Source organism: Lutra lutra, chromosome X (assembly GCF_902655055.1).
Source record: "Lutra lutra chromosome X, mLutLut1.2, whole genome shotgun sequence".
Lineage (NCBI taxonomy): Eukaryota > Metazoa > Chordata > Mammalia > Carnivora > Mustelidae > Lutra > Lutra lutra.
This window is the reverse complement of record NC_062296.1, coordinates 10,374,431-10,446,519: the sequence shown is the minus strand read 5'-3', so window position 1 is coordinate 10,446,519 and position 72,089 is coordinate 10,374,431.

Sequence of the window (72,089 nt, the reverse complement as noted above, 5' to 3'; positions counted from 1 at the left end):
ATCAAGGCAGATGAGTCCCCAGAGTAAAGTCACTCTGCCCAGAGTCTGCTTGGGATTCACTCTCCTTCTCCCTCCCCACAAGCATGCTCCTTCTCTCTCATTCTCTAAATAAATATTTTAAAAATTAAGAATTCCTTTACAAACTTCCTTTTTCTCTACCCCTGCCCAAGATATATGCTAGCAATCATCTCCAAGCATATGGCTGACTGTTATACATGCGATCGGTCTCATGAATAAGGTTTTACTAGAGAGTAGTAAATGACCTGATCCAAACAGCTAGCCCATCAAGGTACTGGAACCCTTGCTTCCAAATTCCTTAGATACATAAGGAATCCATAGCCCCCTCCCAACATGCAAGTATATAATCAGCCACTCATCACAACCGCATGCATCTATTTCTGCCCACAGCTTCTGTCCTCCTGCTTTCATAAAACTACCTTTCTGCACTGAAGACACCACAGGAATTCTCTCTTGGGGTGGGGGAGTAGAGATAAAGAAGTTTCCAAAGAGAGTTTTATATGTTAAAGATTTACAGGATCCTGGAAGTCAGGCTAAGGTCATGTTAAGGTTGCTTTTGGCCTCTTGCGAAGTATTAACACTGAGGAAGTTGAGTTTCAGGAAGAAGGATACCCTGCGTGTCTTAAGTACTTGTCAATGGGCTGCAAAGGAAATTTAATGTTTTCTGTATTTTGCCTTTTGTTCTCTACATCATCCTGGACTATACTTTTATTTTTTTTTTTAAGATTTTATTTATTTGACAGGCAGAGATCACAAGTAGGCAGAGAGGGAGGCAGAGAGAGAGGGCGGGGAGCAGGTTCCCCGCTGAGCAGAGAGCCTGATGCCGGGTTTCGATCCAGGATCCTGGGATCATGATCTGAGCCAAAGGCAGAAGCTTTAACCCACTGAGCACCCAGGCCCCCCTGTACTATAAATTCTTAAAAAACCGCAACAACCTTTTGGGGTTCCTCCCTAGGCTTAGGAAATTCTTTAACATATAAACCTTAGTTCAGCCTTTGACCAAGAGGAGAAGTACACCTGAGTGGGTTTGTCTGCCACCTCGGGGAGTTTTATTTTACTTTGTTTTATTATGATATATTGTTAAGATCTTATTTTTAAGTAATCTCTATACCCCACATGGGGTACAAACTCACAACCTCAGGATCAAGAGTCCACATCTTGTACTGAGTGCTCCAGGGAGGTGTCCCTCAGGGAGTTTTTTAAACAGTAACTGTGTATTAGTCTCTTCAGAGTGGAAAGGCAGTTCAGACAGAGAATTACTGAAAAGAGAATACTCAGGTGAAAAAGGAAGGGGGAGAGATCATGTCAATCCCATAGTCTTCTGATTTTGGTCCCTCTTGTGACTTTAATTTTTCATGAGACTTTTGTAACAAGTCTTTTAATGAAGCTATTTTGGAATCTTGAAGGCTTTTGTTAGCTTCTGTATACCAATTAAAGGAGGCATCCCATTCTGTTCAACTTGGGATCTCTTGCTCTCAAGTGAATTTCTTTTTTTTTTTTATTTAAATTTTATTATTTTTTTTAAACATATAATATATTTTTATCCCCAGGGGTACAGGTCTGTGAATCGCCAGGTTTACACATTTCACAGCACTCACCATAGCACATACCCTCCCCAATGTCCATAACCCCACCCCACCCTCCCAAACCCCCTCCCCCCATCAACCCTCAGTTTGTTTTGTGAGATTAAGAGTCACTTATGGTTTGTCTCCCTCCCAATCCCATCTTGTTTCATTTTCAAGTGAATTTCTTAAATAAGTGATCCTGTCTAATTGGAATGCTACCCATAATGGCCAGTGTAATTCTAGGTTGTATTTAGTAAAATTTTGCCATCTTGATAGATATCTACAACTTTTGGCCCCACGGTTCTTATACATTAAAAAAAAGCAGGTTGCCAGAAAGTGGTATGATCAACCCTTCAAATGTAAAGGATCCCATTTCTTTAGGTAGTCAGCCTATGGGTTTCTCAGAGCCAAACGAATACCTCAGCTCTCTGGCTTCCAAAATTCCCTTTTAGCAACAGTCTACCTCTTGAGCATACCCTCTGAGGATATGCAACTGCAGATACCAGCAATAACCAATGAACCAGGGACTGGGGATGGGATTGAACAAGCCAGCCTCAAAGAACGGGGAATATGGACTAATTTCCTCCCAAAAGGAAAGCTACAGCCACCAACAACAGTTCCCTAGGTGGAAGCCAGGGAAGGATCCCAAACAAATGGAGAACCGTAGACTAAAGCATCAGTAGCTCCCAGCATGGATCCAGGGGCAAAACCAAGGCATTGGGAGGCATCATTAGGCTACACCTGACATGACAATGTTAGGAGAAGGATCATCTGCTCGGGTACCATTGTATCATCAGCCTCGATCACTGGAGAGATTCTTCAGACCATAGTGTGGACAGTGGATTTAAAAAAGTTGAAACCAAAGATAGGAAAGATACGGAAGAGAAAGAAAGTACTTAGAATGGCATTGCTTTCCCTCAGGGGGAAAAAAATGAGGAATTAAGGAAGTAAAATAGAAAATGAAATAAAAATAATTCAAGATTCATTTCAGAGGTGGAATTGACAGGCCCTGGTGAGTAATTAGGTGGAAGATAGAAAAAAACAAGTATTGCTGTTATAGTAAAAAAAAATCCCTCTACGCAAATGCCACACTGTGATTCTATCAATAAATTTGTTTCTTTATATATCAGCAAGGAAATCTCTGTGCAGGTAACCAGACCCAGTTCTTGAACCAAATATCTATTTTCTTGCAAATTCAACTGGCATTCTGTTTCATTGTCAAGGTCTTATACTTTGTGGAATGTTTTACAGCCCAGTATTATTTAACAAGTCTGTGTAAATGAATAGCATTGATTTATTAGACTGTGATCATTGCTCCAACTTTCTGCTCTCTTTTGAGACCCTGGCCTGGAGCTAACACCTGACATCTCTTTGACATCACTTCTTAAATAAAATGGAAATTGAATAATGAACATGGAGATACATTTGTGATCTTTTATTCTGTCTGTGAGGTCAGTTGGTATCTATCACTTGGAAAAGAGTTGGAACATATAATTAGCTCCATGGCTCCTCTCAGAGTTTATGTTGGTGTCCCAATCACTGTGTATTTAACTTAAGAATTTGGAGAGGACTGGAATATTTGTTTTTGTTCCAAAGATGTCTCAGAACAAGAGGAGCAGTGAATCTAAACATGACAAGCCATTAATTCATTTGATTAATTCTTTTTGGTGCCTGACATATGCTAGACACGATTACTACTACTAAAACTATCATTAGTACGATTAATAATGAAAAAAAACTATATAAATATAATGATCAGATTATACTTCATTTAAATTGTCTTAGTGTTAAGACATATATCAATCCCATGAAGTTATCTCTATGCTTTAAAGACTCATGGAAATCCTTAAATTAGCTTTTGCCAAAACCAAGATTTATCAGCATCATCTACAAATCCTAAATCCCCTCAAATATTTAAGATTCATAAGCAAGTTCCAGCTCCTTACAGAAATTAAGATCCAGGGGCGCCTGGGTGGCTCAGTGGGTTAAGCCTCTGCCTTTGGCTCAGGTCATGATCCCAGGGTCCTGGGATCTAGTCCCGCATCAAACTCTCTGCTTGGTGGGGAGCCTGCTTCCCCTCTCTCTCTGTCTGCTGCTCTGCCTACTTGTGATCTCTCTCTCTGTCAAATAAATAAATGCAATTTAAAAAAAGAAAAAAGAAAAGAAAGAGCCATAACCTGGCTTCATATGCTGAACAGACACAAATATCCTTCTAGAGGGTTTGTCTCATCATTCCAAAGACTGGATTTTTTTCCCCTACCTTTCTGGTTTTTGTCTTCACTTGAGAGATGTACTAAATATATATTAAAATGTACTACTTCATTCAACAGATCTACTTTATGCCTGACAATATTTGTGGTACCCCGGACATGGTACCTTTCCTCATGGAATTTATAATGTAGTGGAGGAAAGAGACAATATACAGGAAAATGAATAAGAAAATTATTTGGACTGATATAACTCATGAGAGTGGCAAAACAGGGTATGTGATGGAGTGTGACGAGTACAGATGCTAGACACACAGACCAACTGCTCCATGAAGTACCTCCCCTTCCTTCTTTATAAACATATCAAACTCATACAAGATTACTTCATTGTTTAAACAACTAACTATCAAACATCTACTCTATTTCACTATTGTAGGCAATGAGGATAGAGAAGTCAACCAGAAAAGGCCCTTCCCAGTATGGAACTTAGATTCTAGTGGACTCAGCATTTCTTGTCGAAGGTTCCAACAATACTTGTCAATGTGTCCAAAGTTCTTCCCAAATAATGTGGTGCTTATTGTCAGACCAATCAAGTTACACAAAAAATGTCGAGGTGACAGTCCTCAGCACAATTAATGTGCCAAGATGAATCTTAAATTAATTTAAATATAAAAATCAGTAGAATGCTTATGTTGAACATATCTGCTTTGTAAGCGGTATATTTGTACACGGTTGTGGCTTCTTACTATTAACAGCACAAAATGAGATCACAGGAAAAATTTTCTTCCAAATAAGTTCGCATAGAGCAGATTATCATTTGGAAAATGATTTAATTAGAGGGGAAAAGTTGAACCAAAGGTTACTAAAGTCATCAGGCTGTTACCTTTCTGAATATCGGCTTTTGAAACATAGAGCTCTACATACAAGAAAAGGCATCATAAACATTTACATTTACCTTTCCTGAGAAATATGTTGTTGCTATTTTGAAAACAGGAACTTAATCATCTTTTTTCAATAAGAAATGACAGTTCGATACATGACACCCTATACTTGTCACTTTGCTGAGACCCTACTATGTGCAGCACACTGAATTACTGAGGAACATGAAAACACAGAAGACAGCATCTGCCATAATTTCTAAATGATCACCAGGACAACGGAAGTCAAAGTAATATTACAATTGACAATTTAACCACAACATTATCTGGAAGAAGTATCTCAATATTGAATTGAAGCATTATTTGTAATCAGAACACCAGTAAATACTACTCATTAGCTTTCACAATTAATCTTAGCATATTCAGTCGTAAATTAATTCTACGGAAATTCTCACAGAATTCAACTTGCTGGCCTGAAAACAAAATTCATTTTTATCTGAAATTACTTCCTTTTTTAAAAGTTGCTTTCAATCATTTCACTATGTTTTATTAACATGACATTAGATTACTTGTTTAATGACATTTCCACTTTTAGGTAGTTATTCAACTGGCATAAGGCACGCGCATTAAAGTCAGTGCTTATAACCAACACATGTTATTTCCTTTATAAAATGAAAGACCCAAAAGCTTGCCACCTAATGATAGACCATGACATTATCTTATACAGTAGGATTTACATTTATTTGTGTATTTCCTGACCTTTATTGTTCACTAAGATGTAAAGGTTCGATAATAAGCCTAGCGCCAATGACATGGTGTTTAGAAGCATCTAAGATGTTGAAAATGTTTTGACTCCTCATCCACCACCATCCTGGCCTACTGATTTGCACAGACTTTCAATTTGTGTTAGTCTACTGTTACTAGAACATATACCTGAATTGTTTATTTGTTTTCTTTTAATTTTATTTATTTATTTGAGAGAGGGGGAGGAGCATGAGCAGGGGGAGCAGGAGAGGGAGAAGCAGGCTCTCCACTGAGCAGGGAGCCCACTGGGGGGCTCCATCCCAGGACCCTGGGATCATGACCAGAGCACAAGACAGACGCTTAACTAACAGAGCCATGCAGGGGTCCCTTCCTTATCTTCTCTTGTCTCTACCCTCCCACCCCCGAATAATTTGGGAATGATACAGAGTGAGCAAGTCTGGTGGTGTACAAACAGCAAGTCATAACAAAGGAACTCTGTGACTCGGCACAATCATATGAAAGTTCTGCTATCACATCTGCCCAGCATTTTCCCAAACACTGCCTTACCCTGCTAAGGAAGCAAACCTATTCTCTGCCCTGGAGGGAGGCACCATCTGTCTTCAAGGTAGCTGACTATACAAACATCCTTGAAAAGAGTATGAAGCAAAGAGTTCAATGCCATTTGATTAAAAGACTGGGGGAAACGCGGGAGATCCATGGAGACATGCCTCCCACTATTGGACTGGGGATTGTTGTTCATTTATCTACATATAGTCCATCTGAGGTCAACAGTTACCTTTGTGAAGTGCTTGATAAGATGCTGCCAGACCTCTGAGATTCTTTATTGCCGCTCATCTACAAGTAAATGACCACAGCACTCCCATCCATTCACTAGTCCACGTGTGACTGGAGCTTTTACGTGCAATCTTTGTCAGGTTCCATGTGTTTGGTAAAGACTGAAATGCAGTAGCTTCAGGGGAGAAGGAAAAGTAGATATAGTTGTGTATGGTATCTTCAGATAAATAATATAAACAGAATGGATGAGGTAAATTTCTAGACATTCTTTGATTTCCACCTTTTTGCTAATAATAGGATTACCGTGTATATACGAGTACCGTGCACATATGAGTACCGTGCACATACAATGTCTTATACCTTTACCATATTTATTACTAAAGCATCCCACCTAAGGAGACAAAAACAGTATGAACATATATATAGAGAGAAAAGCCGTTTCAGTAATAGTGTCCAAAGTCTCAATTGTTAAGCAGGGTTATTCCCTAGGAACTTTGAAAGGGAAGAGCTGATTGACTAATTCACCACATTGAGTCATCATCAAAGGTCACTAATGATCTTTTCTTGACAGAGTGTTTCGATATTTGTGTTCAGAAGATAAAATCGACTCTTGGAATTGTGGTCATTTCAATATGACTATTGTTGGTAATGGGTAAACAAGTCCTAACTCATCTGAAACTTCTTGGAGATCCTAATTGGCATGAGGCCTGAGAAATCCAGTTTCAATATTAATAGCATTTATCCAAAAGTTACAACGTGAGAGCATCCTCCTAAAGTAGATGGGCAAAATCACTTAGATACCTTTGAACCATCAGACGACAGAATAATCCAGAGTCAAAGAAAACAGACAATGGTGGTAACATAGGATGGGGACAGTTCAGATAAAAGAGATATTGCGTCTTCTAGAATGAACACACAATTGTAAAGGATTTGTACCAATTATTGCCTTTAAGGGGTACTCACGTAACCATATGAGTCTAGTATTCTTTAAAAAGTGCAATGTTTCATGACCAATGTCAATGGCTCCTGAAGAGGAACAACCATTTAGCCTTATTGTTTATGGCTGGCTCTTTGAAGCATGGAGAAGGCAGGGACTAATTATTTTTTTCTTTACTAGTCAATGAATTCATGCAGTGAGATAAATCTGAAAGTGCTCTATGAAATCACATTGCATACATGGATATTTTGATTTCACTATTTAAAAATGAAATAATGACATCTAATACAAATCTTTTTAAGAAGCCAGTGGGATATAAGCTGGTATATGTCAATAAAATACCTATGGTGCCTCTTTTACACAGTTAAACAAAAATTCAAATCTTTGAAAAACATGTGACATTTCACAAGGTAATTCTTACTTATATTTGTGGTCTCCTGCTACTTCCTCACGTGCACACGGAGCATTCATCTACTGAAAGCAACATACATTTTTGTATGTCCTTCAAGATGCACATTCCTTGGCATCGACATTCTTTCTCTCTTGAAATTTTCATCTGCTGAACTCCCCCTTTCGAGGCCGACCTTTCCTGACAAGCCATGTCTGGCAGTCTCTCCCCCCATTCTTCTCTCCCCTTTCCAATCTAGTTTCTCCCCCAAATACATTTTTTTTCTCCTCCCCAACTACTTTTTACATACCTTTCTCTGAACATTTCATTTCATTATCACCCACATGCTGCTGAATCCCCAATAAATATCTCTAGCTCTGACTTTTCTCCCCAAAGCAGGCATCCATTCCCAACTGCACTGGTGTACCAAGGAAGGAGTGGAGAGGGGGATGGGCACAGACAGCTCCAAGAGGGAGGAGTATTTTGTCTTGATTTGCTTAGCATTGCTAGCACAGGGCAATACTACAAAGCAGATCACTTTTTAGCCAATTTCATTCTTGCTTACATTGTTGCTTACAATTTCATTCATGCTTGCTCCCTAGAGACCACAGACCATTCTATCCAGGGAGAATGGCTCCCACTGTTGCACTTTTGATTACAATTGTCCCCTGCCATCTTTTGCTTGCTCTCTCACACTTGTTATCTGCCACTGATTCTATTTATACCCCAAACCTATTCCTCCTTACATGTTCTTGATCTCAGTAAGTCACACCACCATCCACTAGGCTCACAATACAAAAATCTAGAAGTGGGTGCAGATTTGACCTTACTTTACCTCCCCTCGCCATATCCTAACAGTTTTGAAAGCCTTGCTGATTCCACCTCAAAAATCAGTATCTACTTCCCACCATTATTACTCTACCTTAGTCTAGGATAGAGTGATCTTTCACTTGATGATTAACAGTCTTCTATTTTGTCTCCTATTTCCACTTTTGATCCCTCCAACCCATTCATCTTATCACACTTTAGCACTGGTGATATTTTAAGCATACAAAACTGACGCAGTAACGTTGCTGATTACTGTGCTATAATGTCTTCCCGTTGCCCTTAGGATTATAACAAAAGCACAAGACTCTATACAATCTGTCCAGCCCTTCCCATTACCGCCCTTTAAACTTCTTTCTCTCTTCACTAGAATTTCTGCTTCAAGAGGACAGGATTGTTCATCTTCTTCATTGCTGACTCCTCAGTGCTTAAATGAGCATTTCGCATATGGTAGGCATTCGATAAATACTTTCTAAATAAAGAGAATGAATTCCTTATCTCACTTCTCAATGCTTTCTGTTGGATTGAACCATACAGAGTTGCCATTCCGGTATCTAAAAACAGTGGCACATTCATATGGTTGAACTTAATTATTTCCAAGTGAATGTTCAGAACGTATTGACTTTATACATGCACATATACATATATATCTTGAGTATATGTATTTGATTATAAAACTCCCAAGTATTTCCGTATAAACCATGCTGTCACAGATCCAATAATACCCTTCTTGGTACCGACCTCATCAATTTATTCTTCATCTATATCCAAGTATGGGATTACTAGCATCAACAACTTCAGTCACTGAGCAGGGAAACTTCTCTCATGTTACCTTTCTCTGCATATAGATCTACTCTCACTAAATACATTGTATTTCACTAAATAGATTATAGGTAAATTCACCCCTCCACAGGCTCATTTTTTTTTTTCATTCAGAGCCTAATAAGTGAAATCAATAGGTTTGTTAATCGTTTCTGAGATAACATGCCTAAGACCTGAAATTCCAGGAGTCAGACTTCTAGGGTGTGTTGCCATCTGCTTTTTGTGGGTTTCAAATGGTTCAATTTACCCTCTTGCCGAAGGCTGACTGTGGAAGCACTCAGTCTCTTTAAAGAGATTGTGTATTCATCATTCCTCAACAGCTCAACTGTTGGGTCTACCCTCCCACATACTGTTTGGCATCCTTATCTTGAGAGCATTCGGATTTCAGAAGTGTTATTACAGGGGCACCTGGGTGGTTCAGTGGGTTAAGCCTCTGCCGTTGGCTCAGGTCATGGTCTCAGGGTCCTGGGATCGAGCCCCACATCGGGCTCTCTGCTCACATGCGGGACACCTGCTTCCTCCATTCTCTCTCTCTCTGCCTGCCTCTCTGTCTACTTGTGATCTCTCTCTCTCTGTCTTTCAAATAAATAAAATCTTTAAAGAAAAAAAAGAGTTATGACAGTATTCAAGCCATACTCACCAAACCACTGTCAATTTTACAGACTGGATTTCTGAGAGCTGTCTTCCTGACCCAGTGCACCGTGTGTTTACTGACCACTTCGTAGGTGCTGAAGATGGTTGGATGGTTCACACAGAATACAAGTCCTCAAGAAGTGGAACATACAGCACTATTCATGAAACTTCTCTGAAGTTTTTCCGTCAATTGTGAGATGAGGGCGATCGCTACTTCAGTGAGCAGCCAAGACGAATAACAATCCTGTGGTTACCCCTTGGGGCCACTGTGAGGGTTAACTGAGCAAATACATGTAAAGCTCTTGCAACAGTGTTGGGCACATTGTCACTGCGGAATATGAGCTATGATATTCCTATCCTATTGTACAGAAAAGAATCTGAATCTCACGGCTCTATAGAGGAACTTCCTCTGAGGCACAGAACTTTTAAGCAGCAGATTTAGGACGTCGATGAAGATTTATCATAGCATAAACCCCATGTTCTCTTTATTACCACAGAGAGCTGCAGCCCGAACAGTCAGGGCAATCCTTTTCTTCTCAAGATCTTTTTAGTCAAGATTAATTGAATGAACACCGACCTGGATTTTTACCGCCACGAATCTGTGGATAGAAATACCTGTCTGTACCCCATAGCATGCACTTGGCACAACAATGCGTTAGGAACTCTTACTGTGTGTGCCATTTGCACAAATGACATAAACGAGGCATGCAGAAGTTAAGTATTTTTGACCGAGGTCTCACAGCTAGTAAGCGATGAGGCTGTGATTCCGAATCCGCTCTAATTCCAGGAACCACACTCACAACCACGTTGCACCAAAGTCTTCACTGCATAGGTCTATAATTCCTGGGGATAGTTGTATTCCTGCATCTCTCGCAAGAAAGTGAGAACCGACGCATACTCCCCAAAACATCACAGCCTACCCTTCCACAGCTCTTTCCACCTCACAATGGCACCGACACACATGTTCTCATTATAATTCCACAGCTGTGTATTTTATCTATTATATTTTATTCATCCATTCATTCATTGTTCATTTTTATTCTCCATCGGGCACCTAATTATAAGAAGTTCAAGAAAGAGGTTGCCTGCCCTTGGGTTGCTCACAGTCCTACGGGATTGAAAAGCAAAAGAATTACTGTTCCAAAAGGTTCATGTTCTACTCCTCTCTCCCTACCCGCCACATACGCATACATCTATTTTACCCATTCTCCACCTACTTCTAATAGCTTTCTTTAAAAAAATATATAATAGGGGTGCCTGGGTGGGGCAGTTGGTTAAGCATCCAACTCTTGTTGGTTTCGCCTCAGGTCCTGATCTCAGTGTCATGAGATTGAGCCCCACGTTGGGCTCACCCTCAGTGCTGAGTCGGCTTGGGACTCTTTCTCCTTCTCCCTCTGCCCTGCCCCCTCTGCATGTGCAGGCTCACTCTCTCTCTAATAAGTAAATGAATCTTTAAATATATATTTCATCAGGCCTTCCCCGAATACTTACTAGAACCCAAGAACATTATGCAGTCATTCTTCCTGTATGATTATGCCGGTCAGTGCATTTCACGGTGATGTTATTATACATTTACGTGGACAGTGAAAGACTCTTCAAGACATTCGGGAAGGACAGCTAAGTGTGCCAAGCTGCACTCGTGGCTTCAGTAGTCCCCATCGCTATAGTCTTAATTTGAGGAAACTAAATGTCTGGAGCCCTCAGGTGAAAATCGTATGTTCCTTGTTATCTGAAAATAGTGGATCTCTGCCGGAGTTAATTACTTAAAGAACACCGCACAGAATCCATGTAGCCGTGTCATGCTTCTCTCCTAAACTAGAACAATATAATCGTAACACGTAAAAATAAATCTTTGTATTTACTCTAATGAGCTTGCTTCTCGGTTTTGCTAGTGACACGAGAAACTAATAGCGAGGTCGATATAATGTCTCTATGGTAATTATCACGCCACTTCCTCTCCCTTCCTATATTCTTCTCATGTTACGTTTTAATGTGTTTCTGCTCAAGTCAATTCAGTTTATCAGTAGGCAAGAGGCATGAAACAGGGCTGATTTGCTCTGGATCTACTTATAAGTAAACTGTAAAACTCAATTTTCAAGTTCAGTTTTCAATCAGATACACATGAGAAGAACAATTTGGGGAATACCATTATTTACAGAGGCTTAATGTGATGTAAATACAAAAGAAAAATACTAAAGGGTGGTACATATGTGGCATTTGCATTTTGTATTTGCAAAATCTGTATGTTTTCTTTTGGCTTTTCCACTGCAAAGGGATTTTAGGGCTATCATCTCTAATATGATAACCTACAAGGGATCAAGAAATCAAAACATGAGAGGGGGTCCAAGAGATCCACCAGTGCCAAGGCTTGCAAACTAGAGCATGCCTGTCTGTGTACTGAGGTCCATTCAATTTTAAGGGGGCACTAGGATGTGCCAAGGTGTAAGAGAATGGATTTTCAGTTTCCTTACTTCTCCATGTCATTTTTGCAAACTTGATCTACCTGGAAGCACCCCAAGTGTAGGTTCCAAGCAGCTTCTGCTTTCTAGTCTCTTTCCAAAGCCTCCTCCTCCCACTTTACAAAAGAAGCCCAGGGTTCCAGAACTGTCACCAAAACCACAGCCTGGGGTATTTCCCTGGGGGACAAAACTCCAAGCACCAAACTCCATCCAGAACGTGAATCAAAATACCAGTGGGTGACACATTCTTTGCACTTCCGGTGCTTTCCAGTTCTTTCCTTTCAACCACATTGAAGGACGATCTAAGCCAGTTAAAACAGTTGATAAATCTTTGACATATAAGTCAGAGTTTAAATGAGTATGAGACATTAGCAATATCAAACTCCTTTCCAAACCCCATTTATCTAGGGACACATAAAGTCACTGAAAAAATTACTTATCAAATATACTTAAGAAACACATTTCTAATAAATACTAGTGGTATGTTTTTAAGTTTTTATTCAAATGTGTGATGTGTTTGATTTGTATCAATTGTGTACTCATAATAAAGTGTAATAATCACTCAATCCTGAATAATGTTTTTTCAACCCATATGAATACGTGCTTACAGGAAATGTTTAAATGAGCATTTTAATGTACACAGATATCTTTGTGCCAAAGAAATATGAGCTGATGTTCCGTAAAAGACTTAAGCATAAGATATATTAAGCGACAATAAAATACTGTGGAAATGGCTGTATGAGTTACAGGACAAAAAGGAACAATGCTAAATTTCTGATAGTTATAATACATATAGTTTGTGTTCGTTTTAATGGATAATAGTGTGTGTCCAATTGTTTTGACATATAGATACTATTGGACAACTCAAAAAGGATGATGAGATATTTTTATTTTAAAAACTCAACATCTGTAATAGGCTCTAAAGTATACTCTTTGTGACCATTTAAACAACATAGGGGAAGTTTTTAGCTGTTAATTTATAGGTTCATGAGGGAGGAAGTGTATTAGAGGGGTTTTATGGTCGATAAAAGCAAAAACAGTTTGACGAACACTGTTCCAAGACAACAACTGTCAAATAATTTTCACAGGGGAAAGCTTCCTTCAAATGCAATCTTACAAGGAATCGTAATACATAAAACAGATGTGCTCAGAACAGCTGTGCAGCCCTTTCTCTTGCCACCCTTCTCTAACCCCGGCGGCAGCCCAGCAAGTATCTTCTCTGCATCTGCTAGAAAAGTTTTCCAATCATTTTGATCTCGTACAGCCTCTTATTTTACAGTTGGGAAGTAAGGGGCCCAGAGCCAGTGAGTGACTGAGCTCTACCCAAACCCGAGTTATCTACCTGCGAGGCAACAGGATAACATACCTCATCACAACAGACTGCTCTTCCCCACGGCTAATCCTCGACTTGAATAAATCACTGAAAAACGAGGCATTCACATATCATTTTTTATCCTGAGCTTTTTAAGCACAGGAATTTAAATGCCTCACTATGAAAGCTTGCATCACTATTCTCCCTTTATCTTAAGGGGTTAAGGCAAACCGAAGGGTAGGGTGAAATTCCAAGACTGCGAAATACCAAGGCACAGCACGTTTGATTAAGTCGAAAGTGTTAAATGTATAAAGTGACTAAAGAAATGAAGTTTTATGACAAGTTCACCTAAGATGATATAGACTAGAGCACAGATGAGTAAAATAAGTGTGAAAAGTGTTTGGGTTCACCTCCAGGGATCAGCAGCATAAACCCCAATCTGTTTTTGTGTCCAAGAATTCCTGGACGCAGAAGTAAAAGGGAAGATGAACATGGCTCTCATGTTTGTGAAGCCTGGTTACCTACAAATACATCCACCTAAACCTAGACTGTTCAACATAACTCATTTTAAATAACTGAAAGACCGGACATATATTTCATCTACATGAAAACACATGACTGGCAGTTTCATTTCTGCATTGTTTAATAAGACTTTTTGATGTCTTGTTGAAAAGACTTTCATTTTGGGGGGTGGAATTTTTTTTTTTTTTAAGATTTTATTTATTTATTTATTTGACAGACAGAGATCACAAGTAGGCAGAGAGGCAGGCAGAGAGGCGGAAGCAGGCTCCCTGGACCCTGAGACCATGACCTGAGCTGAAGGCAGAGGATTTAACCCATTGAGCCACCCAGGTGCCCCATGGGGGGTAGAAATTTTTTTTAAAAAGCCAGAAGTTCCTCCTCTTCTGCTCGCCCTCTAATACAGTGTTACCTTCAGCTTAACTCCACAAATGGAGCATTATTCCATTCCATATACTTCGGATTATTGTACCTACTAACTTGAAACCTTCAGCACGATCCATAGACTAAAACCTTAGTAACAGGTTGCTTGGACCAGTAATGGCAATCAGATGAGCTAATCCCATGCCTGTACAAACTGCTCATGGTTAACTGCATGCATACCTCGCAAAGGTTTCCCAGCCTCAATGTCAATATTTCCTGCCTCTTCCTTAGTTCCATGTTGGCACTTACTTCTCTGACCTCTGCTACTACTTTTCTCTTTGCAGACACCTGGGCTCACTGACCTCCATGTCCTTCCAGAAGAGGCACTCCTGCTTCAGTGACTTTGCACCGGCTGTTCCTTTTGCCTGGAATACATTAACCCTGGATAAGGACATGACTCACCCTTGCACTTTTCTCAAGTCTCTCGTCTAAACCTCTCACTGCCCATGAGATGCACTCTGACCGTTACCTTGTTTCTTCCTTCTTTTTGCCTTATTACCATCAAACATGCTATATAAGCTTTTTTGGTTTTGATTCCTTGTTTTGGTTTTGTACTGTGTTCCCCCTCTGTCATCTAAATAGAACTTCCACAAAGGCAGGAATTTGTTTGTCTGAAGGAATAAATGCAACTTGATTTCAAATATGACAAAATGTAAAAAAAATTCAGTATTAAAGGATATAGTAATATATGACCGTGGGATCCCCTACATGTGGAAGAGACTAGTTTAGTAAATAATAATCTAGCAGGAAGCTAACAATAAGTACATACAGAGAAATAGGTTTTAAATGATAATGTCATGTTAAGAAGAACAAGAGAAAAGCATCAAACCCACTTAAATGTAGTTTGAATGAGTGCAGACAATTCAGCACAGCTGGATCCGACTCATTTTCCAAAACAGACTCAAAAGGGAACGTTGCCTGCATGATCCTTCCCGTGACAAACTGAATTTTATCATCTGTGGTGCTTACTGGCCCTCAGAACCGGAAATACGTCTGGCATTAATAGAAATACTCTATCTCCCTTACAAGTGAAACTTGTATGTTACAGACAATAGAGAACTCGTGTTTTAAAATGTATTGTGTGTTATCAGCCTAGTAGCAGCATTTAAATTCAATTCACAAAACCACTTTCGATTAAGGCAGCATAAAAAAGGAACCTGTCAATGTTAATGCTATGAAGCAACCCAAATTACATTTTACTGTGGGCTCCAAATTTTAAGGTGGCCGCATGCGGTTTAAGAAAGCTGGCAATGTTGTCTGTTTCCGTAAGTTCTTATATGGTGTCAATTACTTGTCAATATGCTAATCTTCCTCTTTAGAATGTTCTCTCTTCCCTTTTTCACTTCCTATTCCTGACCTACATTTTGGGACACTAGTGATATATATGAGTAAGAGAAAAATGGGAAACTACCTTTACCTTTAAAATTAGGCTCACATATAGTTTTTCTCTGATACATGCTGAAAAGCACACTGAAGTATATGTAACTTGCTTTGAAATGTTACCCTGCCTTAAATATGATCCTGAAAAATTTCTAAAGTGCTCTACCAAATATGGATAAGGTCATCACCAGGAGACAGAAAATGAAAACCCAGAGTCAAGTAGGGAAATGGCAGAATTCAGATAAAGTCATTTCTTTTAGTGAAGACAAGCAGCTGCTCCCTGGAACAGATTGTATTTCCAATTGGCAGAGGCTTCTGTTCTAATAATGCTAACCAACACAAGGCTGACAGATCCTCAGATAAAAACGACTACCTCAGAAAAGGAGGTCTCAAATCAAAGGACCAAACATTATCTGTTTGAAAAGACCAATTACAGAATATATACAGATGAATCCAGATCCCCACAGCTTAGCTCCAGTGGCTGGGAAATAGGATAAAGTTGGAAGGATGCCAAGAACTGGATTCATTCAAGTCAACCATCGATGCCCTGCCATGTGCCTTGTGTTGTGCTCACTTGTGGCAAGCAGCTCAACTTCTCCCCCTGCTACATTTACCATCTCCTTCCTATGCAGTATTTTCTATTTTTTTCATTAATTTACAATACCCCAGGACTGTGTTCCCCTCTGTTCTCCCTGCCTCCATTCTCTACTCTTTTAATCTTTCTCTTAAAGTTATTCTTCTGAAATCCAAATGTGACCTCCACATATCCTACTTTCACCACTCCACGACAATATGCCTACAAATGTAAGCTTCTGAAGCCAGGAATTTTTACGTGTTTTGTTCTCAGCTGTATCTCCAGTGATTAGAAAATTGTTTGCACTAGAGAGGCATCAGACAGCTATTACATTAATAAACCAATTTGTTGACATGTTAACAACTTATACTTCTCAGGCAGGAAAATGTCTTTCACAATCTAGCACTACACCACCTTTCCAAGCTCTTTTTCCATAATCTCTATGCTCTGATTTAATCTTACTATACCAAAAATCTACCATGTTCCCAAAGGTTGCTCATAGTTCCTTGCCACATGGGTCTTTCCAAGATAGCCACTTACTTCATCAAGACAAGAAGAGGAGTTTCTATAGTGACTAGCTAGCAAGATGGAGTCTTAAATGACAAGACATTATCATGGGAGTGACAGCCATCACATTTCTCACGTTGTATTGCTTAGGCGAAAGCCACAGATCCTGCCCATACTCAAGGAGAGGGAATAATAAGAAGGTGGTAGGGATCAGATCAAAGTCTTGTTTGCAGCCAGGAGGATGGTGATGCCATTTGCTAAGATTAAGAACAAGTTTCTAGTGGGACTATAGAAGGGTGGGTTTGAAGATCATGAGTTCCCTAAAAGGTATGTAGAATTTAAAGAGCCCTTGAGGCATCTACTTACAGATGTATAGAGTAGAAAATACAGATCTGAATTCTGGAGGGTGGAGAATAAATTGAACAGGATGTTGAGATGTGGAATATGGGAACAGAAGAGATCAAAGAGGGAAGAAAGTCAATGTTCAAAGGAATTTGACTACCCAAGCCCCCTGAAAAGGACACGAATTCTTAAAAGGCATATTGAGTCAGTGTCTATTATGTGTCAAACATTGTGTTAGGTTTTGGCCAGTCTGTGTGCCTTGAGCCCACATGAGATGCCTGAGCTGGGATAAAAAACAGACTGCAAATGCTTTTGGACCAAGACTATTTCTGGATCATCACTGTATCTGAAAACATAGAATAATTATTTGCATGTAGTAGATGTTAAATCTACTATGAACTAAGGAATTTATTGATTTTCCTGTCATGAACACACACACACAAACACACACACACAAACACACACACATACACACACACTGACTGACATTCACAGACTACTCCTAGGAATAGAAAGCTATAGTGACTGCTTTGTGTTTCCTCCTCCTCAACAGGATATTTAAATAGACATTCTCCAGATTATGGAGTTAACCATTCAGATTCAACCAAATCACAGAATTCATATTGTAAGGAATAAAACAAACAGTGCTATAAAATCAATAAAATAACTCACTGTAGCAAACAAAAAATATTACTTCCAATACAGGCTTTCTGCAAACATAATTCCTTCTGATTTTCTCGAACTTGTATGGTAGTAAAATTCAATATATAATTAGAAATCAGCAATTGCTCCTAAAGTTATACAGTCCAGAGAACACTTGTGGTACTTAACTGTAAAATATATATGGGTTACTGAGCAGTGACAGCCAGTAAGTTAAAAAATGAAGAACTTAAAAAGATAATTGCATAGGTCATTCATTGAAAATAATTCTCACGTCAATAAACACGCTCAAGAAAATTCAATTAAAAATAATTCCTGGGGCATCTGGTGGCTCAGTCGGTTAAGCATCTGCCTTTGGTTTGGGTCAGGATTTCGGGGTCCTAGGATCAAGCTCCATGTCAGACTCCCTTGCTCAGCTGTGTACAAATACTTCTCTCTTGCTCAGTTGGGAATCTGCTTCTCCCTCTTCCTGTACCCCTCTCCCTGCTCATGCTCACTCTCTCTCTCAAATAAATAAATAAAATCTTTTAAAAAAATTAAAAGGAGGCGCCTGGGTAGCTCAGTCATTAAGCCTCTGCCTTTGTCTCAGGTCATGATCCCAGGATCCGGGGATCGAGCCCCACGTTGGACTCCATGCTCACGGGAAGCCTGCTTCATTCTCCCTCTGCCACTCCCCCTGCTTGTGTCCCTCTCTCCCTATGTCTCTCTCTGCCAAATAAATAAATAACGACTTTAAAAATAAATAAATAAATAAATAAATAAATAAAATTTAAATAATAAAACAAATTAAGAGAAATAAATCCTGATGACTTAAAAAAATAAATAAAAGAGACAGACTAGAAATGTGCTTCAATTAAGTGTGTTTCCTTTACATAGTTGAAAAAAATAAGATCAATAGATATACTTTGCGTATCTCAGAAAAATGTGAATGAAAAATGATCAGAGCATACAAAAAATGTTAATGCCTAATGTACAGAGATTTAGAAGAGGCAAGTAAAGCTTTCAGAACCATAACTCACAAGTGAGTGAAAGAATAAGGCTCAAAAGGTCCAAATTAACTGAATTTTTCTGCACTGAACTATCGTGGTCTCATGAAATTCAGATCTTGTCATTTTACCCGCTTAAATGTAGTTTGATGATAAGCAAACAGATGGGGCATAATAATGATTGTATCTGACAACTTTTAAGGAATAATGTCTATTTTAAGACCTTCATGAAACTCTCAGTTGACACATACCACTATAATATATATTTCTCCCCATAAAATGCAATGCGGTAGATCTTTAAAAAGTAAATAACTCTTCTGGACACGTAATGTTTTATCTAGCACTACAAGAGTAGTTTCTCATCAAATTAAATGGAGAAATTATATTTTTCTCATTTCTATAGAGACCATATGGTTGGCTGGCTTATTGATGCCAAAGATGTGAGCTACCATGAAATTCATTCTTCCTCCTTAATTTAGGCATAATTTGTTGCTTTTGTTTTCTTTCTAAGGACTGTCATTTTCCTAGGATCCACTGTTTGGCCCTCACTCCTTTCATCAAGAGAAAAACCGGAGAAATATCAGCTAGCTTTTATTTTTGGACTCATTTTTCCCCCCACAAAGAAATAACACTTTAACTAATTTATGAGAATGATAGCATAGGTGTCTAGACAAGGAGTAGAAAATAGTAAAGCCATGTAGAGATGAAGATGCTAAGATTGCTTGAACAAGTTCACAAGCCATAATTAGTGTCAGTTGTGGCCTACTGCAAACTTTGTAGGTACTCCCGAAACGCTAACTTGAAATTAATATTACAAATTAATATTCCAGAAGGCCATATCTGATTGAAATTCCGGAAAGGTCATAGAAGAAAATGTACAAATAGTTATAGTAAATTTGTTATGATTTTTGAATACTTAAAACTCTCTGAAAAGAATACACACAATGATAAACTTAAATTTGTAAAACCTACCATGATATCTTAGTTTAAAAATTATGTTCAGGGGGCGCCTGGGTGGCTCAGTGGGTTAAAGCCTCTGCCTTCGGCTCAGGTCATGATCCCAGGGTCCTGGGATCAAGCCCCGCATCGGGCTCTCTGCTCAGCAGGGAGCCTTCTTCCTCCTCTCTCTCTGCCTCCCTCTCTGCCTATTTGCAATCTCTGTCAAATAAATAAATAAAATCTTAAAAAAAAAAAGTTTCTCTTTCTTAAAAAAAAAAAAAAATTATGTTCAGGGTACCTGGGTGGCTCAGTGTGTTGGGCGCCCACCTCTTGATTTCCACTTGGATAGTGATCTCGGGGCTATGGGATTGAGCCCCCTGTCGGGCTCTATGCAGGGTGGGGAGCCTTCTTGGGGTTCTCTCTCTCCCTCTGACCCTTCCCCTCCTAAAAAAGAAAAAAAAAATAGGTCCTCATCTTGGGCATTAGAAATGAGTTCACAATGACCAGTCACTAGGAGTCTGAGAAGAGGAGAAGAGAAAATGTGGGCTCCTGGTTGTCTCAGTCCGTTAAGTGTCCAACTTTTTCTTTACAGATTTGATTGATTGATTGATTGATTGATTTAGACCACAAGCATTAGCAGGGGGAGAGGCAGACGAAAGGGGAGAGGAAATACTAGGGAGACTCCAAACTGAGTGTGGAACTCAACACAGGGCTTGATCTTGTGACTTTCAGATCATGACCTGAGCTGAAAGCTTACAAGACTAAGACACACAGGCACCACAAACAGCAGACTCTTGATCTCAGGATGATGAGTTCAAGCCCCACCTTGGATTCCACACTGGGTGGGTGTTGAGTATATTTAAAAAAAAAAAAAAAGAGAGAGAGAGAGATAGAAAATGAATGTGAAAATGTGATGTAGCTTCAAGGCAGGAACAGACCTGATGATTATTATTGCAGGCTGGTTGGTTGGGAAGCTAAGACATGAACATAAATAACATATATAATGCAGGATATGATCAAGTCGTACAAAGCAGGTACCAGAAAATGCGATGATAAGACAGGAAAGTGAGGCAGTTTTATGATGAAATTATGCTGAAGAAATCTTCAAGGAGGACTTACTCTCTGGGTGGGGACCTCATAGAAGTGCCGAAATGGGAGTAACAGCATTTCAGAGGGAGAGTACTTTCTGAGTGAAGGTAGCAAAAGAGAAATGTGTATACCCCAAACCATGCAATGTGGTTAGAGCATAAAGGGTGGATAATGGGAAGTAATAGAAGAGAAAGGCTGTACAGGTAGTCTGATGTTGAATTATCATTTATTAATTTATCTAAATTTAAAAAAATTTTAAGGATTTGAGAGAAAAAGAAAGGAAAGAGAGGGAAAGAGAGACTTTCAAGCAGACTCCTCCCTGAGCATGGAGCATGACACCAGGCTCAATCCCAAACCTGACATCATGACCTGAGCCAAAATCAAGAGGCAGACACTCAACTGACTGAGTCACTGAGGCCTCTTAAGGATTTTTTAAGTAATCTCTACATGCAATGTGGGGTTCAAATTCAACACCAAGATCAAGAGTCACATGTTCTTCCAATCGAGCCAGCCAGGTGTTCCTAAAGCTGAATTAAAATTTAATCAAGGGGCGCCTGGGTGGCTCAGTGGGTTAAGCCGCTGCCTTCGGCTCAGGTCATGATCTCAGGGTCGTGGGATCGAGTCCCGCATCGGGCTCTCTGCTCAGCAGGGAGCCTGCTTCCCTCTCTCTCTCTCTCTCTCTCTCTGCCTGCCTTTCTGTCTACTTGTGATCTCTCTCTGTCAAATAAATAAATAAAATCTTTTAAAAAAAAATTTAAATCAAGTGTATACCCTTTACTAGATGAGTGACACTGGATAGTTTATGTAAGTAATCTGAGCCTGTTTCCCTGTCTTTTTAAAATGAGCATAACAAGATTTTTAAAAATACTTACATATGGGGAGGGTATGTGCTATAGTGAGTGCTATGAAGTGTGCAAACCTGGCGATTCACAGATCTATACCCCTGGGGCTAATAATACATTATATGTTTATTTAATAAAATTATTTTTTAAATAAATAAATAAATAAATAAATAAAAATACTTACATAAAGAACATAATAGCTGATTTCTTGTACAAAATAGACAGTGAATAAGATGATACCTACCTCTTTAGCTTTTGGTACTAAAACACTACTGTATATAATTTATACAAATTTAACCTATTCTATATAATATATGTAATTCTGAACATCGCTATGAATACATACATATTTTGTTATAAATGTTGTATTTTGATGTGCCTCTGTGGGTCAGTAAAGAAATGCTATAGGTAAAACTTTTGAAAACAGAATAATTTCACCCCATTTTCTCCTTTCATAAATCTAGATTTTCAAACATCATGTTTTTTTTTTTTGTTTTATGTTTTTGTTTTGTTTTTAAAAGTAGACCTTACTCCCAGCAGGGAGCCTAATGCAGGGCCTAGACTCACAACCCCGAGATCAAGACCTGAGCCGAGACCCAACCAAGGGGGCCATCTAGCCTTCCCAAAGTTTTCTTATTGAGGACTAATTCTGTGTGAGCTTGCCTTTAAAACAAGCTTTGACCTGGGAAGTATAAGCAAATACAGTCTCATAGCTAGAATTTCCTTCTTTATCATAGAGTGTGATCAGTGGGTCAGACTGTAGCCACCACCAGAAATATGTCACTGACTACCAGAGAGATATAAAAGACACAGGACAGTGTGAATTTCTATATATCCATATTATTGGCATGAAAAAGGACAGGTCGGGTTGGCAGACATGGCATAGTATGTGTTCAGTTTTATCATATAATGGAAAAGTGCATTTTGACATTTGCATACAAGAAGAACTGAGGCAAAAGAGCCTAGTAACCTGCCTGGGATTCGGGCCGGAAAATCATTTTGGAAACATGTCTAATGGGTCCCTTAGAGATTCTGTGGAAAGAAGGTTTAGGAAAATATCCAAAATGAAGCTTCTGAAACTCTGGCAAAGTAAAACCTAGGGGCAGTGTAGCAGAGGCCGGATTAGAGCTACCTATGAGTTCTGAGAGTTAAAGATGGCGGCACTACACTCTGACCTTGCTTGCAGCGTGACTGAAAACTTACTGGGTGTGGGAAGGACGAAGAAATGAGAAGAACTTGGTACTTAATTTGCTGAGAGAATGAAAGAGAAACGTGGGCTGAAGGAAAAGACGTGCTAAAATGACACCTCTAACTGTACATTATTAGCATTCAAATAAAGATTGCAAGGCTAAGTCCCTGTGACCCTGGCAAACCAGAAGCACCCAAGCTATGGACATAATGATTATGTTTGTTCCAAAGAAGGAAAGTGTGCAAAATATAGCCTCCAATTGGGACTGAGGCTGTAGCTCAGACAGGGTACCTGCATTAAAATCACCTGGTTATCATTATTGAATGTAGAAAGTTAGAGTGCTTTGGGTGTTAGAAATACCAGACTAACTTAAACTAGATAGATAGAAAGAGATAAGGATAATGCTTTACCATTAGGTTATACCATTCGATTCTCAGGGCACGTGCACAGGCATTAACTTTTACAATCTCTTCTTATTTTATGTTGGATGGGGAAGGACAGAGATTTCATTGTACAAAGGAGAAAAATAAAGTTCAGAGACAGTAACTTTACACTGTTACATAGCTAATAAGTTGTCCATGTATCCCAGTTATTATTACTGTGAAGCAAAGTAACTTAAAACCCAGATGCTAAGAGTCCCAACTATTTTCTTATGCTTGACATATTCTGTATTTCTGGAATTTGTGCAAGTCTCAGAGGATTCTTCTGCTCCTCATGGCATTACTGAGGTCAATCTGTGGTACCCGGCTGGTGAAAGGGATGGTCTGTAGGGCCCCACACTGCCGGACTCACATGCCTGACACCTTAGGAGAGATGACCGGAAGAGGTCTGGGATCAGCTAGGGACTTCTGAAAAAATTGTCTACGTGCAGTCCCTCCAACCTGGGAGGCACAGTAAGTCCACACATCTGATATGCCCCCTCCCCTGAGAAATTATCCAAAGAAAACCAGGCAGAAGATGTTTGACTCTTTTGGACCTAGTCTTGGCAGTCCCAGAGCATCCTTTCTGCTGCATTTCTAGCAATTACAAGCAAGTAATATGGCCTACCCAATTTGAAAGGGAGGGAAATTAGATCTTATCTCTTGATTGGAATGTGTCAGAGTCAAACTGTAAAAGAAAAAATTGTGGGGGCATTCTTTTGGAAATGCGATGTGCTGTGAGTGCCAAGACTAAAATTAGGACCTCATGACCCCTCGATTTTCCTAGTTCCTAAATCTCTATGTTTCATTCATATATATGCAACTGTGTAACTACACACACATGCACAGACATATACAAATACAGACACATACACTATAAATTAAGATATAACATGTAAAGCGCAGCACATTGTCTATTGTTCGGATTTTGTTTTGTTTTGTTTTTTGGTCATTATTGTATTTGCTCAGATATTAGCATGTTAGGTACTCAATACACATTTGTGAAATGACTGGATGAATGAATACATGAATAATAACTGTAGGGAGAGTAGACAAAGTACATCATTTTCATTTTCTATATAAAAGATCATAGAAAAGAGTTTATAATCAATATAATTACAGCTATGTTTAGTTACGTTTCAGGAATTAGTTTGAGTAGTCATGATTGATATTCTCATGCAATAATAAACTAAGAAATTGTAATTCTAGAAAGTGGAATATGATTTAATATCTCTGTATACAAGCTCCAAGGATTAAATCCAGGCATTCATTTACAAGGTAGCATTTTTTCCTTTTTTCAAGTATAATTAATGTACAGTGCTATATTAATTTAAGGTATACGGTATAATGATTCAACAATTCTATACATTACTCAGTGTCCATCGTAAGTACACTCTTTAATCTCCATAATCTACTTCAGCCATATGCCCACCCACCTCCCCTCTGGGAACAATCAATTGTTCTTATAGTTACGAGTCTTTTTATTCATTGTTCATTTGTTTTGTTTCTTAAATTCTACAAATGAATGAAATATGGTATTTGTCTTTCTCTGACTGACTGATTTAATTCACCAATATACTCTCTACATCCATCCCTATTGGTGCAAATGTCACCTCACACCTGTCAGAATGGCTAAAATAAAAAGCAAAAGGAGTAACAGGTGTTGGTGAGGCTATAGAGAAAAAAGGAACCATCATGAACTGCTGGCGAGAATGCAAGCTGGTACAACTACTATAGAAAACAGTATGGAACTTCCTCAAAGAAATAAAAATAGAATTATCATATGAGCCAGTAATTCCACTACTGGGTATTTGGGTAAATGAAAACAGGAAACTTGAAAGGACATATATACCACTACATTTATTTATTTTTAAGATTTTATTTATTTGAGGGGGGGAGGGGAGACAGAGAGAGAGAGAGCATGAGTGGGGAGAGGGGCAGAGGGAGAGGGAGAAGCAGGCTCCCCAGGGATCACTGACCCAAGGCAAAGGCAGATGTTTAACCCACAGCCACCCAGGTGCCCCCCCCCATGCTTACTGCAGGATTATTTATAGTAGACAAAATACAGAAGCAGCCCAAGTGTCCATCAACTGATGAATAAAGATGTGGTATACACAAGCATACAATAGAATGTTACCCAGCCACAAAAAAGAACGAAATCTTGCCAAACACAAAATATAATGAATAACCTCTGTGACCTCATATAAGGGGCTGGGACACAGTTTTCCCTCAGAGACACGTGGTGTCCATCTGTACTGTGCAGCCCTCTAAGGACTCCTGGGTTAGTTACAACCTACTTTTCCTTTTATCCTTGGTTTTTGTGTTATGATTTCACAGTAACTACTATTTTCCTTTGTAAAGTTTTTAAGATTGTACTCTAAACTAGGTAATAAATACCCAGAAGATAGCCCAGCCTAATCATAGTGAGAAGAATATTTCCTGTCTATGCTTCTAAGTATTTTTTTTCCTTGACTAAAAAATATTCCATTTTTAAACCAGAAGTAAATGATGGACTGGGGTCCATACTGAAACAATCTGCAATGAGTAGCTGTGTGAATACAGTGATTTGTTTTAGGGGACAATTAGTCATTTGTGGTAAAAGGAGTGTTTTCTAGGAGGAATAATTAAACTTGGCCTACATCCAACATGCACATTCTACCCAAGAACAAACATGTCACTTTCACAAGTGAGCAATGATCATTTCTTTCAAGTGCACTAGAGGAACTTTTCAAAGAGGCATAAACAAACAAGGAATATGCTTCTTGATTAATTTGCTACAATTAAGTTCTTTCAGGCTTGTAAGTCATGTAGATCAAGTGCCACTGAGTCAAACTCTTTGTTCACAACTCATTTTGGACCCTGAGTAACAGTACAATAATCACTCTGTTTTTAGAAGGTATGAAAACTTCAGTGTATGAACATCTTATGACACTGAAAACATTGGATTCCATGATCTCAGATTTCTGGGACTCAGTTTCGAAAACCCATGGGGAACATGGATTGGGAGGACAGGTGATCTACTTAGTACTTATGATCCCCAATGCCTATTATTTCCAGATTGAGAAACCCACTCAAAGAGAGATGAGAGTCCAAGAATCGTTGGGTCCATTATCAAAGGAACGGGACTGAGAGAAAGTGAAAGTTATGCAAAGCTTTATTCTACGCCAAGCATTAGAAGTCAGACTGACCGGCCAGGGCCGCCTCCGAAGAGAGCGACCATCCCTTGGTCTTACAGGCTAGTTTTATAGGGCACAACCGCAGACATCTACATATGTGGCTTTGGCTGATGGGATGTCTCCTACCTGTGTGTTTTAGGAACGGTTACCCGGAACTGATACTAGTAACTGCTGAGGCGTTTATTAAACAACAATATGGCCTTGTTTTAGGTATGTGTTTTAGCAACGGTTACCTGGAACTGGTATCAGTAACTGCTGAGGCATTTATTAAACAACAAAATGGCTACCTCGGCAACATGCAGTCACTATGGCTAAGTAGGCCCAGGCAGGCCCTAGGGGTTTAACAGGTTTTAATGTGGAATCGGCCCAACAGAGTATAAAGCTAGTCTGGACCACAAATAGAACCCATGTTTCCCAATTCGTTCTGAGTTTATTCCAAGTCTGTCCTAACTGTAATCATCTTTTGAAACCTGTTAAAAATTTTTATTTTAATAAAGCAATTGCAGTCACAATAATTTCAACACCCTGATTTCAACACCTTGTTGAACATAAGAAAATGACGAAAAAAAGAAGAAGAAGAAGAAATAAAATAAGAAAACCCTCACACTTGTCAGAATGACTAAAATCAACAACAGAAGAAAGAGGTATTAGTGAAGATGTGGAGAAAAAGGAACCCTCTTGCACTGTTGGTGGGAATGTAAACTGGTACAGCCACTCTGGAAAACAGTATGGAGGTTCCTTAAAAAGTTAGAAATAGAACTAGCCCTACAATCCAGTAATTGAACTACTAGGTATTTACCACCACCCCCCCCAAAATACAAAAACACTAATTGGAAGGGATATATGCACCCTTATGTTTATAGCAGCCTTATTTACAATAGCCAAAGTATGGAAGCAGACCAAGTGTGTATCCATAGATGAATGAATGAAGAAGAGGTGGTGTAGATATACATTGGAATATTATTCAGTCATAAAACAGAATCAATCTTGCCATTTGCAACATCATGGATGGAGCTGGAGAGTATAATGCGAAGTGAAATAAATCACAGAAAAACAAATACTATATGCTGTCACTCATATGTGGAATTTAAGGAACAAAACAAACAACCAAAGAAAAAAAATGAATGAGCAAGAGAGCAAGCAAAAGACAAACTGAGAAACAGACTATTTTTAAAAGATCTTATTTATTTATTTATTTGAGAAAGAAAGAGAGAGAGCACAGAGGGAGAAGCAGGCTCCTTGCTGAGCAGAGAGCCCAATGCGGGGCTCCATCCTAGGACCCTGAGATCATGACCTGAGCAGAAGGCAGAGGCTTAACGGACTGAATCAGGCAGGCACACACCCCTCCCCCACCCACCCCTAAGAAATAGACTCTTAACTACTGACAACAAACTACTGGTTACCAGAGGAGCGGTGGGGTTGGGGGGGGGGGGGAAACAGGTGATGGAGATTAAGGAATGTACTTGTAGTGATGAGCACCAGGTGTTTTATGGAATTGCTGAATCACCATATTATACACCTGAAAGTAATGTAACATGGTATATTACCTATTCTGTAATTAAAATAAAAACTTAAAAAAATAAAATAAGAAAACACTGCACTGGAAAGTATAGTGCATATCTTTTACGTAGTCATCACAGTGTCATTTAGAACGATTTTCCAATGACCTGGAGAATACTCGTTATAGGATGTCAGGCCAAATAAAAGTAGGCTTTGAAATTTTTATGAAACATAAATGTTGTGTGTTTACGGGTACATGCATGTATATGTATACCCCTATGTATACATTATTTAAAAACTGGAAATAAAGTCTCCAAATTATTGCTGCACTAAAGCAAATTCTATTACCTAAGTATATTTTTAGTTTTCCAATAAACATTTATTACATTTGTTTTAAGAAAAATCACAAAATTGATTATAACAGTTCCTATAATTAAGATCTCCTGTTATCTTATTAAAAAGGTCATGTGAAACATAAACTTAAAATAGCTTTTGATGGATAAATATTCAAGTATTTGGTCTCACTGAAATGGAAAGATTCTTTGTTCACCTGTGCCCACACTGAGGCTACTTACCTTATAGTTACCTACTGCTATAGGTAAAGAGTTAGAGCCTTTGAAGCTGCCTCACAAATAACCCTTCCTGATGAATCCTTGGTCTGGTACAGCTTCATAATTCTTCTCATGTGTCTTATTCGCCACTGACGTCGCTGACATTCATGCTTCTTATGGTACAACATGAACAGGAAAACATAGTATAAGTCTGGTCACAATTTTAACCAAAACCTAAAACAAACTGACCAAAATAAGATACGCACCAAACTTTCTAGGCTTTTCAAGGGAGTCTTAAGGGTGAGCTAATAGATGCGAGTTTGGAGACTTTATTTCCAGTTTTTAAAATAATGTATATATAGGGGTGTACACATACATGCATGTACCCTTAAACACACAATATTTGTGTTTCACAAAAAATTTCAAAGCCTACTTTTATTTGGCCTCACATCATATAATGACTATTCTCCAGGTCATTGGGAAATCGTTCTAAATGACGCTGTGATGACTATGTAAAAGACCATAATATGGTAATTACAGGCTCTTTATTCTTCTGTTAAATATCTACGTAATCCAAATGTGCTATTGGGAACAATGTTGTAGTGAGGGTTTTGGTGGATTGGCTAATTTTTATGTTTCTGATCGTTTCTTTAGTATAGCTTTCTAAATATAGAAATCAAATGATATGAATAATCTGAGACTTTTCACACACACGGCCAGTTCCTTTTTCCCAAATTGTTGATCGTGTCTGTGAAGTTTCCACTGGTTTTAGCTTGGTGGCTCTGAGAGCAAGCTCAGGAAGATAATTTCCTTGCGTTTACAGTAGGCTGCCACTAGGTCTGCTCAGGCCCATGTGGGCTAAAGAAGGCAGGTTTCAGCCATAGGTATGGTTGACTGAGTGGTTTTGGTTTTTTTTTTTAATAATAACTGAGCTTTAAAGAATTATTTTAGATTGTTATCTTTTCCTAACAACTATGCAAAATGCACTAAGAAATACCATATTCCAAAGGACGCTACGCTGCCCAATTCAAGCCTGTCTTAAAGGAATGAATTCACGTGGCAAGTATCACGCTTTTCTCCCTATTTCCTGATAATGGATCATAATTTAGTACTTCGTGCTCAAATACAGAAGACTGGTCCAGGTATCAAATTTAAGCTTCAGCTTGACATCCCCAAATTTTACTAAATGACTGAACTAATTATAGCTTGTTTTAAATCTGATTTATCAAGACAGGAGCAGGCTGCTTCTCTCTACTACACTTTGAATCTCCTTAGATTCATAAGAACTACCAGAAGCAGAATTAAATCCTAGAATTTTTGCTGCTTCACTCTGAATTCCTCCAGCCCTTCCTCCTCTAGAACCAGACACTACACATTCAGCTGTCTTGCAAGTAAGATTTGCTTAGAGACCCAATTGTGGCTATTAGTTTTGTCTTTCCCAAGGGCTTTTCCAAGTGAAAAAGGAAAACAGAAAAGTAATATGCATTAAGTAGGCACCAGACAATCTCTCATCTATTACCTCACCCTTAAGACTCCCTTGAAAAGTCTGGATTATCAACAGAAACAGGCGAGTTTAGTTTTTAAAGTAACCTTTGCAAAAGCACTCGGATAGTAAGCAGCGGAATCCATCTAGTTTCCCCGAGCTGCTTTTGGATGCACGATTCTGAGATACCTTTAAGTTTCTACGACTACTTTTTCTTCTCTACTCTCAAGTCTTGCTCCCTTGGAGGCCTCTGCACCAGAAAGGGAAGGATTTCCTGAGTCTCTGCACTGTCTGCTACTCACCCATGTGAGCCTTCCCCAACTGGTAAAGCCTTCATCTGACTATCCTGTCATGTCTCCGTCGGGATTCAAAACCTCTAAGAAAAGTGGGTCTAGCACAGCACTGAAATCGAGAGGATGGTGGGATTCAAGTAATTTTTCTTGCCTATTTTCCCCAGAGCTAGTTTTGTTAAGAAAGTGGAAAGGAAGGGGGAAAAAATGCTGCTTTTTAAAAAATCTTTTTTCTCTTTCACACTGTGAATTCAGCCTCGAGGCTGAAAACACATGTCTGCATCTTTATGTCTCAGAGAACGCAAAGAAAACTAGTTGCACTTTCTGTGCAGTTGAGGCACATTGTAAAAATAGTTCCTGTTGCTTGATGGATATAAACTCGGGTATTAGGACAGACATAGACCTTCATGCTATGTCAGGGAGAAAATTTCCTTCTTATGCAGAGTAGAATTTCCATAATTGTTAGAGATCAGGATCAAATGTATGATATGATTTAGTTCTTTTTCTACTTCTGTGTCTCCTTTTTTCCCTTCCTCCATTTTTTCTTTGATCTACAAATATACACAAAGCACCTACTAAGTGGCAGGCCCCATGCCAGGAATGAAGAACAGGAATGCGACTAAGACAGGACACACCCCATGTTCAAAGTTTCATGGGAAGAACAACAACTGAGATTTGTTGAATACACGAAAGATTATAATTCACAAAACTCAGATTTGTTGAGTATGTGAAAGATATAATAATTTTGATACCACAAGAAGGAGAGATTATTATCCTCATTTTACTGATGAAGAAACTAAAGTTCAGAGAAGTTTAATGACTTGCCCTAGATCACACAGCAAGCAAGAGGCTGGAGCTGGATTAGAGCACTGGTCCATCTGATTCCAATGTCTGTGCTTAATTATATACCAGCCATGCCCTTTATTTCCCTCCCTGCTATAATGTGTTTCCATTTTGCTTAGGTACCGTAACAGACATAAGAGTTTAGTTAGAGACCATTAGATTTAGAAAATCAGGAACTCTTGAGAAAAGATTACATTAGTACTTTTAATCATAAAACAAATTAAATCACTTATTAGACATGAATAAATGAAACAAACAATATGCTGAATAAAGTAACTTAATATAATTGAACCAACATTTATCACCTCCTATGGGCAAAGCACCGTTTGAGAAGATCAAGATTAAAAAGGGATGGACCCCCATGTCCTGGAGCTTGGAGTCTAACTGGAAAGTCAGAGATACAGAAATGATTCCAGTAATAAAGCCAATGATTGTAAAAGCTGCAATAGGGGTTGAGAAAACACGCTGTGGGGTTTCGGGGAATAGAGACCTTCGGTCTCCACAGGGACAAGAGACTTAGATTTTTTGAAGGGTGTTGGATTGAACATGGATTTTTTAAAAAACCAATATTGCTTGAATAAACTGGGGAAAGGCTTTGAGGACAGGGTGAAGAGTTCTGAGCAAAGGGCAACCACGGTGGTTTTACGAATGGGTTCAAAAAAATATTTTAGTCCGATGTCGCCAATCTGTGGACAGTTAAAGATGGCATAATGACAAGCATCCGCATTTCATTTCCCAACAATGACCACATTAAAATGATGATGAACATTTAAAAACATTAGTAGTCAAGAGGCACTAACAAATTCATTGCATATGGAAAGCACTGGAGGATGGGGTCCGGTGGAGCAGAAATCGAAAAGCATTGAAACCACCCATGTTAAGGATCTCAGCCAGTAGAAGGAAGAGGAGCTCATTATGAAAGGTCGAAAGACTGAGGGATTCATAGTAAACATGCCACTTGCTCAAACATTCCCATACCAATGCCTTAAATTGTGATATTCCTAAACGCCAAGCGCATACATCGGCAAGAAAAAAAGCAAGGGTTCTCTCTAAACAAACTAAAGGGCCCCAGAGCTAACTTCTCTTTGTTCCAGTTGTAAACCATCTCCTGATTTAATAATCCAGTATTCACCAAGCCCTACCTAGGTACAGAAAGAAAGAGTCACAGGACAGAAAACAGACAGATGCAAAGTCTGCCCAAGAATGAGCTGGTCTCCTAACATTGTTTCCCCATTTGGCTTCCAGAATGCCTACAGTCAAGTGTGTAACCCACAGGCAAGTTCACTCTGCATGTAACTAAACCTCTCTAAGCCTTAGATTTCTGATCTTTCAACTAGAAAAGAGAATACATACCCTTCTTTCAACTAGAAAAGAGAATACATACCCTGTTTATTTATGAAAGTAACTGCATTGAATTCAGTGTGCTAAATATTTTGAGAATTATCATATGCCACTCAAATATTGAGTAATAGGGGCGGGAGGCTGAGGATATGAGGATACATAGATGATGGAGTCCCTGAGCACTAGAAATCATATACAATATTTCAACCTATCAAAATATAGCATATGAATGAATAATCATGAAATATTTGAAATTGCCAGTTTTTCTAACAGCTGGTAAGTGACTGTATCTAAACTAGGATTTGAACTTGCTCTTGACGCTTGGTATAGGATTTAATGGAGAGTAAAAATAACAAATGGAGCTTCAAAAAAAAAAAAAAAAATCACAAGAGCGCCTGGGTAGCTCAGTCCGATAGGCGTCTGCTTTTGGCTCCAGTCATGATCCTGGGGTCCTGGGATCACCCCAAGCTCAGTGTGGAATCTGCTTCTCCTTCTTCCTCTGCCCCACCCCCACCCGTGCACTTGCACGTACGTGCACTCTCTCAAATAAATAAAATCTTTAAAAAAATATATCACAGAGAAAGAAATATGCCAAGTGAATTTGGAAACTAGCCTGAATGGAGTGAGGCTTCAGAAGAAAATCATTAGGCATAACTTTCAAAAGGTAGGTTAGGGAAGGTGAGCCCATTATTTACTGAATTCAGATCCAAATACAAATATTTTTCACAGAATTCTAGAAGATTGGTTGCAGCAGAGTTGAGTTTCACATGATGAAGACCTGTTAATACGTAAGTTGGAGAAAACTCTGAGAATTGGGTGTGATCAATCAGTTCGTATGTCTACTCTAGTCCCTTGCATTTGAGCAAACTCCCACAATACAGTGTCTACTGATCCCTTTACTACTAAGAATCATTTTCAGAATGTTAAGAACAGCTAACATTTCTCATGTATGTCAACAAACTTACCCCTCAAAACCATTTTCTCCCCATCCACTGCTGTGGGCTACATGCCTATGAAGTGCTCACTCTCCCACAGTGAGTGCCACTGATCCAAGGTCTCACCCAGCTCTGCCTTCCGGTTCCTTCGAATTCTGCGTCCCATCTTGCTCATCCCCTTTGCAGGACCCTTACTGATGGAGCATTTTTGGTTCTTTCCTTTTGGTCTGATGATATGAATTCGTTCCTACACCTCCAGCCTGGCTTCACCAAGGGTATCAAAATGTTTCCCCCCACCTTGGATCCATGCTCAGAAGTTGTGGGAAACTCCATCTGCACCAGCCCTAGTTCCTACTCTCAGCACAGGCAGAGCTCCCAGGTCTACCCCCCTTTTACTCAAGAAGGCCTTTCAGAGAATGACTACGTTCTTCCCGAATGTTAGGCCTCCACTCAGTACTTTCTGCAAGTGACTGGTATTAAATTTCTCGGCACGTCAAAATCGAGGTGATTAAGATTCAGAGAGGTGAGTCAAGCATTAGCCCAGCCACACAGTGAGTAAGAAGGTTTGTCCCGCTCCAGGGCTGGAGTCTTTCCAATTCACAGCACCGCCTTTACCTTTGGGGTTTTCTTAACCACACAAGCTTTACAGAATTTAAAGATACCGAGCATGTCACCTTGTCCTCAAATTAAGCCACATTAGTCACTTCAACTACCTATCTTGGAATATGATTTCCAGTAGGATCTCTATTTAGTTGCTCTCCCCTGGCCATCATCCAGCGTGACTATCTATGTGCAGATATAAATATATGCGACTCTACATATCGTGATTTCCGTGAAACATAATGTTTACTTTGCAAAAATAGTGGTGCTAGCAACTGCAATCAGTAATACCAGCGTGGCTTATCTAAGGCATAGAATGGTAATTTGGGACTATGAGTAAATAGAGAATGTTCTGATGTAAGCATCATTCCCTTTAATGTTACCTTCGTTGCTGTGCTTTGGAATCAATGTGAAAGGAAGCAAACGAAGAACATATATGGTACCACACAGCATTCAAGACAAAATGTGCTATAAACAAAGACTGCATATTTTAAAGCAGGGTGAAGGAGGCAATTTTCTTTAAAAGCTAATAATTGGCTGCTAACTACTAAGGGAAGAAGCTGTTCCTTTGTTGACACGTCTTCGTTGCCAATCTATCTAAAATTGCAAGTACTTAAATAAAATTAAATACAAAGGGGTTCAGGAACATCTTTGGATTTCAAATCCAAAACGTAGCTCAGAATATACATGATGATTTTGTCCCGCAAGGGTCACCCTGTAATTTTTATTTTTTTATTTTAATTGAGAAGAAAGAGTCCCAGTCCTGAGGGTCCACCACTGGGGCGAAGTCTCTGGAAATGTTGCCATAGCACACAGCACAGCCTGCTTCCGAATGCCCAGGAAAGAGACCATCAGAAAAGAGGCAGACTGATGGAAATATTTCAGAATATTCTGATATACAGAAGGGAAAGAAAGAAAGAAAGAAAGAAAGAAAGAAAGAAAGAAAGAAAGAAAGAAATGCCAGACTGTTTAACCAGAGCCAAAAAGCTAGACTTTCTTGCTTGTAAAACACAAACAAGGGTTTTCTGCTTTATTTTGCTTGATAATAATATTTTATGAGAGAAATATAAATCAAAACAATCTGATGATGTTGTTAAAAGGAAGTAAATAGCATCGTAGTTCATCTTGTTTACGATAGACAATACGAAACAAGGTTCCTCTCTGAAGAAGGCATTTTTATGAGAAGCCTAGTTATTTAGAAGTGCACACGATAGGGAAGACTTCTGTACTGAGCATTGTTGAAAAGAATTGCACTGGATTGAAATCTAATCTAAAACCACTGGATTTGGTTTGATATTATTAAAGGTTACAAAATGTGTTTTATAAATATTTCATATGATTTTATGTCTCTGGGTTACAGGTAGATTTGTTTATTTTCACTACTTTTTTTTTTAAAGATTTTATTTATTTGACAGACAGAGATCACAAGTCGGCAGAGAGGCAGGCAGAGAGAGAGGGGAAAGCAGGCTCCCTGTAGAGCAAAGAACCTGATGTGGGGCTCGATCCCAGGACCCTGGGACCATGACCTGAGCCGAAGGCAGAGGCTTTAACTCACTGAGCCACCCAGGTGCCCCTATTTTCACTACTTTTTTACAATACGCCTTAGTGTTCGTGAAATTCTATTTGTCCTGAAATGCTATAAAATAAATTTGCCTAAGAGTGCATGAAATCTCACCAGAGGAAATTGTTATGCCCAAGTTTTTGCGTCGGAGAGACCACCATATCTTCTGCAATGTTTTGGGGTAGAAATAAGAAGCCTCAATAGCAAAAATACAATTAATTAATTTTTACCTCAGATTACCTTTGCCTTTTACTGGAATCCTCTCTTTGCTAGGCCAGTCCCTTAGGAAAATCAGATAAGCCACGGTTGTCATTAAGGAGCTTATCTTGGAAGGAAACGCAGAAGGACCACTCAGCAAAACTAAAACCAGATTTTTTTTTCTGTTAACTCCTTTTACTCGATATTTGCCAGTCATAATTGGAGTACATTTAAGGTGAGGAAAAAGTAAAAATTTGCACCAGGGATCATGTCTTCAGTTATTTTAAATGTAATTAGACATGACAATAATGGAAATGCACAGTGTAATGGGTCAACAAGAATTGGATCTTCCTCTAGTCACTTTTGAAGTTAAAATTTGGGGGGAAATAGAAAGACTGCACATTAGTGAGTCTCTACATGACCAGAAGAAACTGTAATTCCAATCATAAATATTAACCATTCTATGATAATACTCACAATTTTCTAAGCAGTAGAAATAAAATAGAAAATGTACTCACGAACTCCACATTGCATTGTTATTAGAAACAAAGCAAAAGTAGCTTAAAGAGTATTATCTTGGTTGAAAAAGCAAGAAATAATTAAACATTGGAGATTTCAGCCAACGAATAAGGTGGGTGCATAAAAATATCCTCGGGAAATTAACGCTGCTTTCAAGGAATATTAAAATATTAAATTCACCCCAACATCTGGAAGATAAATTCTCTTTATACATTTTTTAAAATAAAGACATAGACAATATATTTGCCTGTACAAGAAGGTAAAGAATTTGATGGAGTTTCTCTAGCCCCCAAAGCAAATAAAACAAATCATTTTCTGTAATTTTTCTCATTTTGGCAATAAAACAACATAGATATTTTTTCCTTAAAAAATATAGTTTTATTAAATTCCACACTGGGACTTGAACTGTATGAATATAAAACTGTTACTTTATATTCAAAGCCAGTCCAATTACAAGACCGCAATCTTGCTGTAAATCTTGCTACCTTGTCTTCAAGATAAATGTTGATTTAAAGATTATAGAAGACAATTAAACAAAAAAATGATCCAAGCAAGTTGCTCATAACTTTTATGTTTATCTAAGGATAGCTGTAAAATAAGCCACTTTCAGTTATCCTGAGCTCCCCATAATTGCTTAAACTCCCATCCTGTGTTTTGATGTCTGTGGGTCAAAAAGTTTGCTGAAGAAAAATAAAAGAATTTGGAGAATTTGCGGTATTTCAAGTTTCCAAATTTACTGGGTTGATTTTATTGTTTATTCATTCTTTTCAACTGATCATCTGAAAGTGCTATAGACTGAATGTGCTCGTCCCCTCCTCCAAATTCCTAGGCTGAATACTACTTCTAAGTCTGTTGTTACTTGGAGACAAGGCCTTGGGAAACCTTGGGAATTCTGTAGGTCCTAAGGGCAATGCCCTTGTGAATGGGATTAGTGCCCTTATGAAAAAGGAGTTCTTAAGAGATCTGCACTGCCCCTCCCAGCACACAAGGACACAGCAAAAAGATGGCCAGTTATGACCTGGGAAGTAGACCTTCAGCAGACCTCAAATGGGACTGCGCCATCTTGCATTTCCCAGCTTCCAGAACCATGAGAAATAGAGTCTTGTTGTGTAAGATACGAAGTTTATGTTAATTTTGTTTTAGTAGCCTGAATGGGTTAAGAGAGAAAGGGATGCTTCTTCTCTCAGAAATGGGCTTACCTTAGTGATATCATTGTTGTGTTATATGATATACTTTGATTAGAATTAAGCCTGTTTTCCCCCACTATCTTTGTCGAAATGTTCTAGCAATTAATGCTTTTCCTTAATATAAATGACCCAGTTACACTTCATTATTTTTATAGGTACATGGACGATGAGGAGTCCAGGAAAATACTAAAGATAAGCTTTTCTAGTCTCCAGTGCAAGATGAATGTCCTTCAATGTTCACCATCAGTCCTTATTCCACAATATCTTGGGCAAAAAGAGTAACCCATTTGTTTCTCCCTATAGCACAAATGCAGAAAACCAGCTTGATTGCCACTGCAAAGGTACACGCAATGGACACAATGTGTGAAGACATGGTTATAATCTTATTTAATTATATTTATATATTGAAGCCAGGACCTAAACCAGCCTGCTGATGACGTGAGGTTTACCTTAGAGTTAAAACAGAATAACTGAGTATCAGCTCTTCTAATTTTTTCATCTTTTCCTGCCTTGGGACATCAGAGCTCCAAGGTCTTGGGCCTCTGTCCTCCAAGAATTACACTAGCAGCCTCCTCGTTCTCAGGCCTTCAGACGCGGACTGGATTACACCATTTGTTTTCCTGCTTCTCCAACTTGCACATCACAGACCATACGACTTCTCACCCTCCATAATGATGTGAGCCAGTTCCTAGAAATATCAAGCTCTATCTCACTCTCTGTGCCTGTAAATACATACATAGTTGACCCTTGAACAATGTAGGGGTTAGAGGCACTTACTCTCCTCTGCACATCTGAGAATCTCCCTATATAACTTTTGACTCCTCAAAACTTAACTACGAAGAGCCCTACTGTTGACTGAAAGCCTTACTGATAACATGTACTGTCGATGAACACATATTTTGTATGTGTATTATATACTGCATCTTTACAAAGTCAAGTAAGTGACAGAAAAGAAGTTATTAGGTAAAACATAAAGAGAAAATACATTTACAACACTGTATGTATTTATAGAGAAAAAAATCCATGCATAAATGGGCCCATGTGGTTTCCACCCATGTTGTTAAAGGGTCAACTGTGTATGTGTGTATGTGTGTGTGTCTCTCCTATTATCTATTTTATTGGCTCTGTTTCTCCGGAGAACCCTGACCAATACGCTTATCTATTTAATTTTGCCATGGAAGAAAACTTAATTCATTCTCTTTTAATATCTTTCATGTATAGGAGTGTTTTAGTTATTCATTATGCCTATATTCCCTACCCCTACTAAACTATGAGTCCGATCATGCCATCCCCCTGTTCAAACTGCAGCCGTGTATTCATACACAAGTACCTCTACCTGCCACCTCAATCAACATTCTGGGACTCTTCTTTGGTGCCTCCCTTTCCGATGCCGTATCTGTTATCCACAGCCAACCACGGGCCATGATGCTTTGTCTCTGTGCCCCCATAAGGAAGATCTTTTCTCCCATTGCGTCATAACTAAATTATATTTGTTGTTACAAGTTCAGTTCAAACGCCACATTCTTTAACTCATTTTTTAGGAAATCCTCACCCTCTTTCCACCTCTGCCTTCCCAACTGGAAGTATCTTCTCTGTCTTCTGCTCTCTGATAGGCCCTTATCTAACTTTATTTTATGGAACTAATCATTTTTTACATCTTCGTATTAGGGAATAGGTTTATTTAAATGTCTCATTTCCTCTACTCTGCTAAAAAGTCTTGTTAAAGGAACTACAGAATTGTGTTCACGTCAGTGCCCCCTCGTGCGATACCCTGCTTGTAGCAAACCATCGTCGTCATCCTTCACAGGTACTACAATAGTAAATAACCGTATTGCTAATGTGCCTAAAAAGATAGAATGGGGGGGGGGGGGAGACAGAATGGGAATCTCTAACCGGCACCAAATGATTTATACATCTCTAGAATGGGAGACAGCATTGCATAAAAGAGCATGGGATGGAGACAGGTCTGGGTTCATCACCAGCTCCACTACTAACTAGAACATGTGTCTGGGCAAATTAGAGTATTTACTTCAGACCATCCAGTTCTCAGGCAGATTAATATTACCTGTCACCAAGGTCATCATACGTCTTAAGTTGTATAATTCACATACATTTAAACACAATACTTGACACACTCGTAATTCATATTCTCTTAGCATGTTGACAATAAATACGCTATCCTCTGCTATATAGGGCTGCTCTTCAAAGATCTGCTATGGGTCAAATTTGGGTTCTTGGGAGGTCTTCTGGCTTTATCCCCTCCCTGCCTGACTTTAAATTCCTTTATTTGACTTTTCCATTTTGCCATTTCACTAACATGTCTAAATGTGTATTACAGGGCCATGGGTAGGCATCCCACTCTTGATTTCAGCTCAGGTCCTGATCGCAGCGGGGTGGGTTGAAGGCCTGCGTCCAACTTCACACTTAGTATGGAGTTTGCTTGTCCCTCTCCCCCTACTTCTCTCCCCATTCCATTACTCTCTCTCTCTCTCACTCAAAATAAATCATAAATAAATAAATAAATAAATAAATAAATAAATAAATAAATAAAATCTTTTTTTGGGGAAAAAAAAAAGGATGTATATTGTTTTCCCCACCCAGTGCAAAAAGGTGTTTTTATTAAAGCACAGGGACAGAACCAATAGGCAGGAAGAGCTGTAGATGTTTACTGCTTTTAATTAATTTAATTGGCTATATTTGGTGCTTATTGAGTCTTTGGATTTCTGTATTTTGTCCGTTCTGAAAAATTCTAAATCATTTATAATATTTATCTGCCAGAATCTCTGTATTTTCCTACTTTTATTCCAGTTATACATTAGACCTCCTGTCCTCCATATTCTGAAAACTGACATATGTGCCGCATTCTATGATATTTCTGTAGGACGATCTTCCCCCGAAAATCAATTCACTATTTTTCGGTGTCTAGTCTGCAAGTTGATCTGTTCTCTGTCATTTTTATGTCTGCAACTGTATATTGCTTTTGTTTCTATAATATCTATTGCATTCCTTTTCAAATATTTATGGTTATTTTTAATAGCCTCTCATTTTTTTTATTTCCTTAAATATTTTCTGCAGTTATTTTATACTCTGTATCAAATAATTTTAATATGTAATTCCCTTGAAATTTAAATATGGTATTAGTATTCCTACATTCATACACCATGTCTAGTGTGTATGTGCTAGAAACTCATTATTAAAATGTCAGAACCGGGGCACCAGGGTGGCTCAGTGGGTTAAGGCCTTTGCCTTTGGCTCAGGTCATGATCCCGGGGTCCTGGGACCGAGCCCCACATCGGGCTCCCTGCTCGGTAGGGAGCCTGCCCCCGCCCCTGCCTGCTGCTCTGCCTTCTTGTGATCTCTGTCAAATAAAGAAATGAAATCTTTAAAAAAAAAATGTCAGAACCCCGGGAGTACTTGGGGGGCTCAGTCTCTTAAGTAGCTACCTTCAGGATGGGGCTCCCTGCTCAGTGGGGAGCCTCCTTCTCCCTCTCCCTCCTCCCCTCCCCTAATTCATGTACATTCTCTCTCTCTCTCTCTTTCTCAAATATATAAATAAAATCTTTATAAAAATAAAAAATAAAATGTCAAAAGCCCAGCAAGTAAATTGTAAAAGCTTTTCTCTATATGGGAATTTTACTTTGTTTTTACTTGGAACCTACAGATGCTACTGACAGAGACCACATTACTCCCATAGAAGTTCCGAGGGACACTGAGGGTCAACGCTATCATCCTGACACTGGCCCAAGGCTTAACTTCCCCCTAATATTGCTAATATAAGCATTTTTACTCAAGGCAACCTTCCTTTTTTACTTACCTGATGCTCAGTTCTACACATACTGAGCTCAGTTCATATTTATTGATGGCAAAGAGACCTAAGAGAACTCTGCCACATAAGAACTACAATTTTGGGGGGGGCCTGGGTGGCTCAGTGGGTTAAAGCCTCTGCCTTCGGCTCAAGTCATGATCTCAGGGTCCTGGGATCGAGCCCCACGTCAGGCTCTCTGCTCAGCAGGGAGCCTGCATCCCCCTCTCTCTATGCCTACTTGTGATCTCTGTCTGCCAATAAATAAATAAAATCTTAAAAAAAAAAAAGAACTACAATTTTTCCTAAAGAAAGTTTCATATAGAATTAGGTGTTTTTGCCATGACAGGAACCGTCAGTGAAGATTTTCTGCCATCCTTGAAGTGGAAGGCTATTGATTATATAAAAATCTCATTAATGCATATAAATTCAGTCTTGTATTATTTGTATAGTTTTTCAGTATCTTCTTATGTGTAAATTTCCCTCCCTTCCTAGTTTTTGAGCTTAAAGAGAAAAACCTGTAATCTACTTCAGTGGTATTCCCATAGCACCCGTACTATGCTAGATTTCCAGTAAATATCTATTTACTATGTACACAAAAACCCCTTCCATGTTCTTTATACTTTATACTTATGAACAGAATCTAGGGTGAAAACGGAGTGTGAATTATCTAGTAGATGCTCTGAAAAGTAAAAGATAAGAATCCCCATATGTGAATTTATATACCTATTTATAAAGATGGAAAGTTAACCTTCCCTTTTTGAAATTCTGAGTCTCTAGCATTTTATGCCTTTTTTTCCCCACACTTTTACTTCTTTGCCTTTGTACAAGATCCCCAGACAGCAAAAAGATCAAAAGCATCAATACTATCTTATGACATACCCTAAAAAATCAAACAGGTTCAAAAAAAAAAAAGCACATGAAATGCTAACTTCTTTTAAATGTGGAATTTAAAAGGCTAGATTTAGTGAAACAGTATCACATTTGTTAATAATGCCATCATATAAAATAGGACCCTAATGGGACTATAGACCAATTCTCCCATGATGATTATTTGGTGATACAAAAAAGTAAAAATTACGAGAAATTTCTGAAATACAAGTGGTAATTAAAGATGAAAGAAAAGTGCATAGTCAATGCTTACTTATCTGGAGACCAAAAATTCAGAATGAATGTCTCCTCTTTCTCCTTGGTTGCTTTTTGGCTGGAGGATTATGATCTTCAAGAGTGGATGGAAAAAGAAAATTAAAGAGCAGAAAGTCTAAGGGGTGCCTGGGTAGCTCAGTCGGTTAAGCATCTGAGTCTTGATTTCAGCTCACGTTATGACCTCAGGGTCCTAGGATCGAGCCCCACATGGGGCTCCATGCTCAGTGTGGAGTTTGTTTTTCCCTCTCCTTCCACTTCTCTGAGCTCACTCTCTCTTTCTCTCCCTCTGTCAAATACATAAAATCTTTTTAAAAAGAGCAGAAAGTCTCTATCCATTCAGATAAATTTTAATCATTCTGATAAAGAATAGACGTAGAGGAAAGTGAACCTTCACTTTCAAAGGAGGTTTGTACATTATGCACATTCTATTAGTTCATTTACCTAATTCCCACTAATAATCCAAACTTAGTAGTACATATAGTACTTTACACTTATGCTGATCCATATGTTATATCTGAGAGTCAAAAATGGAGGAGAGAAGGACTGTTGGCCCGGTAGTTGGCACGTAATTCACCTCTTCTGGCCAAAGCCCTGAAATGAATCTTCTATAAATTCAAATATAGCCTAAAAGGCTCTGAACTATCAACAGGCCCTATCCAAAGACTAAAAAAATCGACAGTAATATAAAGGATACAATTCTTGGGTTCTGCCCAAAATCTTTCTCACATTGGTTTTCTATAGCAACCGAAATTGGTAAAATGCTACTCGCATAAAGACAGCACTCATTCGTTAGAATACAAGTAACATAGACCCACGCAAAGCAAGTAATCTATTAGATTAATTAGCTGTCATTAGTTAGCAGAGAATAACTAGGGTTTTTGCTGAAGCAGATAAAGTGAATTTGAAGAGTCTTAAACTTACGAAAATATACATGTACTTAGTTCAGTAGGACATATTTCCAAAGGCAAACTCATCTGTTTTAGTTTTCCTATAGCCAGAGTTCTGGTAAGCTGTTACTGTTAAAGAATGACTTCTTAATATTACACCACCAGGCACCAGTGTAATGAGTACAATGATTCAAATTCCTGAACACTAAATTACTAATATTTAGAAAACGTACAGAATTCATTTATATACTTATTTTTTTTAAATTTCTATATTTATTTTTATCTCTTGTAACTGGTGAGGAAAGCAGCTGCTATGATCTTCCTAATACTACTTAAATTCTGTTCATGCTTTGATTTCAGCACAGTTCTAAGCACGGTGTGATTGAGACAAAGCAAATAACAATGTACTGAGGTTGATAAGAGGCAGTACAATATGTACTTGAACAGTATGGGCATAGAAGGTAAGTCATATGTACCTGGATTTAAGTCCTGGGTCTGTCCCTTAATACTTAAACAACTTCTTACATCATAATTAATCTCTGAGTTCATTTAGCTGGGAGTGGACTAATAATAGCATTTACACAATAGAGTTTGTATGAGGATTAAATAAAATAACTCATGTAAAGCATTTTTCACAGTACCTGACAGATAATAAGTGTTCAATAAAGGTTATATATAATTATTATAATCAATCAAGACTTTATGTAATGGAACTTATCAGTTTACACTATATTAAAACCCATCACCAGGAACTGTATATGCATTAGTTTTGATCTGTATTTATTATCTTTTTTCCACAGATTAGAAAACTTGGGCCCAGATATTTTAGGTAACTCACCTGAATCACATAGCTACCAGTGAGAGGATAAAGTATTGACTACAAGTCTGCTTTACCCCCAAAGGCCATGTTTTTCCACTCTACACACTGCGTCCTTAAATGAACATTTATTGTTAACTACAGTTAAGATCTCAGTGGGGCAGGAGGGAGTGCACATGGGAATGCATTCACATAAGAGAGCAGTATATTTAAGATGTCAAGATTAGGCCACCTCCAGGACCCCCTGTCATGACAGGTCAAAGCCCCCTATTATCCCACTCTACCACTGTCAACATAATTGTATGATTCTGTAGACTTTGTTCCTTGTGACTCAACAGACCTGTTTTCTATAGTTTAGCAGAATAAAGGATACTTGTTCCATCTGAATTGAAACGCACTTGTAAGTATACAAACACAATGTTTTTGAGCTACAAGCATGTTAATGCGTCAGGCTGATTGAATTCCCATTCCGAAATAAGTTCGACTAACACACCATATAGCATAATGGAGAAAAATGAAAGACACTGGTTCTAGAAACAACAGGTGGAGCCATGAACATATGTTGAAACTGACATAACAATGGTAGAAGAGGACGGAGCTGCTGAAAAATCGTGGCAGGCTGAGAAACAGCCTTTTATGAGCTGCCATAGCAGTATCTAGAAGGGTAATTAGGGATTTGAGCAGCATCGCACAGGGTAATCGAGGGGGCTAGGATGAACTGCAGCCTTCTACAATTGCATGTGCCAGTCAGAGGAAGACAGTGCATTCAGTCTGAAAAATCAATGAAAGGAAGAAAATGCTATTAGTCCCTGTGACTGTTGAAGGGCTGACTTCAAGGTGATGGGTGAAGGTATATTGAGGTGCTGTGAACCAAGAAGAGGCTCGCAAATCTTTATTTCCCAAAATACCATTACAGGTCAGCCCTGATTTGCAGATATACGAAATTTCAAAGGGACTCTAAATTGCAGAGACGGCCAAGTTTTAAATAGGTGGTTCTCTCCCCTGTGTGGCCGAATGGGTGCCCAGATACAGCTTCCTACACCATCTATGAGTTATCGGGCTATGTACAACCTATAGAAGGAAGGAGTTACAGATGAAATTCATATTAAGATGAACAAAATTAACAAAAATCCAAGAATGCATTCATCATTGTGTTTTTCCAGCAACTATTTACTCCATGCTAAATATATGCACAGGCCCACTAAACCATGTGTGAGAGATAGCAAGAATCCGAGACCTAGCTTTAATCTGAAGAAATGGAGGAAAAGCACATTATACGGTACAAGTTAAAATCATAAAATACAAGAATGATAGGTGTCTTGGCAAAAGCATACATATAAATGTCAGTGATTCAGCAAGTAAAACTAACTTACTTAAATGCCCCGAGTCTTCGCTTTCTCATCTAAGCAAGTGTCATATGAATTGTTAACTTGACGTAGTTGTCAAAATTAAATTTTAAAAATGCATGTGAAAGTCACTCCTTCCTCTGGAAGATGGAATAGAAATAATTTTGCCTCTCTCTCACAGTAAAAACAACTAAAAATGCTGGGTAGTGTCTATAAAACAAAATGTATGAACTCTTTGAAAGATAAAAAGGAAAAAGTAAGACTGGCTAGGGGCCAGGAACCCACAGAAATTTAAAAAAAACACCAATCTAAATAATATATGCTTTAAAGAGGGGATCTTAATGGAAACCTAAAATAAATGAACTAAAGGAAAATGAAAATAAAACACATGTCAATCTGTTGATCTACTAATGTGGTAGTTGAAGAATCTAAACTACGTTAGGAAACTAGAGGAAGAAAAACCAATGATATTTTAAGACGTAGAAAGAGGGAGGGGCGCTTGGGTGGCTCAGTTGGTTAAGTGTATGACCCCTGATTGCAGCTCAGGTCTTAGGTTCTCAAGGTTGTGAGTTCAAGCCCTGCATTGTGCTCCACAGTGGGTGTGAAGCCTAGTTGAAAAAAACAAAGGTAATAGAAAGAAGGAAATAATAGAACACGGGAGTATCAATGAAATTAAAATATAAAACAATATAAAAAATCAGGGGCGCCTGGGTGGCTTAGTCAGTTAAACTTCTTCCTTTTGCTCAGGTTGTGGTCTCAGGGTCCTAGGATCTAGTCCCACAGCAGGCTCCCTGCTGAGTGGGGAGTCCGCTTCTCCCTCTCCCTCCATCCCTGTTCCCAGGTGCATGCTCGCTGTCTTTCTCTCTCAAATGAATAAATTAAAAAAAAAAAAGAATAAATTAAAAAAAAAGAATAAATTAAAAATCTTAAATATATATATTTTAAAAATCAAGCAAAAGCAAAAACTAGTCCCCCCCCAAAAACAAAAACAAAAACAAAAACAAAAACAAAAAAACTGATGCCTTTACCCAGACTGACAAAGAAAAACAACAGGAAAAAACACAAATGAAAGAAAAAACATTACTATAGATACCACAGATATGAAAAGGTTAATAAGGAAATACTAGGAACAATTCTATGCCTATAAATTTGACAACTTAGATTAAATAAATAGTCCAATTCCTTGAAAGACATAAGCTACCAAAATTCACTCAGTGGGTAATACATAAGCTGAATACTTCTACATCTATTTGAGAAATTAGTTTAAAACCATCCAACAAAGGAAATCTCAAGCACATAGTTTCTCTGACAAGTTCTACCAAACATTTAAGGAAGGCATAAAACCAATTCTATACAAACTCCTCCAGGAAATAGAATAGGGGAAAAACTTCCAAACTCATTCTATGAGGCCAGAATTCCACTAATAAAACCAAAGACTTTTCAAGAAAACTATAGAACACAGGTACCTGGGATGGCTCAGTCAGCAGAGTGGGTGACTCCTGATATGGGGGTTGTTGAGTCCAAGCCCCATGTTGGGTGTAGAGATTATTTAAAAATAAAAATCTTCAAACAGAGGGGCACCTGGGTGGCTCAGTGGGTTAAAATCTCTGCTTTCGGCTCGGGTCATGATCCCAGGGTCCTGGGATTGAGCCCGCATTGGGCTCTCTGCTCAGCAGGGAGCCTGCTTCCTCCTCTCTCTCAGCCTGCCTCTCTGCCTACTTGTGATCTCTGTCTGTCAAATAAATAAATAAAATCTTAAAAAAAAAATCTTCAAACAGAAAAATTTAAAAAGCCATAGGACAATATTCTTTATGACAATAGTTGCAAAAATCTTCTATAAAATATTAGCAATCAAATTCAGCAATATAGAAAAAAGATAATACATCATGACCAAGTGTGATCTATCCCAAAAATGTAACTTTGGTTCAATAATGGAAAGTACATCCAATATAATTAGTCATATTAATAGACTCAAGAAGAAAATCCATATGATCACATCAATAGATTATCAAGGTAAAGATACACAGCAAACCAGGAGTAGAGGGGAACTTGATAAACCAGATAAAGGGCATCTACAAAATCCTAGTATGTAAAAGACTAAATGCTTCTCTCTAAATTCAGGAACAATGCAAGGACATCCTCTTTCATCGTGTCTGTGGAAGAATTTATGAGATGTCTTGGGAAGTGCCATGTCAAAAAAAAAAAAAAAGGTAAAAGGAGTACAGATTGGAAAGGAAGAAAAACTGTCCCTCTTTGCAGATGACATGCTTGTATAAATAGATAATCTTAAAGATTCTACCAAATGCTTCTAGAAGTTTAAAGTAAAGTAACTTTTTCAAGGGTACATAATATGAAATCAATATACAATCAACCATATTTCTCTTACCAGCAATGAATAATTGGTACTCAGTATTAAAAACAATCAAAACATGACAGTAGCACCAAAAAAAGATCACTCAGGTCGGCACTTCTCAAAAGACCAGGCTCTGTGTGTTGAACATGACTATATATCAATTAAAAAAATAAAAATAAAAACAGATATCAATTCTCCCCAATCAGAGCTATTTATTTACGGCAGCCCCTATCAAGTTCTCAGTGTGCTTTTGAAAATAGATATCAATAAGATGATTCTAAAATTCATGTGGAAAGGCAAAGGAATTAGAAAAGTCAAAGTTAGTTCAAAAAAGAACACAGTTGGAGTTCTTACAAGACCTGAGTTCAGGATTTACTATGATGCTACAGCGATGAGGACTGAGTTTGTTGAAAGGACAGATTCAGAAATCAATGGAATTGAGTAGGGAATCCAGAAATAGACACACAAAGTTATTCAGCAAGAAGGAAGTTCATCGACTACTGGCCTTTTTTTTTTTTTTTTTTTAAAGATTTTATTTATTTATTTGACAGAGAGAGATCACAAGTGGGCAGAGAGGCAGGCAGAGAGAGAGGAAACAGGCTCCCTGCTGAGCAGAGAGCCTGATGTGGGACTCGATCCCAGGACCCTGAGATCATGACCTGAGCCGAAGGCAGCGGCTTAACCCACTGAGCCACCCAGGCGCCCCGACTACTGGCCTTCTATATGGCAATGTGGCATAAGTATTTCTAATACTGGGATCAAGATTCTCTCCGAAACAGTGGTTCTTTACCGATTGTGGGCACACATCCATTGGAAGGCAGGAGCTGTTGTTTTGTTCATTACTCTTCCCTATTCTAAGGCTGGAGTTAATTCACCAAATTCCAGTTTGCCATCCACTAAGGACATGAACTTGGGGAGGGAGACTTCTCTCAGTTTCCTCTCCAGTAGAATGGGAGGTAATACTACATACTCAGTGAGATTGTGTTGCAGATTAAATGACATAATGTACATAAGGCAATCAGCAGAGCAAATGAAATATTGCGAACTCCCTTAAATGTTAGCTGGTGGCCTTAGGTTAGGGGTCCTGTGGTGGACATTCGACATTTGTGTGCAAGTCATTATTGATGAAGAATTCTCAGAAAAATGGGAGTAAGGGAAGTAGGGTAGGGCAGAGGAAGTGGCTAAACAAGACTGGAATCCCATTCAGTTTGATTCCAAGGGGGCCTTGGAAGCACAAAGTGCATGAGAGAAACAGCCCCACTTTAAGGAAAAGGAGCAAGATTCTTGTATGAAGTGAGTCCATCCTCAGCTGTGGTCACCTGGGAGTGTAAGTGGGCGGCTTCTGGGTGGCAGTCAAGAATTCCCTGGAGGAAGGGGTGAGCTGGAAGCCATAAGCACTCAGAGAAGCTGGAGGAAAGAACGTACCCACCCTTGACACTCACTGAAAGCATCCCAACATTTTATTGTGATCATCTGATTATTAGTCCAAGAGCGTAAGTGTACAACGCTATGGTTTTAAAGACAGTGCAATGGAACGAAGCCAGATTATAGACTATCTCTCCCCCAAGTTCAATAGAAAGATCACATTAGCAGGAACAAAGAAGCACAATATTATTCAAACACAATGGCAAATGACAGCGACAGAAGATTTAAGGAATCAGTCTAGTTTATGACCCTCCCTGTCCACCTTCCACACTCTTAGGGGAAATAAAAGCGGAACAATTCTGAAAGACCATAACTGACTCAATGATGTCTTCTACTTCAGAGAAAATGCCACTGTGCTGGTATTTCACCAGAGGCAGAAAAGAAAGCCACGAAGTTTGTCCTTTTTTCCCCAGCTAGGAGGAAAGCTAGAAAGGGAAGTTTGAAGGATGGTAAACACCAAGAGTTCAATACCTTCAATAAATGAGAAGTAAAGGAGATGAAAAATTAAAAATATCTCCCCAAGAACCAGGAAGTGTGGAGAAAAAAACCTGGTGACGCCTGGCTGTAGTCCTCCTGGTTCCTCCCACTGCCAGAAAACAAAAAGAAAATGGTGGCCAAACCCACGTGTTTTGCCAGCATTTGCCTGTCATTATCAGGAAAGGGGATAGGGAAGTTGCTAGGAATGTGCAAGTGCCTAGTGATGATAAACCATCTGGGCAGAGGCCAGACTCTCTCCATTCAAAACAATTACCTTAAAATCAAAAAATCAAAAATAATAAAATTATGGAATCACCTCCTGCCAAAAACAAAACCATTTTATAAACTGATTTCTATCTCTTCGGCTTTCAGTGGTCCTTTAATTACCATGCCATCTCTGCCATTGCCCCCGTGCCTCTGCAGCTGATCCTGCTAAGGTCAGCAATAACGTGCCAGTCCCCAAAGCCAACGGATGACCTATTTCGGACTTGATAGAATTTGGCCTCTGAGCGACAGTGGACACCGGCAGTGACAACCTCCTCTATCCAAGTCTTTCTTCCGGTGTAGTCCATGATACCATTCTTTTCTGGTGTTGCTCCAACCTCTCAGGGGCTGCATTTCAGGCTCTGTCAATGGCTTCTCGTCCTTAACCCCGAACCTCAAATGCTGGGGTCTCTCAATGCTTTGTCAAGTCCCATCACGTCTCTCCCTTCACATTCTTGCCAGCTCCTGTCAGGCACTCCCAAGGCCTCAGCATCCAGCTGAGTGGGATACAAAGTGTGGGTAAGGAACAGGTCAGTTAAGAGCGAGAGAAGAGCATCCCAAGCAGGACAATAAGGCATATTTGAAGAAATAAATGAACTGTAATAATCATGAACATTTACTGAATCCTTGCTAGGTACTAATCAAACCCTACGTGTTTTCAATATATGAAATTGCTTAGTGCCAACAACCTATGAGTCACTTCCTCAGCCCCACTGACAGATGCATAAACTGGGGCATGGAGAAGTTAGGTAATTTCCTAAACTACGCTACCAGGGAACGGCGGAAGCCGGGCTCCCAAACCTGATCTCCCATACTGAAGCTGAGGGGAGAGTGCCGGGAGGGGCTGTGGACCTGCTCCTCTTGCCCACACGTTCCCTAGCCCCCCAGCACCCCCTTCATGCTGCCAGCACTGACTGCTACTTCAGGAATAGGTTTAAATTTGATTCCTTCAAGGAAGCCCTCTCCCTGACCACCTCAGGCTCAACTTTCCACTGTTAGCCATTCATAAAGCTTTTCCTACCTAATTCCTCTTATTCTCCGAGATGCAACACAAATGTCATCTCCAGGATGCTTTCCCTGATGCTCTCCCAAATAGATTAGATTTCACGGCAATAGCCTTCGTCCCACTTACACTCAGTGACTCAGTACCTGTGTCCCACTCGGTTATAATCTCCCTGAGGCAGGGAGTGAGTCCGGCTCATTCAACACATTATTACCGGCAAATAAATCCTGACAGGCAGCAGAAAGCAAATAAATATTTCTTCAATAAATGAAATTCAACTAAAAGACTAGCAGTAAAAGAACATGGTTACTATCATTAATGAGTACCCAGTACGTGCCAAGGATAAAGGGGGTTATTTTCATAAGGCACTGCTAATCTTCCTAACTACCCTGCAAGGGGAGAGGCATGCATTTAATATTAAAGGAGAATAACAGGATCCTCAGAGCAAGTAAACATTTGCTTAGATCAATGAAAAAGGTAATAGTTCTAGTCATGTTGGGCTTATGTGCCATGTCCTAAGCTAAGTGCAATTCTCATCAGACACCTAGGACAAAGAAATTGCTATCGTCATGTTACAGATAGAGGAACGGAAGCTCAGAATCAAGGCAACCTGCCGAAGATCAAACCTCTGTGTATGGATGCAGAAGAACAAAGAAATGAACTCAGGACTCTGGGATCCTAAGCCCGGCTCTTTCCACTGCACAACGGCTGTTACTCCTCCGATGATGGGTGCTCAGGGAGCTACTTCGTGCTGATCAAGTGTTCATGGGCAATGAGCTACCTTGTTGATCAATTTGTTTTTCCTTTCTTTCTCCTAATCAAGACATAAATAATGGATGAATGCAATGTGTTTGGTAAAGCATTTCAAAGTATGGGTGTATCTGGCAAAGGTATCAAACGAGGTGTTAAATGGACGGGGGTGCGGGGGGGAACACTTGATGACTGTTGGAGTAGGAGATCACTTTTCTACTGGGAGAGTGAAATTTTTAATTTGGAACCTTATTAAAGATTCCAGGTCTCCCAAGCAGTTGATCTTTAACCATGCTACTGAACAGGTATTATTTCTTTGCCACATATACTGTCCGGCTACGTAATTACTTTGTATGAGGTGTAATTTGCAGACAGTAACGTGCTAAAGATCCGTAACACAGAGTACAGTATTAAGGACGTTCTTCATAACGTATCTAGCAAAGGTGGTGATGAAAATGTGTTATGGTTAAAGGTTTTAATCACATCTCACGTAGATGATTACCTAATTATCATCCCAAAGTCTTTGCAACTTTTAATTTAGCCTCATGCATTTTTAAAATGACAGCTAAAAGAAATCACCTGGCCAGAATACTAATAAAGAAGGATATCATCTACCTTGAATGACACAAAAGCAAGAAAGGATTTTACATGTTAGTACAGCATAAATGAATGGCAGAAAATTGACACAAACGCACGCTGTGCAACCTCATCTTCAAACCCATTTTATGGGACTACATGTTTTCTTTAAGTCAGTAAAGGCAAAAACAGAGTTGCCAATTAATAAGTATCCTCAATTAAACTCATAATGGTGTATATGTCAAAACGCAAAGGGGAGAATAAAGATTAAGGTAGAAACAGTTCTTACTAGGGAAAAGGACAAACATGCATTTCCTTACCTATCAAGCCTTGGTGTGGCTGTGAATATTAAAGAGGAAGGTATTTGAACTGAGTCTTGGGAAAAGAGTCCCCAGATGTATTTAATTATCCCCATAGTTGGCAAAGGTGCACCTTGAATTACAATTAACCCTGTTCACACCCACAATATCACCAGTCATTAAGTGCACAATGGGTGGCTGTTTCTCCTAGCACCTCTTAGTTCTTTAATTAATTCCTCTATAGGCTGATCGACCAAACTCTGATCAATGAGAGTGTAAGAGCCCAGGAGAGCTACCTTGCCTTCAGCACACGGCCAAAGAGTTAGCTTTTGCAAAGCTCAGTATCTGATAGTTAAGATCAAGGAAAAAAATCTGGCTGAAATGAAATATTTTCAACATCTATTGACATTTGAAACTAGTTTGCTTTGTGACCTTTCATGACAAAATGAATTCAACCAGCGTACCGGGGAATGACACGCCCGATTCGCATTATGGAATGAAGGGGAGAAGGAAACATGTGCCCTAACCAGTACCTCAAGTGGCAGAGATTACTTAAACTGGATTTCCTCGGGGAGGCAGCTACCAAGGGACACTGGATAAGCTCTGAGGCAAGTTTCTGGCTTCCACATTAGCAGACGGGTTCCATTCGAGGTGTAGGTGTCTTGAAGCTCTGATCCTAACACGTGCCCCTGAACCACCCGATATCCATGTGCCCACATTTGCACAAATTCTTTCTCTTAGTCCAGCTAATTAGCGTCTCTTCCAATTTCACCCAATGCCCTCCCCACTGCAGACAGTATTGCTTGTAAGTAATAGCTATGTCCTTACTAGGGTAGCTTTAACATGCAGCTCAGGTCGACAAATATTTCCTGGTCAACTAGTAAGTGTGGGGATGGGATCGGTGCTGGAGACACAGAAATAATCACTGGGGGAAAGAGTCCAAGGGTCTGATCGGAAGTCCTCTGTTGCAGCTGCTTACAACAGGTGAAAAGTCAAACACTTCTGAGGCAGTTCGTCAGGAAAATGCAATTTGCTAGCATCCCACGCCTAGGACCCCGAGATCAGGACCCAAGCTGAAGGCAGTGGTTGAACCGACTGAGCCACCCAAGTGCCCCGCTCATTGAGATTTTGTGTCTTAGTTCCCAGGCTGCTTCAAGTATGTCCCCAACGGAGCTGTGGCAAATTAACCAGGAAATTAGTTACATGCGCAAACCTGTGGCCCCACCCAGGCGCGCGGAATGAATTCTGAAGGTAGAGTTCATCAATCTGGAATTCATCAAGCCCCCTCTGGCGGTTCTGAAGCAAACTCAAGTTTCTTTGAAAACCCGTGCCCTGCTTCTTGCTCTAGGCCTAGCGGTTAAATCTTTTCTCTTATCGTTTCTGATTCACAGCCAGGCAGGCCCCAGCAGCGCTGGTTCTGACCCAGCTCCTGATTCAGCTTCCTTACAGATCAAACACCACAAGACATAAGGTCAAGTGGCTTCCACCCTCCCAGCTGAGCCCAGCCTCAAGTTCATCTACCAGCTGAACGCAGCCGTATGAATGAGCCCAGGTTTGAGCAACAGAAGAAGTGCACAGGAAACGCACACGATCATGGTACAATATAATGCATATTTCTTTAGGCCACTAAGTTTTGGGGTTATTTTAATACAGTGGTAACTGAACCATGGTGCCTGGACTATATACGGAAGAGAGCCATTGAAGAGCTTTTAAGAGAATAATAGGATCAAATTGACATTCTTCAAAGATGACTCTAGCTACACTATAGAAGAAAGGTTGGAAGAGGAAAACAGGAAGAGGAATTAGCAAATTTATGCAGATATCACTCCCCCAATCAGGGCTATCTAATATGTCATTTACTTGTGATTGTATTATGTAAGATTAGGTGTAATTATAACCCCAAAATAACTGGAAAGTCATGGAATGTGCCCGCAATGTTTAAGGAGGCAGGAAAGAGCACGTTCATCCCATTTAATAAACCCGTCGCATCTTCTTTTCCACTTTTCTTGGTGGAACTATCTCACAACCCGAGAAAGGGAAATGGTTGTGGTTTTTTGTTTTTTGTTTTTCTTTTTTCTTTTTAAATTTTCCAACACAGCCCACAGATTTGTGTTACTTCCTTCATATACTATATATGTGATTTATTGGGGTAAGTGTGTACACCTAATTACTTACTGTGTTTATCATAATAAATCATCAGTGATAATGCGGGAGAGAGTACGACAGAGGCAGTAACACTAATCTGATCTAGACGAGAGATATGTCATCACAGGTACAAGGCAAGGCCCCAAAATGAGACAAAACCAAGTTTAGGGGAGCCTGGGTGGCTCAGTGGGTTAAAGCCTCTGCCTTCGGCTCAGGTCATGATCCCAGGGTCCTGGGATTGAGCCCAGCATCTGGCTCTCTGCTCAGCGGGGAGCCTGCTTCCTCCTCTCTCTCTCTGCCTGCTTCTCTGCCTGCTTGTGATCTCTGTCAAATAAATAAATAAAATCTTAAAAAAAAAAAAAAAAAGTTTAAATCCCAGGTCCACATCTTAAAAAACTATGTCACCTTGGGCAAAGTAAGCATCTTTCCAGTCTTCATTCTCTATACATCATGGAATAAACAATGAGATAATATACTTTAAAAGATCTTGGCACAGCACCTAGGAAATGCTTAGGATACAGTAAATGGCAGATGATATTAAGAACAGTCTCTCAATACAGGGTTTGCCCACTCCGGGCCTTAGTTACCTCATCCGTAATTTGAGGACCAGGGGGCCTGTCAAGCTATATTGTTTCAGAAATTTAAGAATACTCCTAACGTTAGTTCATTTTCTACATTTCCATTCCTTCGGAGTGAAGTGCAATACTTTGCCTCTCATGGTGATTTTCCATGTGAATAACAAGCAAAAGACAGAAACAAGTATTATTGCCACATTTCCCTGAAAGCTGCTCGAAATACATTTTCAACAGTTGTATAATGCTTTACAGAAAATTTACTCACCGACTTTCCCTGGACTATGGTTTTCTTTGTTTCAAGAGCTCTTTTGTGTTAGACATGATTTACACTAGTGGAAAAGGTAGTGGCAGGTTCTGAAATTTATACTCAACAAGGTGCTCTTTAGAGATTTTCCTTATCTAGTCTTACCGATATCAAAGTCAGATGCCTAATCTACAATTCCCAGATTCAGTCCAGTTTATTTTTTAAAAAGGATCAGTAGACAGCAATCATCTAAGCCAGTGCCTGAGGAGCTGTTGGTAATAATATGTTGCATCTCCCTGTTAGGAGCCCAGCTGAGTGTCTCTATAGATCTTCACAGTGAAGACCATCTGAAGCTCACGCCTGCCTTGAAATTTGCTTTTTTTAAAATTCCCATCGTTTGCTTTCAATAGACTTGTTGCTATAGGAAATAGCAGTTTGTTACATCAAAACAGTCACATCTGGGCAGTTGAGCTCTCACACATGCAACTTCTACATGTCCACGATGTCTGTCGTGGCTCAAATGACCACATGATTCCAAGACTTGGGCCACATATTCAGGTCTTTATACAGCAAGAATGGAGAACAATCCAAGAAGATAGGGCCCTGATCTATGGAAAATGATGCAGGGACATAGGGCTTGGATTTTCTGTTTTGGGAAGACATCGTTTATTTATTCAGCCATTCAACCATCCATTCTTCTAAAACACACATTTAGTCGTGCCACTGCGTGCTACAACACCTCAATCCTTCCACCAATGCCCCCAGCTACAAAACAATCAGTGTAACCATTTCCTCCGAAATAGAATCAAAACTCCTTAGAATTGACCTAAAATGTTTCTTCCATCTCTCCCGACCTACTTCCTAACCTCAGTCTTTGCCACAAATCTCTAAGCTCCACCCACAGTGTCCCAATACCTTTGTAGATGCTGTTTCCTTTTCTTGAAATAACCCCCACTCTGCTGTTTCCCCGAGGTTGCCCTAGTAAGTTATGTGCCAGCTTCTGCGCTCTAACACATTAGGGGTGCGCACCAGGTAGGAAGCAGTGATGGAAAATAAGTCAAATCAAACAACAGTTGTAGATGGGGAATAAAGCCTACATGGAAACTACATCTGGTCAAAGGGCTGAAGGTGGAACAATGATTCATTAAACCCAGACATTAAACACAGACCTTATACCCTTAACAAAGTTACTCAGCATGGATCACTGACTTAAATTTAAAAGGCAAAACTATAAAACTGCAAGAACACAACACAGAAGAATACCTAGATGACCTTGAGTATGGCAATGACCAAAGATAAAACATCAAAGATATGATCCATAAAACAAATACTTGATAAGCCGGATTTCATTAAAATTAAAATCTTCTCCTGGGAAAAACAATGCCCAGAGAATTAAAAGACAAGCCACAGGCTGGGAGAAAATATGTGTCTTACAAAAGACACACCCATAAGTACCTGGGCGGCTCAGTTGGTTCAACATCTGAACTTGATTTTGGCTCAGGTCATTATCTCAGGAGGCTTGCATTGGGCAAAGAGCCTACGTAAGAGTCTCTCTCTCCCTCAGCCCCTCCCCCCAACAAAACAACAACAATGAAAAACACAAAGGACACATCTGAAAAAGAAATGTTATCCAAAATATTCAAAGAAACTCAACAGGGAAACCACCTGATTAAAAAATGGGCCAAAGATGGGCATAACAGATGATATACACATAGAAGATGACAAACAAAACAACATATGAAAAGATGTTCCACATCACAGGTCATGGGGGAAATACGGTTTAACAACGATGTGATAGATACTACCACACACCTATCAGAATGGCTCAAACCTGGGCCAGTGATAATACCAAGCACTGGCAAGGATGTGAAGCAACGGAAACACTCATTAATTACGGATGGGAAGGAAAAATGGCACAGCTAGTTAGGAAGCCGGTTTAGTGTTTTTATGAAGTGAACATACTCTTTCATATGATAAAGCAACCATGCTCCCTGGTATCTGCCCAAAGGCGTTGAGAGCTTATGTCCGCGTGCAAAATCCTGCACATGGATGTTTATGGCTGCTTTATTCTGAATGGCCCCAACTTGGAAGCAACTAAGATGTCCCTCAGTAGGCGAATAAATAAATGAGCAGTGATACATCCAGAGAACAGAACATATTCCAGCCGAAACAAGAAATGAGCCTTCAAAACATGAAAAGACAAATAAGGACCCGATGTGCATATTACAAAGTAAAAGTTGCCAATATTTGAAAAAGCTACATACTCTAAGATTCCAACTATATGAAAACATTCTGAGAAAGAAGAAGCTATGAAGTCAGTAAACAGATCAGTGGTTGGCAGGGGGTAGAACTTCAGGAAGGGACGGATAGGATAGGGCACACAGACGATATTTAGGGCATTGAAAGGATTGACTACAATACTATAAAGGTACATATATGTCCTTATACATTTATCAAAACCTGCTAAACATACAACACCAAGACTGAATCCTAACGTAAACTGTGATCATTTATGATGTGTCAACATAGGTTCATCAATTGTAACAAACACCCCACGCTGGTGCGGGATGTTGATAATGGGAAAAGCTATGCACATATAAGGATGGGGGCCATATGAGAAATTTCTATAATTTCCTCTCAATTTTGTTGTGAACCTAAAACTGCTCTAAGAATATAAAGCCCTTAATAAAACAAAACAAAACAAAACAAAAAACACACCACTCATATTTCAGAAACTAATCATAGCATGGATTCAAATTTGTGATATGATACAAGTAGTAATGTCTAATTCACAGAAGAGTTAGTCAACAAATTTTAAAAAGTTAAATTACTCACTTAGCAAACTAAGTCATAATTAAATTTGAGAATTTTTACACATAAAACAAAATACAAAATCATAAAATACAGAGTTATGAATCTTTCCTATGTAAAAATGATAGAAAAACATTGATTTTTAAACAAATGATTTAAATTTGGGGGATGGGGGTACAGAGGGATAGAGGAAGACAGAGAAAAAAAATCTTAAGCAGGCACCATGCCTAGTGCAGATCCCAACCAAGGGCTGATTATCTCACGACACTGAGAGCATGACCTGAGCCAAAATCAAGAGTTGGACGCTTAACCGACTGAGGCACCCAGGTGGCCCTGATTTTCAAAAAAAAATCATTAAACAAGGATTTTTGTATCAAAATGTTGATATATTTAAATACTTTGGAAACATCTTTTTATGTTTGTGTTTGTGTGTGTGTGTAAGAAGATAAAAAAAAAAAACAAAGAAAAAACTGCTAAAATCTTTGCAAAGATATAAAGATATTACAAGGGTATTTTAAAACATTTAATTTACAGGGCGCCTGGGTGGCTCAGTGGGTTAAGCCTCTGCCTTCGGCTCAGGTCATGATCTCAGGGTCCTGGGATCGAGGCCCACATCGGGCTCTCTGCTCCGTGGGGAGCCTGCTTCTCCCTCTCTCTGCCTGCCTCTCTGCCTACTTGTGATCTCTCTCTCTCTCTCTCTCTGTTTCAAATAAATAAATAAAATCTTTAAAAAAAACCATTTAATTTACAAATACATGCAAGTCATTAAAAAACCCTAATACAGAGATGCCTGCATGGTTCAGTTGGTTAAGCCTCTGACTCTTGGTTTTGGCTAAGGTCATATCTCAGGAGTTTGGGATCAAGCCCTGTTTAGGGATCATCATTCCTCAGGGAGTCTGCTTGGGATTTTCTCCCTATCCCTCTCCCTCTGCCCCTCCCCTAGTTTGTGTGCTCGCTCTCTCTCTCTCTCTCTCTCTCTCTCTCTCAAATAAATTTAAAATCTTAAAATAAATAAATAAATAAATAAATAACCCTAGGGTGCCTGGATGGCTCAGTTGTTAAATGTCTGCCTTCCACTCAGGTCATAAACCCGAATATCCAACCCCCGCTCCCCCAAAAAAACAAAAAACCAAATTTGACAAGATAAACGGAACCCTATGGTTATGTCAGCATTATTTACAATTGCCAAGATACGGAAGCAACCTAAGTGTCCATCAATGGATGACTGGATAAAGATGGAGAGTGGTGTGTGTGTGGGTGTGTGTGTACACATATACATACAGTGGAATATGACTCAACCATAAAAAAAGAATGCAATCTTGCCTTTCACAAAAATATGGGTCGACCTAGAAGATACCATGCTCCATGAAATAAGTCAGACAGAGGAAGACAAATACCATATGATTTCACTTATATATGGAATCTAAAAGACAAAAATAAATGGACAAATAAATAAAAAGCAGAAACAGACTCGTAAATGCAGAGAACAAATGGTGGTTGCACAAGGTGGGAGCAGGGAGATGGAGGTACAGGCTTTCAGTTCTGGAATGAGTAAGTCATGGGGATGGAAGCCACAGCACAGGGAATAGAGTTAATAGTATTGTCATAGTGGTGGGGGGGTGACAGACAGCAGCTACACTTGTGATGAGTCCAGCAAAGTGTGTAAACTTCTCCAAAACTATGTTGTACACCTAAACTAAGGCAACACTGTGTGCCAAGTAGAGCTCAATAAAAAAATCGTTCACAAGCGAACTTTCTCTCTGTCATGGGCCTCTATGAGGCATAATCAGAAACACTTGTAAATACATTTTTAAAACCTGACCAAAAAAAGAAATACTAACGTTTGACAATCACTGAGTTTTATATCTATGATACTTTAGAAATTTTTTCTAATGATAACTCTTTTAATATATCTTCAAAACATAATCCTTTTCTACTAGAATTTGAGACATTCAAATATCGAGCACCATGGGATGTATTGGAAGAGCAGAGAAATAAAAAATACATATTCCGATGCCAACTTCTAGCAAAGAAAACAGCCCCATGCACAAATGCCTGTACTACAGCACTAACATCAGAGTTACTCTTGGACCCAGGATTTTACTATCTTAGATATTTTTGGTAGTACAAATATTGTTATAGTAATTTACAAAAGTTATGAATGAGCAATGCATCAAAGTTCCCATATCTTATTAGTCCCCATGCAGATGACTGAAGGAATCCTTTTTACTTTTGGGTAGATATTATTGGGTAGATATTATGTATTTCTTATATAATCTGACTATAAGAGGAAATTATTCTCTGCCGCATATGACATTATCAGGACTACTTCCCTGAATGCAGCCCTGATCTGAAGACAGACCAGCATTCAGAGGCCCAGTCCAATCATTCTCTTCTCTCAGAAAACACAGATTATATATTAGGCATAATTAATTACCCTGATGACCCTAAAGCAAAGCCTTTAAAAAGTCCTTAAAATGTGCCACATCATCGTTTATGGCCTATATTAAGCTTGACCCAACTCTTGTCTGTGGTAGCGGGCTCTGAACTGTCCTGTTGGTGTCGTCTGTCACCAGAGCAGCTGACACTGCAGCCTTGCCACAAGACCTCTCCCTCTACCTCCTTTCCAGAAACTGGAAGGAAGTGATCACCACTTGAAACTCACTGATGCCCTAGCATGACCACATGCGCACTCCAAAGGCAGGCATGTAATACTCTTTGGTAGCTCTGTGTTGTAAAGGTAATTGCCCTTATACCAAAGAAGGAAACTGAGGCACAGAAAGGTGAAACATGTACCAAGTCACTTGCCCCATAGCTGAAAACTGGTAGTATCAGGTGTGTAACTAGGTCTCTCCGGCTCCAAAGTGTTGCTCCTTTTCAAGTGCTTCTGGCTAATCAGTAATTTAGGTGATGTGTCAGAGGAAGTCTAGAAGGGAGTACACAAAGGAAGAGGGAGCAAAGACAGGAAGAAATAGCTTCCTGCTTCCTTCAGGATCTTCTTGTGAATTTACAGGTGCATTTGTATTAACGTTCCTGGTTTCTGATATTGCGTCCTAGCTATTTATTTTCCTGTGTAAATTATTTCAAAAACATAGGTGAACGCTGCGAGTGATTAGCCCTTGCAGCTTCCTTCCTGAGTTTCAAAGGACTCTACAACCATTAATTACTCACCTACATCTGGAAGGCAAGGCAGGAATTATTGCCTTCATTGAACCAAAGGAAACCGAGAGGCCAAGGAGTTCCCTGTGGTCCCCACAGCAAGCAAATGGTTGAGTGAGTCAAGAATTGGAAAGCATACTTCCTAATTTCAACTCTATATTTAGACAGTGACTTTCTAATTTTCTGGTAGAAGAAGGGCAGTACTGCTAACAATGTGCAGCTAGTATTCTGCCTATCACTCAGAGGAAGGCATGTTTGTTAGAGATAGGGAAGACGAAGAGAGAGGAGCACAGACACAGGAGCGCAGAGACTGCTTTTGAATAAAAGGAATGAACTGTCATATTCCTTGTAAGGGGCAACAGGGAGCTTTGTTGGGAAGAAGGGAAAACTCAAGCTAAATGGGAAAATACAGGCCAGGAGGCAAGCAAACAGACCAGCAGTCCAGAATTTTCATCACACCACAGGTGCTGCTGCCCAGCGGACGGAAGTGTAAGAAGGGAGGGCTATAGAAAAAGAGACAGATGTGGGATTTCAGAACTCTGACTCAAGTGCATCTTTGCTCATCACCACCGGAGTGTTCCTGGAACATCTCCAGGACCTTTAAAGAAAAACTAAATGAAAAAAGATACATCATGCAAGAAGGAAAAAAAAAGATTACGAGGGTCTATTCAGTAGAGAACCAACCTCACCAGGAGTAGATAATACTAAATTAGCAACCATGTATAAAGATTGTAATCCTTTCTCAGAGGTTATTTAAAAAAAAAAAAAGAAAAGAAAAGAAAAGAAAAGAAAGAGGTTATTTCAATGTGGTCTCATGTGCTCGTGATAATCTCTAATGTAAAGCAATTGTTTCACACTCAGGAGCTAACTCAGGGCCAAGGGACACATAGTATGCACTCATTAAATAATTTTCTGAAATGAAAGGATATTTGAAAAATTGAAAAAATGAATTATTTTGGTATTCCCAAATGATCCACATATTTCCAAATACTTGCATTCTCAAATCTTCCTCCCCCACCCCCCACCTGCCTCCAGAACTTAGCTATAAAGTTAAAATTCAATTTTGGAACTGTTTTATTGACTAAATAAATTAGAATATGTCCATGCTGCAGAATACAATGTAGCTACTAAACGAATATAGAAAATCTATGTGTAATGTCTTGGGGAAAGAAATGTATAAAACACGTTAAGCTAAAAAAAAGAAAGTAAATGGAAAAGAGTATGCTTAGGGTGAACCTGTTTGGCTTTTTAAAGAATTCATATTCATTCTGTGATGCAGGGCACCTGGGTGGCTCACTTGGTTGAGCGTCTGCCTTCAGCTCAGGTCATGATCCTAGAATCCCAGGATTGAGTCCCACATCCGGCTCCTTGCTCAGCAAGGGGTCTGCTTCTCTGTCCTTCCCCCTCTTATGCTCCCTCACTCTCATTGTCTCTCTCTCTCTCAAATAAATAAATAAAATCATTTTTAAAAATTAAAAATAAAAAAAGAACATGTTGCACAGTATATGCATATAACTTAATTAGGCACCCAACCCATCTACAGATTTCTTTTCTTTTTTTTTTTTTTAAGATTTTATTTATTATTTATTTGACAGACAGAGATCACAAGTAGGCAGAGAGGCAGGCAGAGAGAGAGGAAGGGAAGCTGGCTTGCTGCTGAGCAGAGAGCCCGATGTTGGACTCGATCCCAGGACCCTGGGATCATGACCTGAGCCGAAGGCAGAGGCTTTAACCCACTGAGCCACCCAGGCGCCCCCAGATTTATTTTCTTAATCTGCCAACCTACTTTTTGAAACTGGCTCTCTCAAGTATCTTATAATCCCTCATTGAGCTAATAATGACTTGACTTTGTATTTTACTGAGAAAATTAAAAGCCCAGAGATGATAATATTATCAGCCATAATCAAAACTATCAAGCTACCTCTCTGCTTTCTGGGCCTATTTTATCTGCGTTCACTCTTGCCTGTGACAATGGAGGGAGTGTTCCTACTGCCAGAAAGACCTGATCTCACCACTTGTGCACTGGAGTGCAACTCCTATTGCTTTCCCAAAGACCTTATTTCTGGTGTCATGTTCATTCTCTCTCAAGATATCCTAACAGTGAGAGGAACCCCATGTCTATGCTGCTCGCCTGACTCTCAGCCTGGCATACCACTCCGTGGATGAAAACGGAGCATGAGAAAGTGCATTCTCTGGTTTGGCTTCTATTCTATACTATCACAGCAAGTGATTCAAGATGGACCTGGTAATTCATCACTCTCCAGCTCACCTGGCTTTCTCACAGTAACATTAGATGGAAGACAAGGTAAGCTGAAGAACCAAAATGCTTTTAAAATGAAGAATGTCATGGGACGATGCCTATCACTCCATGGCAAGACTTACTACAAGGCTCCAGCAACTAACAACATGAGACAGGGGTGACGGGAAAGACACCAAAATCAAAGGGAAAGAAGGGAGTGTTCAGTATTGACAAAGATTCTATCTCCTTAGCCAAATTCTAGGCAGGGTCCTCCGAGCCCTCTTCTCCACCAGGCTTCAACCTAGGTCTGTAAGCCTTGAACAAACATGAACACTGTTTCTACCAGCTCCAGGCCACATCCCTAGGAAAATCCTAACACCAAGGAAGTGCTGTACAAGAAAACTCAAGGTGGCCAGCCAACAAGGGCAGATACAGCCTGTCTCCCAGCCTCTATGGGAGGAGAGGAGCCTACCTTGGATAAGCACCAGTTAGCAAACCCAGATGGCATTCACATGGACTGACACGCCCCTCACACTTTTTCTAATGTTTCACTTTTCTCACTCTATGGAGTCCCTGCATGCCCCCTTCATATTTCCTCATTCTCTCTTTAAAACGCCTAGTCAAGTCTATACAAAGAAAGTTAAGTATGCGCTGGTCTCTCTTCCATATTGTAATAGCATATCACTGATTCAGATCTGACTTTATGTTTAACAGTATAGCCCCACAGAAATATGACAATTGATATCCTATAAAGACATAAAAACACTTCAATAGAAAAAGAATACTCAAAAGTGGTATTGGAAATACTGGACATTCATATGCAAGTAATGAACCCTATATTTTACATAAAAACTAACTCAGATCTAAATATAAAATGTAGACCTATAAAATCTCTAAAAGAAAACATAAGAGAGAATCCTTATGACTTACAGGACATGAAATGAAATGGCAAGCTACAGAAAATATCTAACAGGCACAACAAAGGACCTGTATCCAGAATATACACCCAACAGTGAGAAAACAAAAAACCATGTTGACAAATGAGCAAAACACATGAAGGGACAATTCAACAAAGAGGAAATATGGGGGACACATAAGCACATTAAAATACGGTCATCAGGGGCACCTGGGTGGCTCAGTGGGTTAAAGCCTCTGCCTTCAGCTCAGGTCATGATCTCAGGGTCCTGGGATCGAGCCCCACATCGGGCTCTCTGCTCGGCAGGGAGCCTGCTTCCCCCTCTCTCTCTGCCTGCTTCTCTGACTACTTGTGATCTCTGTCTCTGTCGGGTAAATAAATAAAATCTTAAAAAATAAAATAAAATAAAATAAAATACGGTCATCAGTAGACATTAGGGAAATGCAAAGTAAAACCATGATGAAAGGACGTCTAGATGGCTCAGTCGGTTAGGTGTCTGACTCCTGGTTTCAGCTCATGTCATGATCTCAGGGTTGCGAGATCTAGCGGAGTCAGGATGCCTGTTCAGCTGGGAGTCTGCTTGAAATTCTCTCTCTCCCTCTAACTCTGCCACTCTACCCACTTCTCAGATAAATAAATAAATAAATCTTAAAAAAAAAAAAGATGCTAGAGTTCTGCACACACACTGGGTACCTACAACTAAAACTTATTGCAATAGCGGATGCTGGGGAGGGTGGGGAGAAACAGGACCTTTCATTTTTTGCTGATAAGAAGGCAAATTGATAAAGCCACTCAAGAAAAATTTGACAGCTTATATAAAGGTGAACATTGAGGAACCTGGGTGACTCAATCAGTTGGACAACCAACTCTTGATTTCGGCTAGGGTCATGATCACAGGGTCATGGGATCAATCCCCGTTTGTCAGGCTCCTCACTCAGCAGGTAGGCTGATGGAGATTCTCTCTCCCCCTCTTCCTCCGTCCCTTACCCTGGCCGCACACACACTCTCTCTCTCTCTCTCTCTCAAATAAATCTTTAAAAAATAACTTAAGAGGCTCCTGGGTAGCTTGGTCAGTTAAGAAGCTGTCTCTGGATTTTGGCTCAGGTGGTGATCTCAGGGTTGTGGTATTGGCCCCACGCTGGGCTCCATGCTCAGAACGGAATCTGCTTGTCCCTTTTCCTCTGCTCTGCCCCCCGCTGGTTCTCTCACTCTCTCTAAAACGGATAGATAAAATCTTTTTTAAAAATTAATTAATAAAATAAAATAAAGGTGAACATGCATATATCATGTAATCCAGAAATTCCAATGCAAGATATTGACTCCAAAGAAACAAAACCTTATGTTAACATAAATTCCAGCAGACAAGTATTTATAGATGCTCTATTTAGAATCTCTGAAAACTGGAAATATTTCAAATGACCTTCAAAGGATAAATGGATAAATGAATTGCAATACAGCTATACAACGGAATAGTACACAGCAGCAAAAACAAAACAAACCAAACGCTGGATACACACATAGACAATACAGACAATTTGGATGAGTGTCATAGGAATCATGTGGACTGACCAAAGCGAATCTCAAGAAAAAAGGACATATATGATTCCAATATATAGCATTCTTGAATAGATAAAGCTATAGTGACAGAGAACAGAGCAATGGATAGCAGGGCTGAGAGGAGAATCTGACCACAAAGGTAGCCCAAAGGAGTTTCTGAGGTAAGAGTATAGTTGTGTCTCCTGATTATGGTGGTGGCGTCATAAATCTATACATGTGTTAAAATCAGTAGAACTGTAGGGGCACTGGGTGGCTCAGTCGGTTGGATGGGTGGCTCAATCCATTGGGCGACCAGCTCAGGTCATGGTTCATGGGCTGTGGGATAGAGCCTCTCATGGGAATGGCGTTGCACTCACTCTCAAATAAGTATGTAAATCTTACCTCTCAAATAAATATATAAATCTTTTTTAAAAGCCCACAGAAGTGTATACCAAAAATATGGTTTTTGTAATATTAAAGGTAAAATGTTAAAAGTGAATTATTGGTCTTCCTCAGTCAACCAGTATAATTTAGATTTCAATGCCAATTATTTAGCATTGACTATTTTTTTCATAAATTTAGCTAAAATTAGTCAAAGTCATGGAGGATTCATTCAGGTAATTATTAGTTATACTCATCCTGATGGATTTTTGAAAAAATAAAATCAACTTACCATAAGCTTCCTTTTGAAAGCTTCTGAACCATTTCAACAACCACCTTTCCGCCATGTGACTCAAGGAAGGGGGGACTAGTTAGAAAAGATCCCCTCTGAGTGACGCATAGATATTTCACCATGTTTCTTTAACACATTCTTACCAGTAGTTCTATTTCCTTCATCTTTCTAGGAGCCCACCCACACAAGCACTAGAGTAACAGGTTTCTTTGTTTTTCCGTGAAATTAAAGTGAAAAACCCCGTGGCTTTGTTCTCTTCTAAACAACTAAGAAGGGGGCATTCTAAACTAAGACTGCCATTCAAAATTGCATTATTTCTTAATCTGCATTGAATTCACATACATAATAAGTGATTTAAAGCTAATGATTAATTCAATGAGCATTTACCAATAACCTACGAGCTGTCCTGCTGGGGATATAAAGATGAACAGGACATGGATCCTAACCACAGGGATATCATACTCTGAGAGGGTTATGAAAAATATCAATAGGAACAGAAACCACCAGTGAGTAAGCTATTCTTGGGGTATAATTTTGTCATGAAGGGAAAAAATATTACCTTCTTTGAGTCTGAAAGGTCACTGCTGAGTGTACCTATTAAATGCTTCTTGATAAAGTGTCTGTCAAGTTCAAGTAAGTTATTCACATGCTAGGTTTCACCAGATCCATGATTTTTAAATTAAATCTTTCCAAAGCTTATTACACAAGGACAGTGCTTCCCCCAGAGCCCGGTAGGATGAGCAAGTGATAACAAAATGTCAATATAGTGAATGACATATGTGCCTTTAGTTTTGGACTACTCCTTCCACCCATTTACTCTTGTCGAAATTAGAATATTCATGAATAATGATGCCATTTATTTTTCCTTTAGAAAATCATGTCCCTGAGACAATTTAGTCTCCTGACATAAAATAAACATAGTTCATTTAAGATGCATTCAACCAGTCCTCCATTATATTCCAAACACTGTGCTGGATTCGAGGGACATACACATGACTAAGACAAGGGTTTCTCCTTCAGTGGCTCAAAATCTAGTGGAGAAAGTTAGACACACATGTAATTAACAGGGAAGGAGAGGGAGTGAGCATGTGAAAAGCACGGTTTGAAAATTTATAGTCTCGGAGCGCCTGGGTGACTCGGCTAGTTAGGCATCAGACTCTGTTTCACCTGGGGTCATGATCTCAGGGTCATGGGATCAAGCCCCTGAGTGGGGATCCATGCTCAGCATACAGTCTGCTTCCGAGTCTCTCTGCCCCTCCCCCACCCCACTCACATGTCTGCAGGCTCTCTCTCATTTCGTAAAAAAGATAAAATTTATAGTGTAACATACTGAAAGCTATTACAACACTTGACAATGCGGATCTCTCACAGAAACTTTCTTGTAGCTTCTGGATACCACATATATCTGGTTCTCATCTGATCTTTACCGACCCTCTATTCTCCTTTCCCTTGCTGTCTCTGATCCTTTTTGCTCCTGACTACTAGTGTTATGAACTGATAGTTTCTGTGGCTCCAAAATTCCTGTGTTGAAATCCTATCCCCCACGGTGATGGTATTGGGAGGTCGGGCCTTTGGAGTGATTAGATCACCAGGGCAGAGCCCTCATGAATGGGATCAGTGTCCTGATAAAGGAGACCCGGGAGAACGTCCACTCCCGTTCTGCCATGAGAAGATAATGGGACGTCTGCAGTCTACAACCCAGAAAAGGACCCTCGCCAGAGTCTGACCAGGCTAGCACCCTGAGCTCTGACTTCCAGCCTCCAGAACTATGAAAAATAAAGTTCACCTAGCCTATGGTAACTTCTTCTAGAAGCCTAAACTAAGATATGTAGTGTCCGATCCTTTGTCTTGTGCTCTGTGCATCCCACAGGAAAATTCTCAGCTGCTCCCATGGCCCATGTTACCACATCTGTTACCGCCATCTTTACCTTCTCCACAGGTTTCAGACGTATATCTAATTGACTCTTTTAGACCTTACTCATTCATTCATCTACTCATTTGAAATTATATATCATACGTGCCTATTATGAATCAGGCACTTTGCTAGCTATGGAGAGATAGAGTGGGAAGCAATCACAGACGTGGTCATTGATACTTGGACATCCCCCGGGCATCTAACCCTCAGCATACTCAAACCTGAACGAGTACATTTTCTCTCGTAAAAGGGTTAAGACCAGTTAACATTTCTGGAGTAGTTACTGAGAGCCCAAGTTCTGAGAGTTTTATGTTCACTAACCTCTTCAATCTCAATAGCCAATCTAGGAGAGAGGTACTATTTTATTGCTCTTTCACAGATGAGGAAACTGAGGCAAAGGAACATGAAATGTCTTACCCAGGTTCACACAAAAAATAATTGGCAGAGCTGGGCTGTAAGTCAAGTTAGCCTTTATCCAAAGTCTGAACTTCTACCCACCGCATTCTCTCTCTTCTGGAAACTCATCCAGTGTTCCTTCTCAGGGACACCACTATCCAACCTACCGTCCTTGAACTCTCCCTTTTACTTACTCTTACCCTCTCTCCTCTCCCCTCTTCTCCTTTTCCTTCCCCTCAGCCCATCACCCCACTCCCCCATCATCCACTCCCCCTCACCTCAGCAACCAATCTCAAAATCCTGTAAGTTTAACCTCTCTGGAGTCCCTATGGTCACAACGCCCAGCCTCTGTATCTCTAGGACATCTGCCATGAGAGCCCTCCTCATCTTTTGTTTGGGACACTGCAATTTCTTGTTCACAGACCTGTCTGTCACCTTTAAGCATTGCTCACTTCCAATTCAACTTTCATAACGCTTGCATCACAATTTATCTAAAGAGTCAAAGCTGACCATATGGCTCATTTGTATGAAAGCCTTTAATATTCCCCCTAATTCTCAGGAAAACCTCAGGATATGGGGGGAACCCTTCTTGATTTGGTGTCTTGCTCTCTCCCTGGCAGTGTCTCCCCCGGGCTCCATCCTCCTCGGTCAGTCGCGGGCAGCTCCAAAGCAACTGCTATTCCACATGCTTGTCCTGTCACATCCCATATCCACACTCTCGCCCACACTCTTCTCTCTGTCAGAAATGCCCTTCTCCAACTCCATCTAGTTCCCTTTTGCTTGTATTTTCAAAAGTCAGTGGAAGCACGACTTTCTCTGACAGCCTTCCCTTTGGGGTCCCACAGGACCCAGGGCTTTCCTCGGTACTGCACTTGTCACTGTGTCTCATGATTGTCTATTGACGTGCCCTAAATGAGAAACTCCTAAAGATCAGAGACATTATATCCTTCATCTCTTCTATACCAGACATGTTTCTTCCCATCATGCATAGTTCTTACCTTCCAGTAGGGAGACAGACATACGTTCAGTAATCAGGCCGATGAATTTCAAGTTGCAGTGTGTTAAGTTTCATGAGGGAAGGACGTTGAGGATGGAAAATAAGATGCTGGCTTTTGGTCAAGTTGAGAGTTTGATACCGGGAACCCAGAAGAAGCAGAGGCCATCATCCTGGCCTTGTGAGACTTAATGCTGGAGATGTGAAACTGCTAGTACAACAGAGTAAAGCAAATGTCTTTTTTTGGGGGCGGGGGGGTTGTATTTATTGGGGGCACTCGGGTGGCTCAGTCGGTTAAGCATCTGCCTTCAGCCTCGGCTGTGATCTCTGAGTCCTGGAACAGAGTCCCAAGTCAGGGGGGTTGCCCCTGCTCAGCGGGGAGTCTGCTTCTACCTCTCCCTCTCCCCCACTGCACGCCCCGGCTCATGCTCTCTGACAAATAAATAGAATAATTTTTTTAAAAAGATTTTATTTATTTGAGAGTGCGAGGGGAGCAAGGGGAGTGGCAGAGGGAGAGGGAGAGGCAGACTCCCCGCTGAGCACGGAAGCCTGACACAGGACCTTGAGATCAAGAACCCAGCCAAAGGCAGATCCTTAACCAACTGTGCCACCTGGGTGTCCCAAAGCAAATGCCTCAAGTGCGAAGTAAGCACGTGCCCAATACAGCTTGTAGAGTTCCCACACTCCTCATTACAGCTGAGAGGAGCAGAGAAGACAAAGCAAATGTGAGAGCAGCCAGAGGCTAGAGAAGAGGTTTTGAAAGAGGCAGTCCCTGAATGGTGCGAATGAGCACAGCCTGCACTAGAGCGTAGAAAGTAGTGACACCTTTTGAAGGTAAGTGACACCTTTCAAAGGTAAGTGCCCCAAAATGGCCAGTGCACTCTAGAGCCAGTGATGCCACAATCTGCTTTCATTGCTCTTTCCCCACGCTCTCTGGTAGGCACGGTAGGTGAGAGGCGCCCGGGCTCCAAGACTGGCCCCAGGTCCCACGACAATATGAGAGAGTCATCTATTTCGCGCCCACATGGGTACAGCATTTCAACAGGTGTTCTAGCTTCAACAGATTTCCTGCCACTTTCATCTGTGGTGGTTGACATGGTTTCTCAGTCCCCGAAAAAAAAACCTTTCCAAAGGAGAGGCTAGGTTTTGCTCCCCAGCCTCTCTACCTAGACTTCTATGGCGTGGGGACTGGCTGACTCCAGATGAACCCCGTTCAGAAGCAGCAGTCCAAAGAGACGGATTTCACTGCACACGGTCACAAAGGTAGGAAGTGGCAGGGAAGTGATTCAAAGAGCTGGAGCACGGGAGAGACGCGGAAAATGTCTGGCACACAGTAGGCGCGAGGCACATACTAGCTATTAGCTCTAATTAATCCTGCCTGGAGATAAAAGGCTGAACAATACAGCCCTTTGAGGTCCCCTTCTGTGCTTTGAAATGTGATCTTTTCACAAGTAACAAAGGGTATTAGAAGGATCATGGTTTCTCTCTCTAAATAGAGCCTATTATATAGTATGAGCCATCCATGTGTTGGAACTCTTTTTCTCAATTTTAGCAGAATACATTTACACGACATAATGAGTCTCTGCATAATTTTTACTTTTCTTTATGATTTAATTAGCCTCAGTCTTTTCTGTTCTTTGTTTTGACTGGTGCTCTCTCAATCTCTCCAGCTTTTTATTAGGAATACTTAGTAACACACCATACA